This window comes from Ascaphus truei, chromosome 2 (assembly GCF_040206685.1).
Source record: "Ascaphus truei isolate aAscTru1 chromosome 2, aAscTru1.hap1, whole genome shotgun sequence".
Lineage (NCBI taxonomy): Eukaryota > Metazoa > Chordata > Amphibia > Anura > Ascaphidae > Ascaphus > Ascaphus truei.
Window position 1 is genome coordinate 411,486,093 of NC_134484.1, and position 72,089 is coordinate 411,558,181.

Here is a 72,089-nt window from a genome sequence, read left to right on the forward strand (position 1 = left end):
ATACGATGATGATGATGATGATGACGACTCGTATGTGGCCCCTGGAGGAGAGCCGTACCCACAGATGAATTTAGTATGCTGGGCCTGTCATAAAGTAGGTCACATGGAAGATGTGTGCCCCAAAATTTTCAAAGACAAACAGCTGCAAAAGCAAGCAACGCCCTATGTGTGCAAGCAAGATGTGGAAGCTGATACCAGTGAGCGTGTGCCCAGTACCACTGATATCTCTGGAGCTAATAAAGCAAAAAGAAAGAAGAAGAAAAAGAAAACTGTCCCTCAAGTCACAGGGGAAGTGACCGAGCCACTTGAACCTGCGCTGTCAGGACATGCGTCAGAAAGGCGCCGAGATGTGCTGCAGACCGGAGTGATCGGCAGAATTGTCACGGGAACAGTGGCAAAGGAAAAGGAGGAGCAGAGGGAAGCTGAATCCTTGAACCAGGATAAAGAGGCTTTGGTTTCTGCACTCCAAGCTGCCCGCCATAATTATGAAGTCCTGTGGCAGGATTTGGTGAAGGAGCGAGAATGTTGGAAGAAGGAGCAAGAATCTAACAATAAGGTGCGAGAAGCGAACGCCGAGTTACAGAGGTGTATACTTCCAGCTTTACAAGAGCACGAGGCTTTGAAGAAAACAGAGTCTCTCTTACGGAGTGAGCTGGAAGAGGTGACGACTAGTCTGGAAAAGGCCAACACCGTAATTGTCACCATGGATGAAAAACAGATTAAGTCTGACAAATTGATTGCTATCCTAAAACAGAAATACGGGAAGGCTCTACAAGAGGTTCATGCGCTCAGCACAGAGGTGCAACACTTGCGCCTGGAGGGCCACGGTCTGAACACAGAGCTGGGAATGTTGAAGCAAACCCATGAGATTGCCCTAAGTGATTTAGAGACTGTAAAAAGAGAGAATGTAAGTCTGACACAGAAAAATTCAGACTTGACTGACCAGATCAGTGAAGGTGATGAGAAGCTTCACCAAGCAGAAAAAGTGGAGAAGCAATTGATCCAGGAAAAGTTAGAAATGCAGGAAGCACTGCAGAATACAGAATCAGCGGTGATCCAGGCAACACAAACTGCAGAGCTCCAAAAAATGGAGGCGCTGATGCAAACCCAGAGCAAGCACCAGATAGAGGTGAAGACCCTGAGGGAGGTCTGGCACGATCAGGTTGAAGAGCTGCAGAAGCAGATGGCTGAGCGCGAGATACAGTGCGCCAAGAGAGAGGAGATCTCCGTCCGTCAGGTGGTCTGCCTGACATTGCTCTATGAAAGCGAGATGGCCGATATCTACAAGCAGCTGGACCACACGGCAAATGAGGGGGCCCGGCTGCAGCTGGAGCTGGACAAGACCCAGAAGGAGCACCTGCAGCTGCAGGTCAAGAATAAAGAAAATGAAACAGAGTTAAACCTCGCTCTGAAACAGATGACGGACATGGGAGAAGCGGCTAAAGTGGTTCAGTCGGGCTATCAATCCTACCTCCTAACCAAGCAAGCTGTACGTTCCTATACGTGTATCTTCAATGCTGTTGCAATATTACGATTTGCTATAAAGATGAAGTTGGAGAAAGAGATTCCAAGGCTAAAAGAGACACGGTCACAAAAGGAGACCAGGGAACGTAAACTCAATGCCCTCACTGATGACAAAGAGGAAGGAGAAAGAATTGACTTTGATTGTGCTGCTGTTATTCCAGAAACAGATAGGCACCCTCCTGAGAATATTCTCCCTGATCTGGGATTCAAAAATCCAGATCCTCAATTTCATTTACGTTGTCCAGAAGATTATCAAACTAGTGGACACACCCAGGACACCACAGAAGATGTTTTAGCCAAGTGGGTGGCAGTTCCTGAAAACACAAACTTGTTGACAGATCCTGATGACGTGGTTAATATGGACTACGTTTGTACAGAGGCAACTAGGTCTCCAAAACCCAAAGGCCTGGTAATGGCCACAAAAGGGAAATCAAAGATTGAAAAGAAAAAACAACGAAGGTTAACACGGCGCCTGAATAGTTCCATATCTCACCAATCTGGACCACACTGTGGAGCCAAGGAGAATCCGGTCCAAGGGTCTCATCAGAAGCTAAAGAAACAGTCCAGTCATTTGCAGGTTGCAGCGGGCTATGAAATAAAGTCAAAGGATGCAATAGACTGGAAGTCAAAAAAAAAAAAAAAAAAAAAATATGTTTGGGGGAACTGACCGATTTATTTTTTTATTACACGTGTGGACTACTGTATGTCACGGACACTTAACTATGCAAATAAGCATTTTGTCAATATTACAATGTTATATTGGTTCTCTGTGTTGAAAATGTAGCTAAACTACAAATTAATATACAGGGTTGATGGCCCTTAAGATTACAAGGCTGTAGTATAAGGAAAAAAAATATTGGTAGCTTACAATATGGAAAAAAAAAAAAATTTGGTTTTTGCGGTTGGTAAATTTATAATGAGGTTCATATTCTAGAGTAGAAAAACCCAGGGAGGTAATAGAAATTGTCTGGTTTTGTGAATATATTTAGCAGATCCTGGGTTGTAAGAATGTGTGCTAGACATTTATTTTTCAAAATAGTTCCCTAATAGAAAAAAAAAAAAAAAAAAAAATATGTTTGCCAAGTATAGTCTCTTATAACGAAACCTATTGTCCATAATTGCCATGGAAAAAGTTCATATTCGTGTCATGTGAATACTTAATGTTGTACTGAGGAGTTAGCTCAAGTATTTCAGGTAGGACGCTCACCCCAGTGAGGTCCATGGCCGCTCACCCCAGTAGGTGTGAGCTGGGGAGGGGGATATGTGACATAGTCCAAAGATGTTAGGCAGCTTTCTGCCCCATTTTAGAGCAGAAAGTGCAGGAATAGTTACAAATGATCCGTTCCACAGCTTCCCATTAACTCAGGCAGCTGGATGGAAAATCCAGACCACAGATTACCATGGCTCTAGTTCTCCCTCACCTGCTCTTCTAATCACATGCACAGGTATTTAGAGCAGAGAGGTTTTGCATTTCTCTCTCTCTCCTTGGAGCCTGGGGGCTGGGGGTGTCGCTACTCTCCTGCATCCAGTATCGAGGTTGACGGCCTCTCCACGTATGACAGTACCAGAGGATTTGCCTGGACACCACGACCAGATAAGACAAAACAAATGATTACTGCTGTTGCTAAAAGACTGTGCTGTATCTTGTGTCCCTAAATGAGAGAGCATTGTTTTAAGCTGGGGAACCAGTTTAGTTGGCCAGCAGCTGTTAGAGAGACTGATTCTGATGTGTAGTTAGATCCCTGAAAGGGATAGGATTTGCTTATATGATTTTGGTTTTATTTCTTGAAATAACAGTGTGGGAAATATTGTAACACTGAAATGTGTGAACTGCTGAATGAAAGTATCTGAGTACCTCTAACCTACACATGTTAAAGCTGCAGTACCTTACTTGGATGAAAATAAAGCAGGCAGAAGCCTGAGTTAAGCAGCATAATACTTTGCATGATCCTGTTTGTTGTATAATTAACCCTAGAAGACTGTGTCGGGAAGAACCCAGACAGACGTCAGCACTACAAAAGAGGGGCGTTTGTCACAATATATATATATATATATATATATATATATATATATATATATATATATTATACATTACAGTATATATTATTAAATAATATTCTTATAAATGTGCATTATTCATGTTTCCCCATGTTTTACAAATGTTTTACAAATGTTTATCCAATTTCAATCTGCCAGAAGAACTTAATAAAGACAGCATTATGTATTATTCATGATTATTTTTATATTTTTTGGTTCCTGATAAAATAAAATGAATATTTATTCACATTCCTGCTAATCATAATCATTGACAACAACCACAACCCCCCCCCCCACCCCTTCAGTACACCAATGAATAAGAATGAATGACAAAACAACATTAATCAGTTAATGGTTTTTATAACTCTCAATTCTCACAATGCTGTGCAAATCAGATTTACATTTCAAAATCGAGAAGAGATTTTTCAAAGCGTTACCGTAAACTAAGCCTCAAAGGGTTGGGGGGGGGGGTGAGTCATGTGCATTAATCAGCTAGCTCCCATGTCTAAAAGGATTAGAGTTCAAGCAGGCAGTGTGAGGCGATTGATGCTCGGCTAGGGACGGATTAAAAACACGACTAACTAACTTCAGAAAATGAATGACTCTGTGGAGAGAGGGGGTTGGGTGACTCATGCGCAGTAAGCAGCAAGCTCCCATCTTTAAAAGGATTAGAGTACACGTAGGCGCAGTGAGCAGAGTCGATAAGAGTTTGTGTGTGCGTGGGGGAGGGATGAAGGATTAGTCGTGCAGCAGTTCAAAGAAATAACATACAGTACTGTACTGTAGAGTACAGTAATTTCAAAAGGTAGTTCATCATAATACTGTAATTTGATCCCTACACCCCCCAAATACACTACATAAAAAGCACACAAATCAACCATGTGCCGGCAAACGCACAGATTTAATATCGTAATATCAAGATTGTTTTTGCAGGCGTGTGGATAAAATAACAGTTAAAAGTTACAGGCGCATGAGCAGGAATAAACTAGCTCCCATCCGAAAGAGGATTACACACAGTCGCATAGAGAGGTGATGCTCTGTGCAAATCAAATTCGAGAAGGGATTTTCCAAAGCGTTGCCGTAAACAAAGCCTCTAAATTCCCATCGCAAAGAGAATTACACGCACTTAACGTCTCTGTGGAGAGGGGGGGGGGTTGGGTGACTCATGCGCAGTAAGCAGCTAGCTCCCATCTCAAAGAGAATTACACGCAGGCGCAGTGAGGCTTTGAAGCTCGGCTATGGACGGATTAAGAACACAATGGCAAGATTCAGAAAATTAATGACTCTGTGGAGAGGGGGGGTTGGGTGACTGATTCGCAGTAAGCAGCTAGCTCCCATCTCAAAGAGAATTACACGCAGGCGCAGTGAGGCTTTGAAGCTCTGCTATGGACGGATTAAGAAAACAATGGCAAGATTCAGAAAATTAACGACTCCGTGGAAGTTCAAAGCTAAAGACATACTTTAATTTCAAAAGGCAGTTCATCATAATAATACACCCCCAAATACAGTATGTAAAAAGCACACAAATCAACCACGTGCAGTCAAACACAGTGTCGCAGTCAAAAGCTACAGCACAGATTGAATATCGTAATACAGTAAGATGGTTTTGGCAGGCTTGTGGAGAAAAAAAATGGTTTGGTTTGTGGAGAAGAAAAAAATTACAATAAAAATACTTTTTTAAACTTTTTTTTGGTCACTCAGGCAAGCAAGCAGTGGTGGGCGAAGTTACAGGCGCATGCGCAGTAAATTCCTGCTGTCAAGCAGGAATGCGATTGAAACAAGACACACGTTCAAAGGAATGGTGTGAGAGAGATGTACTGCATTGCACAGAAGATAAGAAGTTGAAATACCCTGCAGTGCAGTTAATTATCCTGAGCGAGGGGAGAGCGCTGTATACAGTATACAGAAATGTGACACTGTTACAGTACTGTACACGCCTATGCGTTTCAACAATTTTCAAATGAGACATACTGTACAGCAGCACAGCACTGCAAATGCATGTATACTTTAAATATGCAAATTTACAATTACTGCGCGCGCACACACAGACTGTGTACTGACGTAGGTTAAAACCCCGAAGGCATTAGACTTCCAAAACAACAGCTCGCAAACGCCCCCCTGAGTTTTTACATGGCATTGCAGTATTGCTGTTAGGAATGTGAGCACACAGCGTCTCAGGCGGAGCTCACGGCTCTCTCCTTACACTGCTCAGACCCTTCCACTACAACCACGCAAGCCCCCTTCAGCTTCATCACTTACCCCTCGGCATGGTGGGACGCTCCACGAGGTTCTTCCTCCTCGCTCTGCGCCGCAGCCGTCGGCGCGGAATCGCTGTCCCGCACGCACGTGCGCACCCCACGTTGCTTCCTCTCATGCACACGTTGAACTTACAGTGCACACACAAAAGCCCTTGAACTTATCCCCACTCAGGCCCGGCCCCCAAACACTGCATGGTTACAATCTGGCTCTTGCTGAGTGTCACCTGAGCTCTAAGAACAGCAGCCAATGCACTGAAGCTCCCTGGGCTCCTCCAGGCACGCCCCCTCTCCTGGTTGGCTGTTCCAGCTTTATATACCCTCTCTGTTCTGTGCTTCCTCGCTCATCATAGTTTTTGTATGGGTGTTTCACAGTGCTTGTTCTTTGATTCTCTCGGTTTAGACGAGGCTTGGCAGACTACCCCCTTTGGCTCTCGACTTCGGATTATTCCTGTTTAAGTACCTTCTGTCTCCCTTCGACCTCGGCACTCATCTCGATTCCTCCATACATCTCCTACCCCTGATCTCGGCAACGGCAACGACCATTCTTCTGGGAAAACGGTATCGGCAAGTACTGTATTCTCGCAATACACCCCATCTGGCCTGGCACCATCTAATACCACAACCCGGACACGTCCCTCGCTCTGTCGGTGTGTGTATTCATACCTGCCACCTCAGTTCTAGGGACAGGTCTGGTCTGCGGGCTACTCCGGCGTAACATTATGACGAGCCCACAAGACACAGACCAGGCCGAACTGAGGCAAGCAATCTCTACGCTGATACAGCAAAACCAGGCCATGGCTGATCAGATTGTGGCCCTAACACGCCAAATGGCTAAACTTTCGGCTCTGGTACCGGAAGCACCTGTTCCTCTTTCTCCTCCACAGGCTGCAGAACCAGTCAGACCCAGCAGTCCGGACGTGAAGATACCGCCTCCCAAGCCGTACGCTGGCAACCCGCAGGAGTGCAGAGGTTTCCTTAACCAGTGTGAGGTTCAATTTGAAATGGCACCCCTTCAGTACGACACCGGCCGGAAGAAGGTAGCCTACGTGTACAACCTACTGACGGGCAGCGCGCTGGCATGGGCCTTGCCAGTCTGGGAGTTGCGCCCGGACCTGACACAAGACTACCTAGCCTTCAAGGGTGAGTTCCGACAAGTCTTTGATTCTCCTGCACGCCGGGAGATGGCATCTGTTTCCCTCCTCCAGATAACTCAGGGGCGAAGATCGGTGACACAGTATGCAGTGGAATTTCGCACGCTCGCCGCCGAGACGAACTGGGGACAAGAGCCGCTCGTCTCCGTCTTCTGGCAAGGTCTCTCGGAGTCCATCAAGGACGAGCTTGCTCGGCAACCCAGGCCAGACCAATTGGAGGCACTCATTGACTTGGCCGTACGTATAGATCAACGCATTCAGGTACGACGCTCGGAGCGTCAGAATGCCCGGCCACTAACCTTCCAAGCACCCTTCCCCAACTCTCCTCTGGTTCCTAGACCACCTCCTTCACAGCAGCTGGCACTGGAGCCTCCCGAGCCAATGCAATTAGGGGTGCAACAGATCCGGAATCCACTACGACAACACCGCTACGCCGGCGGACTCTGTTTCTACTGTGGATCCCCTGAACATCTGGTCCGTGCATGCCCTTTGCGTCCGGGAAATGGGAACACTCAGTGAGTATGGAGGGGCTCTCACTGGGTGTTATCTCTCCTCGTCCCCTCCCCAAGGAGGCACTGCCTAAGAAACTTACGATTCCTATCTCTCTCGCAGGCGCTGAGTTTCGCACATCTACTGCTGCCTTTATCGACTCCGGTGCTGGAGGAAACTTTGTAGACCTCGATTTTGCTAAACAGAACCGGATACCTTTGGTGAAGAAGGCCCAACCTATTGCCTTGGTTGGGATTGATGGTCGTTCGCTGTCTCCACCCTTAATCTCGCTACAGACCGTACCTCTCCTGCTATCTACCTACTCCCACAGCGAGACCCTGGTACTTGACGCCATCCAGGCCCCAGGTACGCCAGTAACCCTCGGCCTACCTTGGTTGCAGAAGAACAACCCTCCAATTGACTGGGTCTCACCTACCCCCATCACCTGGAAACCGAGGTCAGGGAAGTCTCCCAAACTCTTGGCTAACACAATGACTCAGGACTCCATTCTTCCCCCTGTGTATCACCCTTTCCGTGAGGTCTTTAACAAGGTCCACTCAGAACAATTGCCTCCTCATCGGTCCTACGATTGCCCCATCGATTTGGTCCCAGGATACACCTTGCCCAAGTCCAAGACTTACCCATTGTCGATACCTGAGTCTCAAGCCATGGAAGACTACATAAAGGAGAATCTTGAGAAAGGATTCATACGGCCCTCCAGTTCCCAGGCGTGAAGAAAAAGGATGGTACTCTGAGGCCATGTATTGATTACCGGGGCTTGAACTGTATCACCATCAAGAACCGCTATCCTCTCCCCTTGATCACGGAACACTTCGATAAACTGCGTGGGGCTAAGATATTTTCCAAATTGGATCTCCATGGGGCTTACAACTTGGTCCGCATCAGGCAGGGCGACGAGTGGAAGACGGCCTTCAACACCCGCTGTGGGCATTATGAGTACCTCGTCATGCCTTTTGGTTTATGTAACGCCCCGGCTGTCTTTCAGGACTTTATTAATGACGTATTTCGGGAGGTGCTCAACATCTTTGTTATTGTCTATTTAGATGACATTTTGATCTTCTCCAAAAATCTTCAGGATCACATTCATCACACCTCGTACGTCCTCTCACGTCTACTCAAACATCACCTGTATGCCAAACTAGAGAAGTGTACCTTCCATCAACGCTCTACCCAATTTCTGGGCTACATTGTTTCGGACGAAGGCTTTTTGATGGATCCAGGTAAACTCCAGGCAGTTACGGAATGGCCCAGACCAGAGACTCTCAAGGCTATCCAGCGCTTTTTAGGATTTGCGAACTACTATCGGAAGTTCATTCGCAATTTCTCCACTCTAGTGGCCCCCATCACGGCGTTGACTAGGAAAGGGGCTGATCCTTCTGCCTGGTCCGCCGAAGCAATCTCCGCCTTCCAGGCCCTTAAAGAGGCATTCGTACGGCACCGATCCTGCGCCACCCCAACACAGATCTTCCCTTTGTCATAGAAGTTGACGCATCCTACTGTGGTGCAGGGGCTGTACTATCACAGAGGTACTCGCCCAAGGATAAACTTCACCCTTGTGCGTATTTCTCTAAGAAATTTTCCTCCGCCGAGAGGAATTATGAAGTCGGCAACAGAGAGTTATTGGCCGTTAAAATGGCACTACAATAGTGGAGACATCTGTTGGAAGGGTCAAGGGAGCCATTTTCTATTTTAACGGACCACAAAAATTTACTTTATATCGAAGGTGCAAGTCGCCTCGGTCCTCGACAAGCTCGCTGGGCGCTCTTTTTTTCTCGCCTCAACTATCATCTATCCTATATCCCGGGAACGAAGAACGTGAAGGCAGATGCGTTGTCCAGACAATACTCCTCGGAAGACAGGCCTGAGGCAGCTTTGGAACCTATCCTACCTCCCGAGAGAATTTTGGCTACTTCCACCTTCAAATCGCTAGACAAGATCAAAAGGGACCAGCAACAGATCCCTTCAAACACGGCGATCCCCTCTAACAGGCTCTTCGTCTCGCCCAGATTCATTCCAGAGGTCCTAGATTGGGGACACTCTTCTAAAACTGCAGGTCACCCAGGTTTCAGAAGGACGTTAGACTTAATTCGTCGGAACTTTTGGTGGCCCAGTATGTCTAAAGACATTGCGGAATACACTCGCGCTTGTCCTATATGCACCCAGAACAAGACACTTCCACAGAGACCTCAGGGACATCTCCTCCCATTGCCAGTGCCTGCTCGTCCATGGTCCCATATCTCCATGGATTTCATAGTCGACCTCCCTAGGTCTAGGGGCTTCAACACCATTTTAGTTGTCGTAGACAGGTTTTCGAAGATGGCCCACTTCATCCCCCTCAAGGGACTGCCCTCCTCTCCCGCCCTAGCAGACATTTTCTCCGAGCATATCTTTAGGATCCATGGCCTTCCGTCTTCCATTGTCTCTGACAGAGGATCCCAGTTTGTCTCCAAGTTCTGGAGGACCTTCACTAAGAGACTGGGAATTGTCTCTTCCTTCTCCTCTGCATACCACCCCCAGTCCAATGGACAGACAGAGAGAACTAACCAGTCGCTGGAGAAATACCTCAGATGTTTCATCTCCGATTCCCAGGATGATTGGTCCCAACTCCTCCCGTGGGCAGAGTACGTGGTCAATTCGGCCCGAAGTGAATCCACCCGAGAATCTCCATTTTTTGTCAATTATGGGTTTCACCCTCCCTGCCTACCCATTTCTAATCTGGCTTCTGGGGTACCGGCGGTAGACGAACGGATTTCCACTCTCCAAGACATTTGGTCCAAGGTACAAAAGTCTCTCCACAAGGCCGCCGATACTGCTAGACTTCAGGCCAATCGCCACTGTCGGCCGGCACCCAACTACAAGCCAGGGGATTTAGTATGGCTCTCGTCAAGAAACATCCGCTTGAGAGTCCCTTCCCCTAAACTGGCACCTAGGTTTTTGGGACCCTTTCCCGTCGTGGAGCAGATTAACCCAGTGGCGTTTCGCCTTAAACTACCACCCTCCATGAGGATCCCAGACGTTTTTCATACCTCGCTATTAAAACCCCACATTGCCAATCGTTTCTTTCCTAAACAGACCAGCAAGCCATATCCAATAACGAGGAATACGAGGTACAAGCCTTACTGGACTCCCGCATCTCCAGGGGGCAGCTTCAGTTTTTGGTCCACTGGAGGGGTTTCGGACCCGAGGAGAGGTCTTGGGTTCCACTCAAAGACATCCATGCACCCAGCCTCCTGAAGACTTTTAGGAGGAAATTTCCAGACAAGCCGTTTTTGGATCGTCCTGAGGCCGATCCTGAAGAGGGGGGTACTGTTAGGAATGTGAGCACACAGCGTCTCAGGCGGAGCTCACGGCTCTCTCCTTACACTGCTCAGACCCCTCCACTACAACCACGCAAGCCCCCTTCAGCTTCATCACTTACCCCTCGGCATGGTGGGATGCTCCACGAGGTTCTTCCTCCTCGCTCTGCGTTGCAGCCGTCGGCGCGGAATCGCCGTCCCGCACGCACGTGCGCACCCCACGTTGCTTCCTCTCATGCACACGTTGGACTTACAGTGCACACACAAAAGCCCTTGAACTTATCCCCACTCAGGCCCGGCCCCCAAACACCGCATGGTTACAATCTGGCTCTTGCTGAGTGTCACCTGAGCTCTAAGAACAGCAGCCAATGCACTGAAGCTCCCTGGGCTCCTCCAGGCACGCCCCCTCTCCTGGTTGGCTGTTCCAGCTTTATATACCCTCTCTGTTCTGTGCTTCCTCGCTCATCATAGTTTTTGTATGGGTGTTTCACAGTACTTGTTCTTTTATTCTCTCGGTTTAGACGCGGCTTGGCAGACTACCCCCTTTGGCTCTCGACTTCGGATTGTTCCTGTTTAAGTACCTTCTGGCTCCCTTCGACCTCGGCACTCATCTCGATTCCTCCATACATCTCCTACCCCTGATCTCGGCAACGGCAACGACCATTCTTCTGGGAAAACGGTATCAGCAAGTATTCTCGCAATACACCCTATCTGGCCTGGCACCATCTAATACCACAACCCGGACACGTCCCTCGCTCTGTCGGTGTGCGTATTCATACCTGCCACCTCAGTTCTAGGGACAGGTCTGGTCTGCGGGCTACTCCGGCGTAACAATTGCAGACAGCAAGAATAAAATACTAATATCACGAGCGCGAAAATAACGCAGTTCACTCTGTGCGAAAACGACAAAAAAACGCACCTAACCGGGATAATCTGAAAGCCGCAGATCTAGCCGACTTAGACTCAGATCGGCCGCCACTGTAGTAACAAAAAAAGGACAAAGCTACTGTATGCATCAGTGTTTTCTGACTGGACAGTATTAGTTAAATAATTAGATTTAGCGAATGAAACAAGCATTCTATACATTTAGACTGCGATTATACAGAAAAAAGCCTGTGGTGTCACCTGTAACGACACCGTGTGGCGCAAAAAACAAGTTTCATACATACGTGATAAGTGGCTATAACAAATTCAACTGTCCCCCGCTTGCTACTGCACAAGCGTTTTTCTGTATAATCGCAGCCTAAGTGCTGTTTTATGAATCAGTCTTGCCACTTAGGTACTTAATGTATGGTATGTCGCCGAATTTAAAAGCAAAGGTTTTAAATCAATAAGTTAGTGTGCAATTTAAATTGGACATAGGTGGTCTATTTGCCCTGCCTGATATAGAGTAATAAATCAAGCATTGCTATGCAATATGCTACTCTTTACCACAACATGTGTTGGTTTACATGGCATAAGAACACGTATGGCTCCTTATAATATTATTTTTTTAGATGTGCTAACTTTTATTACTTTGCTTCAGTCTCTTTCCTTTAATATATTGTATTAATTTATTTCTTCTAACAATAACTGTTGACAGGTTTAGCCCTATAACCATCTGGTTGTGGAGTAATGAGACCAAATGAAAATGAGCTGAAATGAATTAACATTCTTACTTTAATCTATTAATAACAGAAATGTGATGATTTCAATGACAGATAGAAACTTAATTGGAAAGCACCCTGGTTAATTAAAATAATCATACTAAAGGTTATCTATGATCTGGGGCACTGTACCTTTTTTTAGGAAAATGTTAAATAAAATTCCATTGCAACTGTTTATTTTTTAGGTTACCTTTTATATCAAAGAGTGAATAGAAAACAATGTTTTCACTTTATGTTTATTTCTGACCTTTATATTAAAATATAAGCTTGGGGCGTGGCCAAGACATCAGGTGAGCAGGACGTGTGGCTGTGCAGCTCCGTCCCAAAAAAAGGCACAAAGAGTAATTAGCAAGCAAAGCAAGCAAGCATAGGGTCCCCAGAGCCTCTTCGTGGGCATGGGCGAGAGCACAAAATGGCAGCTGAGCACGAGTGATGTGGCCCTACATAAATCCGCAGATGAATCAGGGCACTGACCCGCAGAGGAGGTAGGAGCTGACGTGGAGGAGAGCCGGCTGTTGGGGGTCCCCATTCCGGCACGGTGGGGAGCGATCAGCTGTTGGCTGCCAGCCGACAGGACGGCAGGGGTGATCTGGGAGTGTGGAGTGGTGTCCATATTACCATGGCGCTCCGCTGTGGTGTCGGCAGAGAGCACCGGTTGTCTCTCTCCCCCTCGCACCTTAGCAGGCATAGGCTTGAGATCCCTGGGGAGCAACCCGATGCCTGGCTGCCTGGGGTGCAAGTGGGCGGGGTGGAGGGAGAGTCGCTGAGGGAGGGCTGCCGTACTGGGAGAAACGCACAGCTAACAAACAACACACAGAACCCCAGCAAGCTCATTTTAGGAACCCCTGAGCCCCCACAAAATATATATATATATATATATATGTATGTAAGTGTCAAAAAGGAGAGCTATTGAGTGTGGCAAATGTATGCAATAAGCGACAGAGAAGCCCACTGCTACATCCAATATGACAAAAATATACAGTAAAATAATTATATATTCTCTTGAAAAAGGGTCATTTAGTTTAACCCTTTGGCCAAAGCATTGTTAGCCTGTGAGCCACGACAAGGCAGACCCAGTTCACAGGTCCTAACACTACCAGATAAAATACTAATATACCTCTATTAGGATTAAAATTCTCATTTACCTCTATTAGGAGGGAGAAAGACCAACATTGGATCTTTATCCAGTAGAATGAAAAAGGCCTGCTGACTTGGGAAGTGGGGAGGGGTGAGCTTAAAACCCTGGGAAGGAGCCAATAACCTCCAACAGCTGAGACAGCTGAGAATAAGTTAACAAAAACACACAGAACCCCAGTAAGCTCATTATAGGAACCCCTGAGCCTCCACAAAATATATATGTATATAAGTGTCAAAAAGGAGAGCTACTGAGTGTGGCAAATGTATACAACAAGCGACAGAGAAGCCCAATGCTACATCCAATATGACAAAAATACACAGTGGTGATTGCCCCAGATTTTCCAAGGCAAGTTTTAGAATACTCGTCTGCGCACCAGTATTACCTCACTTGATTGTAACAATATAATTACTGTCTTACACTATGAGAGTTGTTTGCTGTGTCTTTCTTTTTCATCACTAATATATAATAAGTACAGTTTCTTATGAAACCCTTATCTTATGACGTGTGAGATGGTTTCACTCAGGATGATTCACAAATATTAATTTCTTCCATCTTAGGAGATATGTTATCTTGCAGAGTTGTCCTACATATTATTTTCTTCAACAGCTGTTGTGATATAGTACTTCAGAAGTTGAGTTTAAAAAGGGAAAAAGCAGTGCCATGCAATAGTAAAAACACCAATACGGAAGGCATAAGCCCAACAGTATGTAGTGTAAAAATAAGCAGGATTCCAAGTTTATTTACAGTAGTTTAAAGTTATTCAAGAAAACTTAAATTCTAATAAATATATTACTAGAGAAGTATCTACAAACAGATGTTTTGAAAATGAAAATGTATGAGAATTAACAAAAAGCTATCATAAACAGATGCAGACTTTTCTCTTCTTATCACTAGTATAAAAGTAAGAAATATGTTTGGATTAATGGACATTTTAAACTGATTCGTTATACTGTACCTAATTTTAAGAACATAAAAGTAAAGCAAGTCAAGCCAATTTGTAAATTAATGATTTAAATATACATGCTTCTCAGAAAGTATTAAACTGGCTTAATCATAAGATTTCTTTATGAACCCCTTTAAACTTATGCTGAGAAAATATTATTTTCTTACAAAGAGTATTACAAATGTTGGGTCGAAAACTCTAATGATAACTTAATTTGAGCAATATTTGTTAATTTTTCTACAATGGAGTTTTTAACTAAATAATATTGTTTTATGTGCTTCTATTATTTAAAAAAAAATCTTTTAATAAAGTGTGATTCTCTTTTGGTCGTAACAACATGTACTAACATAGAGTTGTTACAAATGTTTTTGCAGTCTATCTGCGTCTTCATGTTTGGATTTGCTTATGTTTATTAGTATCAATTCAGAACATACACTGGTCATTATTTGTTTTAGCTGACCTCTTCAGTTTACCGTGATATGTGTGCGCTGTTATATCACTGCGTGGTTCTTCACTGTTGAGAATTTTTTCTACATGATGTTGTCTACTACAGATGTAGCTAACCTAAGTGTCTTCGATGCTACTCCTACCCATGGTCAAGTGACCACTGTTGTCGCGGTACCGCAGGATTAACACTGCAGGACGCTCCTTTCAAAAGCACAGACTCCCCGCCAGTGCGACTGCGGCAACCACTGTCTCTGGCACAGCAGACTTTCATTTTGTCGGCCAAGCCACTGGAGTCAGTAACGCTAGTTGCATCTGTATAAGTGACCCCTTTTTACTGGTTTGGCTGGTTGACGCTCAGTTGCAAGGGTTTCAGTGTACACATAGATCTCAACCTTCAATGTAAAGGGTCCTGCAAGACTTTCTGGATGCTTTGAGCCTTGTTTTTGCATAAAGCTATGGAGTATGTCACGGAATTCCAAAGCTGTGTAGCTGACACACCTTGGAACAAATCTACACAGCGGTTTCATTTTCACAGAGACCTGTTTGAGCAGCTAACAAATTAACTTTCTCGTATTGTTTCTCATACTGTATTGGAATATTTTATTCGCCTCAGTATCCAGATTGATCTAAGGATTTCAGAGAGGAGATTAGAGATTTCACCTCAGCCAACTCTGGTTTAAGAAGTTCTACCACTTTCTCTACTTAAAGAGTTTTAAGAACGGCAGTTTCCCCAGCTTCAGGAACTGAACTAATGCAACTGAATACTGTTTGAGGACCATCCAGCTCAGAGGAAAGAAATTTACATTGCTCTGAAGACTTATGTTTGTATTGTGGCAATTCTGGGCATTATCTAGTCAGTTGCCCTAATAAGCCTAAAATGCCCTTGGCCATTCATGGTGCACAAAGATCAAATACTGTCAATGCTGATCACTCTGACAGATACATTCTCTGTCTCAACCTGTATTCTTCACCAGGCAAGAGGATAGTGATGTACCTACAGTATCAGGCATCCCTACTTCCTCTTGACGATTATTGTTAAGGAAGGTACTTGCCGCATTTCTACTACTGATATGATTAACTTAGGTGAGTAAGGAAATGTAGTGGACCTTCAATTCGTCGAAAATTTTTTGGTTCTATCCACATCTAAAGACTGTCCTGTGAAGATGGAAGTAGTCAATGGTTCTACCCTGACCTCTGGTCCCTTTATTAATGAAACCAGTATTCTAACTCTGATTGTTTGTCTCATCATCAATAGGAGATTTCTTTCAATCTTATTTCGTCACTGCAGTTTGCAGTCTTTCTAAGTATCCTTTGGCTCATGGTTCATAACCCTCAAAACAGAATCTGTTCCCCCCCACAAAACAGAATCCCACCATCCACAAAACAGAATCTGCCCCCCCCACAAAACAGAATCTGCCCCCCCCCCACAAAACAGAATCCCACCACCCACAAAACAGAATCCCACCATCCACAAAACAGAATCTGCCCCCCCCCCCACAAAACAGAATCCCACCACCCACAAAACAGAATCTGCCCCCCCCCACAAAACAGAATCCCACCACCCACAAAACAGAATCTGCCCCCCCCCCACAAAACAGAATCCCACCACCCACAAAACAGAATCTGCCCCCCCACAAAACAGAATCCCACCACCAACCAAACAGAATCTGCCTCCCCCACACAACAGAATCCCACCGCCCACAAAACAGAATCCCCCAACTCACAAAATAGAATCTGTGCCCCCCCCCACAAAACAGAATCCCCCGCTCAAAACAGAATCTTCCCCGCCACAAAACAGAATCCCCCACCACAAACCAGAATTCCCCCCAAAAACAGAATCTGCCCCCCCACAAAAGAGAATCTGCCCCACAAAACTGAATCTGTACCGCCCACACAAAACAGAGCCCCCCACATAACAGAATATGTCCCCTCCCCCCACAAAACAGAATCTGTTGTCCCCACAAAAAATACCCCCTCCCCAAAAAAGAATCTGCCCTATCACAATACACAATCTGCCCCCACCCCACAAAACAGAACCCCCCACAAAATAAAATCTTTCCCCAACCCACAAAACAGAAACTGTCCCCCCCACAAAACTGAATCCCCCCCACAAAACAGGATCTGCCCCCCAAAAAAATGGACCCCACCCCCAAAACAGAATCCCCCCTCACTCACTCACCTTAGTGGCAGCTCTGCAGTTTTTACTCTCTTCTCCCTGCTCACACAGGCAGCAGCTGCACAGCGTGGCTCCCGCAGATAACTCTCTGCCTGGAGCAGTACACCATTGGAGGCAGAGAGTTATCGTGTGGTCGTGTTACCAGTTGGTTTGAGCTTTGCTATTGCTGATTTATTTTGGTGTATTCAGGACTCACTTTGCTTACTATTTGAGCTTTTCATTGACATTTTGTTTGGGTCTTTGAGGTCTGAACCGGATATTGGGGTACTAGGGTAAAAGGGAAGTACCTTATGGTCTTCTTAGACCTGAGGGAACGGGCTTGATAAAGGGGCATCCCCGAAAAGTTACATTGCCCCCCTTATTATCCTACCCCTGTTGTGTTGACCCCCCTTTTCTTTTTGTGTTTCCCCCCCCTTTTTCCCTACTGTATTTACCCCAATCACCACTTTATTGTTGTTGGATTCTGAAACATTTGTGCTGCATTACTCCCTGCATTATCTTGTGTTTATATTAAATCCTTATTTTCTAGTGGCATTTTCATAGTACCTGTTCTTTTAGACAGTGTGTGCTGGGACTTTTGTTTGTTCCTATTGGTTAGGGGGTTTTGGGTCCTCCTAGTTCCGTTGGCACCCTGCGGTTTCATTGTTATATTTTCCAGAGAGTGCTGTCTACTCTATATATTTTGTAACCTGTAATAGCATGTTACACCATGATGTTTCATGCTTTTATTCCACTTTCTGGTTAATGGGGTGTACTGTATAATGGGAAACTGAACTTATCGAAATAATTATTTGATATTATGGTTTTCTATTCCATTTCCTAGTTCCACATGCATGCACATTGGGAACTAGTGTAGAAAGCCTTCACTGCCATTCTGACTTACTGTACTGTAAAAATCTAACACACACAAACACGGTCTCTGGAAGTTTTTTTTTTCTTGAGAAGGAGAAAATAATTGTGAGCTTTAAACAAAACCTTATGTGATGCTTACTTCTCGTATTTAAACTAATTTAACAAATTTTAAATCACTAATTTTTTATTTTATCAATGATGTTGCATTTTTCTGTATCATTAGACTTTGCATGTGTAATTTATTTGGGTAAGAAACCCCGAAAATAAAACAATATTAATAATATTTTTTAGGGGGAGGGTCTATTCAATACCAACATTCCCAACTTTTGGTAGGCCTGCTCGGATTTTCATACTGTTTATGGAAATATTCCACACACACAAACACGGTCACTGAGAGTTATAACTTTTATTTAATTTTAAAACAGTCAGAATAGTTTCTTTCAAATCCTTCACGCTCATCCAGCATTAGATCCAGACACATCAAATGAGTTGCATGTTCACCCCTCTCCCCCCCCCCCCCACACACACACACAAAGCAAAGCAAAAGGCATTCGATTCGTTATCAACACCTCCCCCGGGCCATAGGACATTCACTCACTTTTATAAAATGTTATAACAGTTCAAACGTTTTCTTTCTAATCCTTCACGCTACTCCAGGCATTAAAGAGCTGTCAGTATCTTCTGGTTTTAAATTCCATGGGGCCTAGTCAACCGGTGTAAACGACCATGGATTTCTTTTGTCATTTAGGGAGGGGGAGATTAGGACAAACTATTGACTGTTAGTATGAACACAGTACAATAAGCTTGGACATTCCCCCCTTCCAGTAGTGCTGCTTCTCCTGTGAAAGAAAGAAAACTGCCTGCAGGATTAGTGAATTGACGGCCTTGACTGTTTAACACTATTGCCAGCCACACAAAACGAATAAACTATAACTTACCGTACCTGTAAACTATAATTAATTTTTAAGAATGAATAGGTAATACACACATGTCGAATATAAATACTGCACTTACTGTACATAATATATACAAAGGGGAGAGTAAGCACAGACATAAAAGGGTTAACATTCAATTACCTTTAATATAAAGCTAACATTTAAACAGGTTATTGTCAGTACCATACTTACCTGTACTATACTTACTGTACCTGTACTTACCTCACTACAGTACAGTACTTTACTGCATGCCGGTGGCATTCCCATTATGCTCTAAAAGAATGGGTAAAACTCTGCTAATATCGTTAATGTAGTTGTTGCAATTTTGTTCAGTCAGTATGTTTTCCAGAAACTCTTTATTCCTTTTACCAGTTCCTCCTTGTTGGATGGTTTCACAAACTTTCTTACTGTATATAATCCTTAAACGCATGTCACACCAGTTCTATAGGGTTCAAATCTGGTGATCTGGAATGGGAGGGAGAAAAATTGGGTATTAGTTGAAAAGATAAAAACAGGTTAAATAAATGAGAAACAGTTACTGTACACTGGAGCATTTACTCCAGAGGCGTCTTAACCCAGTTGATCCCTCTCGCACGAATATAATTATTAGAGGCAGTATGTTTAGGGTCATTGTCCTCGAAGAACCCGGTGTCCACCAGATTGGAAATCATGCCTAATGTATTTAACATACAGGTGACAATTTGCTCTTGGAAAAATACTTTATTCATGATTCCAGGAACAAGAGAAGAAAAGATTATAAAAAAAACTGAACATTAGGGTACAGAATACACTACAATAGTATAGTGCAGGGGTGAGCAAACTTTTTATGCCAAGCCCCCCTTTTCATCCATAAAATTTCTTGGCCCCCCCCTGCCTGATGTAATCAAAATCACATGAAAAAAAAAAATCCCTTTATTAAACGGTATACAATATAAATCCAAATATGTTTAAATACTTACATATTTCAACAGCTCGCGCTTGTAAAATTAGGCTGCGTCCACGCTGCCGCTGAGAGCGGTGACATCACCAACTCTCCAAGCATGAGCACAGGGTGTCCTGCATAATTTTGCAAGCGTGGATCGGGGCTATTTGTGTGTGTGTCTGTGTGTGTCTGTGTGTGGCTGTGTGTGTGTGTATTGACTGCTGCTGAGCGCACATCAAAGTCAATTTTGTTTGTCTCCCCAAGCGCCAAGCTTGGGAGAGCGTATGTGCACAAAGGCAATCCTTTGGGGGGGCATTCATCCACCTCTTTGCTACCTCCCTACCCTCTCCCCCCCTTTTTTTTCTTCCTTCCCCTCCATGCTTTTTGTCTTGCTATCCCCATTGTCATCCAAACTCCTACCTACAGGATTATTTATTTTTTCCCGTTTTCAATGTTGTGTTTTCACGTTTTTTTACATTATTTCTGTACATTCATAGTATGATTGATATAGGTGCAGCCTACCCTTTCACTTGCAGAGGATCACAGCGAAGCAGGTTTCCAGCGGAGGAGAGCAGGAACACAGCGCTATTGCAGGGCAGACACCGAAGGAGGGGTGTTTGACTTCACCGTGCTTGGGCGTGCTCCTCCCCGTATCTCCGAAGCCCCAGCGCGTGCGCTCACACACCATCACGTTGCCGCCACCTGCACTATCCTGTTCAGCCACCTGCACACATCTTCGGCTGCCCGCCCGTGCACATCTTCTTGGCCGCCCCGAGTGCACAGTGTCTGCTGGCCCGCGCACCCAGTTTGCGTCACACGCCACCTGCGCCCCCCTAAATAATCTTGCGCCTCATTGCCCCCCCGTTTGCGCACTACTGCATTACAACAAACACTCTCTCAATCAATTAATCACCACATACACACACTCACCACATACACACAATCACCACACACACACACACACACACACACACACACACACACACACACACACACACACACACACACACACACACACACACACACACACACACACACACACACACACAATCAATCCCCACACACACACTCAATCCCCCTCCACACACTCAATCCCCCTCCACACACTCACACACTCAATCACCCCCCCACACACACACTCAATCCCCACACACACTCAATCCCCACACACACTCAATCCCCCCACACACACACTCAATCCCACCCCCACACACTCTATCTCACCACACACACACACACACAATCCCCCCCACACACACTCAATCCCCCCACACACACTCAATCCCCCCCACACACACTCCATCCCCCCACACACACACTCAATCCCCCCACACACACACTCAATCCCCGCACACACACACTCAATCCCCCCCCGCACACACTCAATACCCCCCCACACACACAATCCCCCCACACAAACACAATCCCCCCCCACACACACAAACTCAATCCCCCCCCACACACACACACACACTCAAATACACACACACACACACACACACACACACACACACACACACACACACACACACACACACACACACACACACACACACACACACACACACACACACACACACAAACTTTCTCCTGGGGGGGCGACATGCTCCGATCCCCCAACCCCCCATGCTGCTGAAAACTGGTGCTGGAAGCAGACAGGAAGAGAAGGAGGGGCTGTCTGTGTGCAGAGAGAAGCCCCGCCCCCTCTGCAAGACACAGACATATAGAAGCAGCAGCACGGAGCTTCTGGCCGCCGTGCACAGATCTGCCCGCCCCTAGATTTCCCTGCAAGCAGCCCGCACCCCCCCTACATAATCTTGTGCCCCCCCAAGGGGGCGCGCCCCACAGTTTGCGCACCGCTGGTATAGTGCATAAGGCTACAGCATGTGACGTTGTGCATTACTTTACCATCAAATATGATTATGCATCCTGGTCCACGTCTAGAGATGGACCCCACACATGCATCTTCAGTGGGTGCTTGGCCCGCAGCTTCAGGGATAGGCAGCCTTTTTTGCGGAATGCAAAAGTAGCAAATCTCTCAAGAGCTACAGTTTTCTTGTCAGAAAAGATGACATCCTGAAAGTCTCGCCACTTTTTATCCATGCCCGTGCTTGGTCCACTCTTTTTATCTTGTTGGCCTCCCGTATCATAGGATACGCTCTGTAATGATATGGAAGAATATTACAGGTGCAGTAAAAAGTCACCTTTTATAGGGTGACCAGATTTTCAAAATGAAAAACCGGGACACATTAAAAAATTATTTATAAAACAAATTACATCACATGACGCACCCTGTTGCCATGACAACGAGACACTGACGTCAGGCGGTGACATGTTGCCATGACAATGTGGCATCACGTGATGCCTCGGTGCCATAATGCGTCCCGTTGTCATGTCAACTTGATGCTGCGTGACGTCACGGAGCGGCTCGTTGTTATGGCAATGAGCATTACATGATGTCGCGCAGCCATGTTATCGGAATTTGGAGGGGAGGATACAGCCAAAGGCAAGATAAATATATAATAAATAGATCTAAAAAAAAAAAAAATGTTATCTCCACACAGAGCCACTGACCCACAGAGTCACTGACCTACATACAGAGAGCCACTGACCCACACACCCACACACTGAGCCACTGACCCACACACCCACACACACAGAGCCACTGACCCACACACCCACACACACTGAGCCACTGACCCACACACCCACACACACAGAGCCACTGACCCACACACCCACTGACCCACACATCCACACACACAGAGCCACTGACCCACACACACAGAGCTACTGACCCACACACACAGAGCCACTGACCCACACACCCACACACACAGAGCCACTGACCCACACACACAGAGCCACTGACCCACACACCCAAAGAGCCACTGACCTACACACAGAGCCACTGACCCACAGCCACTGACCCACACACCCACTGACCCACACACCCACACACACAGAGCCACTGACCCACACAGCCACTGACCCACACACCCACACACACAAAGCCACTGACCCACACACACAGAGCCACTGACCCACACACCCACACACACAGAGCCACTGACCCACACACCCAAACACAGAGCCACTAACCCACACACCCACAGAGCCACTGACCTACACACCGATCCACTGACCCACAGAGCCACTGACCTACACACCGAGCCACTGACGCACAGAGCCACTGACCCACAGAGCCACACACAGAGCCACTGACCCACATATTCACACACAGAGCCACTGACCTACACACCCACACACAGAGCCACTGACCCCCCCCCCCCCACACACACACACAAACACAAACACACACACACACACACACACACAGAGCCACTGACCCCCACACACACACAGAGCCACTGAGCCCCACACAGACACAGAGCCACTGACCCCCACACATACAGAGCCACTGACCCACACACACACACACACACACACACACACACAGAGCCACTGACCCACACACACACACACACACACAGAGCCACTGACCCACACACACACACACAGAGCCACTGACCCACACACAGACAGAGCCACTGACCTACACACACACACAGAGCCACTGACCCACACACACACAGAGCCACTGACCCACACAGAGCCACTGACCCACACACACACAGAGCCACTGACCCCCACACATACAGAGCCACTGACCCCCCCCCCCACACACACACAGAGCCACTGACCCACACACACACAGAGCCACTGACCCACACACAGACAGAGCCACTGACCCACACACACACAGAGCCACTGACCCACACAGAGCCACTGACCCCCACACACACATACACAGCCCCTGACACACACACACACACACACACACACACACACACACACACACACACACACACACACACACACACACACACACACACACACACACACACACACACACACACACACACACACACAATCAATCACTGACACACACACACAGAGCTACTAACCCACACCGAGCCCCTGACACACACACACACACAATGCCACTGACCCACACCCACAGAGCTACTGACACACAGAGCCACTGACCCATAGACACACCCAGTACCACTAACCCACACACCCACATACAGAGCCACTGAACCACACACATAGCCACTGACTCACACACCCACACACACAGAGCCAATGGCCCACACACCGCCAGCCACTGACCCAGACCCACAGAGCCACTGACCCACACCCATAGAGCCACTGACCCACATGCACAGAGCCAGTGACACGCACAGAGATACTGACACGCACAAAGACGCTGACACAGAGCCACACACACACACACACAGAGCCACACATGTATTTATCTCCCCTGTGTCTCACTCACTCTCCTCCCCTCCCGCCTCGCATGTATTTATCTCCCCTGTGTCTCACTCGCTCTCCTCCCCTCCCGCCTCGCATGTATTTATCTCCCCTGTGTCTCACTCGCTCTCCTCCCCTCCCGCCTCGCATGTATTTATCTCCCCTGTGTCTCACTCGCTCTCCTCCCCGCATGTATTTATCTCCCCTGTGTCTCACTCGCTCTCCTCCCCTCCCGCCTTGCATGTATTGATCTCCCCTGTGTCTCACTCGCTCTCCTCCCGCCTCGCATGTATTTATCTCCCCTGTGTCTCACTCGCTCTCCTCCCCGCATGTATTTATCTCCCCTGTGTCTCACTCGCTCTCCTCCCCACCCGCCTCGCATGTATTTATCTCCCCTCCGTCTCACTCGTTCTCTTCCCCTCCCGCCTCGCATGTATTTATCTCCCCTGTGTCTCACTCGCTCTCCTCCCCTCCCGCCTCGCATGTATTTATCTCCCGTGTCTCACTCACTCTCGCCCCTCCCGCCTCGCATGTATTTATCTCCCCTCCGTCTCTCTCGCTCTCCTCCCCTCCCGTCTCGCATGTATTTATCTCCCCTCCGTCTCACTCACTCTCTCCCCCTCCCGCCTCGCATGTATTTATCTCCCCTCTGTCTCACTCACTCTCCCCCCCTCCCGCCTCGCATGTATTTATCTCTCCCCTCCGTCTCACTCCCTCTCCCCCTCCCGCCTCGTATGTATTTATCTCTCCCCTCCGTCTCACTCCCTCTCCCCCTCCCGCCTCGCATGTATTTATCTCCCCTGTGTCTTACTCCCCTTCGCACTTGCCCCTACCTTACATCAATTACCACACTCTGCTCACACAATCCCCCGACAAAATACATACCAAAAACCCCACCCCGCAATACATAATAAAAATACCCGCCCCGCCAATACATATTAAAAAGACCCTTGCAGCCCCAATACATTTTTAAAGACCCCCACCCCCATACATATTTTTAAAAAAATGGGCCGCACAGGTAAAATCATCATCATCCCCATATACCCACCCCCGCATCTCCCATCTCTCTCTCTCTCCCGCCCAGCATCTCCCATCTCTCTCTCCCCCCCCTGAATCTCCCATCTCTCTCTCTCCCCCCCTGCATCTCCCATGTCCCCCCCCCTGCATCTCCCATGTGCCCCCCCCTGCATCTCCCATGTGTCCCCCTCCCCTGCATCTCCCATGTGTCCCCCTCCCCTGCATCTCCCATGTGTCCCCCTCCCCTGCATCTCCCATGTGTCCCCCTCCCCTGCATCTCCCATGTGTCCCCCTCCCCTGCATCTCCCATGTGTCCCCCTCCCCTGCATCTCCCATGTGTCCCCCTCCCCTGCATCTCCCATGTGTCCCCCTCCCCTGCATCTCCCATGTGTCCCCTCCCCTGCATCTCCCATGTGTGTCCCCCCTGCATCTCCCATGTGTCCCCCTCCCCTGCATCTACCATCTCTCTCCCCCCTCCCCTGCATCTCCCATGTGTCCCCCTCCCCTGCATCTCCCATGTGTATCTCCCCCCACCTATCTCCCATGTGTCTTCCCCCCCCCAATCTCCCATGTGTCTTTCCCCCCCTGCATCTCCCATGTCTCTCCCCTCCTGCATCTCCCCCATATGCCTACCTCAGGCGGCTGGGGTTCGGCGGAGGTGGCTGCAGAGGCGGGATCAGGTAGGAGGCGGCAAGCTCTGGCACGCGCTCACTAACAGTAGCACCGGAGGTGCCGCACTGCTAGCGAGCGGCTGGGGTGCTGGTCCGGAGGGAGGGACAGCCGGGGGGAGTGCCGGGACAGGAGGGAGAGCCAGGGACCGGGGGGGGGGGAGAGCCGGGGACTGGGGGGGGGAGGGCCGGAGAGCCGGGGACCGGGGGGGGGGGAGACCCAGGGGGGGGAGGGCCAGAGAGCCGGGGACCGGAAGGAGGACCGAGGGGGAGGGCCGGAGTGCCGGGGACCAGGGGGAGTGCCGGGACCGAAGGGAGAACCGGTGACCGAGGGCCGGAGTGCTGGGGGGAGGAGTTTTGAGGGAGGGAGAGCCGGGGAAGGGCCGAAGGGGCTGGAGTGCCGGGGGGAGGGGGAGGGAGAGCCGGGTAGAGCGGGCAGACAGACAGTCGCCCCTGCGACTGCTTTTTTTGGCAAAGTCCTGCCCCCGCATCCTCTTACCTTAAGCCAATCCCCTGTGGCCCGGTATTCAAAGCCCCGCCCCCGCATCCTCCATCCAATCCCCTGCTGCCCGGCGGCATTCTAAGTCCCGCCCCCGGCATTCTCCTTCATTCAGTCCACCCGGCAGCATAAAATACTTTCTGGCCGCCGCATTCTCCTCACCGCCGCTGCCCCGCAATACCGGGACCAGGGACAAAAACCGGGACAAAAACCGGGACGACTTAAAACCGGGACAGGACACAAAAAACCGGGACTGTCCCGGTAAAACCGGTACGAATGGTCACCCTACCTTTTACCTAGTGTATTCTAAAATTAGTAAAATAATTTTTTGACTTTAAAAGAATTGCAAAGAAAAAAAAGTAAGCCCATAAATGCATGTGATATGCAAGAAGCTTTTGGAGTTAAAAAAAAAAACAGCAAGGAAAAAAAAAGACATTTTATAATTTCTTCTAAAATTAGTAAAATAATTTTTTGACTGTAAAAGAAGTATACAAAAATGCATTTTGATATGCAAGAAGATTTTAGAGTAATACACTAATTGACACAAGAAAATAAAAATACTTACTCTGTTGTGACTGGGGCACTTCGCTTTACATTTCTAGCTTGTCCATGGGCATAATAGCAGACAGTGCTTTGTGTTAAATCGTGCCCCGAAGTAAGTCACCAGCGTCTGATCTGTTCAATTCCATGTCCTCTCTTGTACATGTCCTGTATTCTCATGTTGAGATTCTGCCAGGGACACAGTGTATAAAAGGGGACACAATTTGCCTAGCCTCCCACACGCTGATCTCTCTGAACGATCTCTTGTCCAGATACTGTATTGTGCATTCTTCCATCTGCTTCCTTGGAGCAACCCCGATTCTACGGATGCAGGAACCTGCTTTCTTCTGCTGTTCCGACCATGAGAAAGCAAAACTCTGTTTCCAAGTCAAAGCCAAAGGTGCCTAAAGAAAAGGTGCCGAAGGCTCCCAATGCAAAGACCCCTGGCCTTTTGTATGTGAAGAAGAAAATAGCGAAAGTTTTCGATGATGAAGTTATTTTGACGGGCCCCTCCAGTTCCCCTGCACCCACCGAAGCCGAATCGGACGTCACTGACTTTTCCCTGCCACCACCCACCGCCACCAATTCACAAACATCTGCCCGCTCTGACCCTTTTCCCACTGATGCTTGTCCAGAAATGCTCAGCTCATCTCCTCCAGCGCCCAGCCATGCCGATGTTCATCCAGAAACCCCCAGCTCACCTCCTCCAGTGCCCATCCACGGCGATGTTAATCCAGAAACCCCCAGCTCACCAGCTCCAGTGCCCAGCCACGCCGATGTTCATCCAGAGACCCCCAGCTCACCTCCTCCATCTCCCAGGCCGATGTTCGTCTGGATGACACCATCACTCTTTGCACCAGATCTAGCTCAGTCGTCCGCATACTGGAGTTTTTAGTGGAATCAAAATGATTGACAACTCAACCGAGCAATACAAGGACAGAATGAAGGCCAGGATGGATCTCCTTTGGAGACCATGGAGAATATGGATAGGTGAATGGGTGTTCGTCTGGAGAAGATTGAGAGGAACATCGCGGGCTCTATTCTTTGCTTGGAGTCCCTGCCCCTGTATGTCCGACACAGGAGAAGGAGAGTGACCTGGAGGTGCCTTACTCTCCCATGGAGGAACAGCATACCTTCCCGTGCACTCTCTCAGTCCCTGGATTTGACCTTCATGGTGCCAAGAGCAAGCACACCACGGGACCTCGCTCACGCAACCCCTCCGTTTCCAGGATACACGTGTAGCTTTCTGTTGGATGCGATGACAACCCCGGTAAGAGCTAGGCCACGACAGGAGGAAAGCATCCTCCCAGATCATCTAACCTCGTCCGCTGTCAGAAGCACACCCGCTCCAGCACCCAGGATTGTACAGCTCCCAGACATCATGCTGAACGACCTGCTCCAGACAGTCCGGGAGAAATACAAGTTCAGATGTGGTGGTCTACCTCAGAAAAATGCCAAGTTCATCTTTAAGCACCACATCAGTTTTTAGATGTACAGCGAGTAAACCCAAAATGTCAATTAAGAAGGCAATAAATACAAGAAGGGGCTTCCTGAAAATTTAAGAAGAACAAATATGGACGAAGTGAAACGCTATTTTAATGTTACCAGTCTTCCTGCGAGAACTGTGAGAGACAACATCAATGCCTTTTGAGGCATACAAGGGCTCTTCCCTGGAGGTCCATAGACGTGTTTGACGACTACACGTTATAAATGTATTTACAAATATAGATGCGCCGCCAATGTTTTTAATCTAAAAAAAACCAAGTTGATTGTTTTAAATTATTTCATTGTTTAATGCTTATTATCTATTTTGCATGTCTGGAGTTGGGCGAAAACAATGTGCAGGAAATCCCCCCCCCCCCCTATGTGCAGGAAACTCTCTCAGAAATACTGCCAGGTAAGACACAGTGCTCCAATCCAAGCATGCCATGTCCCTTCCCCCCAAACCCCCCAAAACCTAATGTAAACCTCTAGTCCTAATGTAAAGTGCTGTGCTCCATGCCATGCATGCTTTGTCTCCCCCAACCCCACACCCCTTAAAAAAACAGAAGATACTGTATAATAATGGACTGTACTGGCATCATGGTTTAATAGTTTTTTCCTGTGTAGTCACAATATACTGTAGTCATAATGTACTGTTGACATAATGTCATGCCCTTTCTTCCCCCCCAAAAAACAAAAATCTGGATGCATAATATAAGGTGCGATTGTAAATATAGAATATTGTGTCTTTCTTTACAGACCAAGATGTCCAAGAAGCACCAGCCATTGCGAAGAAAAAAAAGCACAATTTATGAAGTTGACATTTTGTGGTAATAATTGTCATTTTTAAAATGCACTTTTTTCATTGGAGCCGCATAGTGACACATAATGCAATTACCACACTTAAAGAACCCCCATGTTTCTGAACCCGATCAGAATAGACTGGGTGATGGGTCAAAGACATAGCCTTCCTAAAAGCAAAATTGGGCCCTAATTCCATTGTTTTTTTGACGTCTCTATCCAAATTTAGCACATTCAAGTGTTTGGAAAATAGTACGTATTTGACTCGCCTGTCAACTATGTTGACTAATAAATAAAGGTGCTTGCCTATTAAACGCACGATTGGATTGTCTCTGCTTTTTAAATTTTTTATTTGTTAACAAATCTTGTCTACTAATAGTTTTTGCATATAGATATGCGTTATTAATATCAGTATTACAGTAACCTCTTGGGGCAAATATTTTGGACAAATCAACTGATTGTGCTTCATCATTTGAGCACAGTCTTCGCAAACGAAGAAACTGTCCTTTAGGTATCCCTCTTTTGATAGAGGGTGGAAAGTTGCTCTTGGTTTGAAGAAAAGTATTTCTAGCATTTGTCTTCCTAAAAATGTCTGTCTGTATATTGTATTAATATCAACATAAAGAAATATGTCCAGGTAATGAATATGGTTGATATTATGTTCAATCGTGAATGTGAGATTAAGATTATTATTATTAAGGGTGTCAGTAAATGAAATGAGTGTAGATAATTCACATCCCAACTAAAGTTGTCAATATAACGCTTGTAAAAAATAATGTGGTTCTTATAAGGATTACTGATGCGGCGGCCGTTATTCGAACACATCACGGCGCCGATTTTGATTACTCTGCTGTTCCCCACGCAGCATGAACGCGGCCAATCGCCCCAGGCACCCGCGCTTATCCCGGATGTTTTGTTTGAATTTCATGGATTCTGTTTCTTCGTTTGCAATAAAATGGATGAATTGTAATGTGTACAGTACTGTGCTACTGTGTCAATTTCATGTTTTTAAAAGCCAGAACACTAACATTTGTTTTTCTGCACTCGCCACACTCGCATCTTAGTGCGGAAATGCTGGAATTTATTCCGCGGTTTCAAATCGGGATTCCAATGTACATGACGCGTGAAGTGTTCAAATAAAGGCCGCTGCATCAGTAGAGTCTCCAAACAAAAAGGTGGATTCCCACATCCCTGTAAATACATTTGCATATGACGGCACAAAAGAAGACCCAATAGCAGTGCCTCTAAGTTGCAAGTAAAACTGTGCATCAAAAGAAAAATAATTGTGGGTGAGTGAATCAACCTATGCTTTATTAGCCGGCTGCTTTACACAGAAAAAAAGCTTCATATCAGCAAACACAGAACAGAAAACAACAACCAGGCCTAACCCCATGTAGGGGACTGACTAACATTAAGCAGGCCCTGTTTAAGGGCTGGAAGGATAGGCCTCTTACCAACTATTAAGACAGTCCGAAGAGATGTACCTGTAGGCAGGGGGCTCTCCATGTCAGTCTAGGGTCTGTGGTACTGTCTGGTTGGGTTCCATCTGGCGGGTTCCAGGGACCGATGCTGTCTGGAACAGAGTCTCTCTTCCCATGGGATCTTTCTAGCAGCACAGACTCTTCTGTGATAGAGATCCTAGGCAGTCGTATAGTAGGCTTTTAAGCCCTCTTGATGAGCAAGGTGGAGAATCATGAATTAACTCCTGCTGAAACTAACTAGCTCCCTCCTGGACTCATCAGCAAAAGACAGGCTTTATTTTTGTAGCCTTTCAGCTTACATTACAGCTGCAATACTTGGAAGATTATCGAAGAAGCCTTCATTCAGAAGTGGACAGACAAGCGCTGAAGAAGATGATGATATAAATATATATCTACATATCATTTTAATTATATATACATATTTTCAAAATGTGAGAATAATTAAATAATATTCAGAAACAGATTGCCAGGTATTGAAACATCTGCATTAGGTACTTCACCCTACCACAAGAAGAAATTTGAAACACATTTCCATAGAAACTGCAATATACACAGCACATCAAGTCTCTGAATAGTAATATGACTATTCACCTTCAATGCAGTATATCTTATCCTATGAAGGTACTGTAAACCATATCTGAACCTGACAACAGAACACCTGTTTGCCTGCACTTTTCTCTACCTGGACATACTAATAATAATTTTAACCCTATTTATTCAAACAGTTAACATAAGCAATACTCAAGACCAAAGGACATGGGAAGAAAAACACATTAGTATTTTGGACCCTAGAAGAAATGGCTTTATTCAGGACTCACTATGGAAAACTATAACACCTATTGCACATACTAAAAGAAAGTGCATACAGTCATATTCACACCTCTATCTGTTCACACCTCACACAAATACCTGAGGACACTATCCCCTGCCTCAGAATACACTATCCTCTCAACACCTCACCTATGTGAATACACCAGAAAACAGTGCCTAGCTGCAGTATGCTAATCTTCTGAGCACCAGTCAGAGATGGAGATCTCTGCTGTGATGAGCTTCATGTCTATGTATTTAAGCCTCTCATTCTCAGTTTAGGTATCAAATTAGATGAAGAGACGTTGACAGTCTTACAAGCTTGTGATCACTAAACGATTGATATGTTACTTCATTAAAATGTATCACAACCTACTGCATGAAGTATAGAGCGGAAAATTAAAGAATCACTCAGAATGGAAAGTGTTATGAAGTAAACTAATTAGTGAGAGTATAACAGTGAAAAATAGATTTTGCAGCTCTAACCATCACATAGAATGTGTACTTATTCTATTTAAAACATAATGATATTGCATTGGTAGAACGCAGGTGATTTTACCCAATGCAGGTAAGAAAGGGTAAAAAATGACCAGTCAGCTATGTATTGTCCCCTCCAGTGTCATCTTCTTATGTGGCTTCTTTAGGACACGTTCAGCTAAAGAATCTGCTGTGCTATTTTTGTACTACGCTCCCATTTTATACTTACAAAATGTGAATGTTATTGCTACATGTTATGTTGGGTAACACATTGTACTCTTCATACTACACTACAGATGCAGCATCTTGTATCTATCAGCTGCCGCAGAGAATGTACTGGTGCACAGAGTGCAAATAGTTGATGGTCCGCGGCACAGTGCTTAGCAGGGGGTAATGGCCCATCAGGATTAACACAGCAGGGGGTCCCTGCTTCTTAATGGGACTCCCACTGTGTGAATCCTATGGGGCCTCTAAGAAGTGATCGCGCAGTTTTTATTTTAATAACACAGTATTGAAGCAGGGGTTCTCCGGAGCTGAGTAGTACTGTAAACCATATCTGGGTCCGGGTCCCCGCATTTATTTCAGGGGACCCCCTGCCTCACCTGTTAGAGGCACGCAGGGAGAGCGACTAATTCTGTCTATTCTTACTGCGCATCTCTTTTCAGATTGATGCCGCCCGGTAAGATTCACCCAGCTTGAGTCCCATTCAGAAGCAGGGACCTCCACTGTGTTAATCCTGATGGGCCATTAGTCTCCTTACTGGCACTCCGCGAGCACACAGGAATAAAAAACATGCCCGTAGTGGATTTTGTGAGGGTCGCGCGACCAACCATTCGGCTGCATCTGTATGTCCTGTACAAAAAAAGTGATAGTGCGCATCTAATAACGTGGTCTAATGGTATAGTGCACAAAAAAGTAAATACAATTTATAATGAACAATAATATTAACCTTATAGGTGTAAGTGCACAATAAACAATAAAGATGACCTTATAGGTGTAGGAATAGTGCGTCTGCAGCCTTTCTTGGGGGGTGGCTCGACACCCCTGGAACTAGAGGAACAGAGAAAGAACAAGGCGCACAACGCACATAGTGAAATACTGTTTAAAAAGTTAATTGTACTAGAAAATAATAAGTTCTGCGTACATCAAAGTGTATAAATCCAAAAGGTTTCCTGGTAGGAGAGGCTTTTGATTCTATCACCTCCCCTTCTCTCCTTAGAAACCACTTTGATACCCTTAAATGTAAGGTTCGGGGGATCTTTGTTATGACATATTGCATAGTGGCGGGAAAGGCTATGTTTTTCATACCCAATTTTAATATGGTAATGTATCCACTAAGGTTTTCTTTAAGGAAATTGATGCCAACAACTTGCTAATGGCAACTAGCAATCATAAAAAATCGTGGATCACTAATATTCCCAGAGGACAATTCATCAGAATTAAACGTAATTGTAGTGGGGAGCAAGACTTTGAGGAGCAATCCAAACTGTTATTCAACAAATTCCTCGAAAGAGGGTATTCTAGTGAGAGCCTATGTAGGGATCTTGACTTAGTACGTAGCATGGACAGACAAACAATGCTGGTTCCTAAAAGTAAGGTACAAAATAATGATCTGAGCAATTTGGTAGAAGTACCTTTTATTACAACGTATAACTCAGTTAATAAGAAAATTGAGAAAATAGTTCAGAGGCATTGGGCCATTCTATTTAATGACCCAGTTTTGGGTGATCGTCTTCCTAATACCCCAAAATTTATATATAGGAGGGCCAAAAACCTCAAAACTCATTGGCACCCAGTGATGTGGGTAATAATCGTATCAGACCTGCCCCTGTTACTTGGTTTGGAGAGAGACCAGTTGGTAGCTTCCAGTGTGGTAACTGCTCAGTTTGTAAGCACTTGCACCCTGAGAGGAAAACATTTAAATCGTTCGTTACCGGTGAGAGCTTTGCCATTGATTCCTTTATAAATTGCAACTCAACTCATGTTGTTTATTTGGTTAATTGCGAGTGCGGCCTTCAGTATATTGGTCGCACGAAAAGATGCTTAAAGATCCGTATACAGGAGCATATCAGAAATATTAAAATTGGGTATAAAAAACATAGCCTTTCCCGCCACTATGCAATATGTCATAACAAAGATTCCTCGAACCTTACATTTAAGGGTATCAAAGTGGTTTCTAAGGAGAGAAGGGGAAGTGATAGAATCAAAAGCTTCTTCTACCAGGAAACCTTTTGGATTTATAAAATGGGTTCTTTGGCCCCTAAGGGGTTAAACGAGGACATAGACATCTGGTCGCTGTACTGATTCTTTAAACATCTGACTGTATTTTTCGTTCATTATTACTTTCAAACCTGTATGTTTCTAATTGTGGCTTTTCTATTTCAGAAACTCAGTCGCTTAATGTATTTACTTATTATTGTTCATATTTTACTACATTGTATTTAATATTGTGTAAAGGTTCTGTTTCTTTTAAATAACACTGTATGTGCATGTATCTTTAATGAGCTTTTAGCTTTACCTCTATTGATTGGTGCAGCAATATGACACCTTATTTCTGATTGGGTGCTTGATGTATAAGAGTGTACACTTCCCATGTTGCATTTATTCCCTGAAAAAGTAACTGTGTGTTACGAAACGCGTTGGAGTGTGTTTCAGCTCATTTCTTAACTATATTTTATAGTACATTATCTTTTATTCACCCCCCTCCCTGTCCCTTGTGTCAGCTATCCGTGCCTGATTCATTCTGTGCCTCCCTGGATGCCGTGTGGCGCTTTGCGCTAATATTGTGGACACTGTGAACATTGCCCTGGGCTCTGCATTGAAAGAGTAACCAGTGACGTCATCATCGGGCGTCCCACGAGGCGCAACGGCGTGCTGTCGGCGTGCAGCAGCGGAAGGCACCAGCAGAGACGGCTGCACTTGCTCTTGGGACTTGGGTGTTCATTCACATTGCGGATTCAACTCCTCAGTATCCAGGAACGGAGTGAGTGCCCTCCACGGATCCAGAGGGCCCCCCATACCTGGTCGGTTGATCGTGGGTTTCCTGTTCCTCTCCTGATAGTGGATGAAGTCTGACGAGTCCAGCTGTCTCCCTGTGTGGTAACCCCACTTATCCAAATGCTTGATTTTATACACTTTGATGTACGCAGAACTTATTATTTTCTAGTAAAATTTACTTTTTAAACAGTATTTCACTATGTGCGTTGTGCGCCTTGTTCTTTCTCTGTTCATCTGTATGTCCTGCCTTTTCTTTAAAACTGCAGTTCAGTCTTTTTTTTTTTTATTATTTATTTTTTTACTTCAATAGTTTCATGTGTGCAATCTCTAATTACCTAAAGAACTGTATAGCTGCAGGTCAATTCGTTCTCCATGTATTGATAGGTGAAATTTGGTGACATAATTAGAGCTGGCATATGTTTTTATTTGCTTCTGTCAGTCAGTGGAAGATCATGAATATTCATGAGCACTCCTGCACTGACATGTGCTAGAGGGTGGGCAGGGCTTGTGACAGGACATGAAGGGGCAGTGCCTTAGCAAATGGCTGTTAAAATAGAATACAAGAAAGTTGGTCTTTCAAAGTTGTTTTTTTAAAAACAGAAAATGCTAAAAGTATTTTTTCTTACTACAGAACTGATTTATTTAAAAAAACACACATGCAGGATATTGACTGAACTGCAACTTTAACTGAACGTGTAAGCCGCGTAAGAAGGGAGGGGACAACAAGTAGCTGACCAGTCTGTTTTAACCTTTTCTTTCCTGTATTTAATAAAATCCCCTGCGCCCCTATCAATCCTACACCTCTACTGCATGAAGTTTCTTAAACATTTTGAAAAGAATTTTTTTTCCACTGCTAAAAAAATTAATAATTTTTTTTCTTTCTACAAATCAAAATTGCGATGGCTATTGAGCTCCTTTATTTGTAAATGAATGCAATATAAAAAGATATAGATTTGAAATACTTTGGTTTTACAAACATGTTTTTGCTGTTTACCGGGAAGAGTTGACAGCTGTTTGTGAATATTTTTACTATTTTAAGACACGAACAGGTTGTATTGTTGGGTGCAGAAGTATTCTGCACATTGCGTTTGGCACTGATACATAACTTGATGTAATATCTTTTGTCTTTTATATAATTAGATGGTGTAACTTTTTTTGAATGATGTTATCTGATTTATAAGACACATATACATGTTATTGTAATATAATGCATTGATAAAAATGACTTTTTTGAAACACTCTTTTCTGTTCTTGTCATATTGTTTTAAATTCATATCTCATTCTCTCCTTCTATATCTTCAACTTTTTACTCTTCCAGTACATGTGTGAAATACATAATTAAAAGAGAGAGACAATGGTGAACTGAACATTATGTGGTTCTTCTTAGATGTATACAGTAGCAAATTATCCACTTTTTACAGACACTTCGATTCAAAACGTACCACAGCTAAATCAATTGGAGTATGTCATGTGCTACCATGTGACAGTCCTTTTTTAGGCTCCTTAATCTGACAGTAATATTATTACTTTCAAAGCTAGGGCACCACTTTTGCTCTCCCAGCCTTTCTATTTCTCCATTCACATTAGCCTCATTGATCCTCTGACAGCATCTGAATAGAATCTTTAAAGTGTGACGTGTGAAAGGATTCCCTTTCTTTCAAGTGTAGCATTTTGGAGATGGTGCTGTAGTACTGTTCATGTATTCATGTATAGATGTAGCAATACTTACTGTCCCTGGCAGCGCTGACTAGTGCCGGCAACAGGGACGCGACGTTGCATCAAAACAAATATATTGACGCCGTTGCGAGCGCTTATAGATGGCGTGACATGATGACGCAATGGCACGATGGCTTGTTCGCGATCGCTGGAAGTCACTTCAATTTGATTTTTCCAGCGACCGCAGCGTGACGTCAGCGTCGCCGTCGCCGGCACTATAAACGCCGCCTTACAGGTAAAAGTCTGCAGGGTCAGGGACAGTGTCCGCCATGATGGAACTGTGGGGGTTCCATGCGTCTGAATGGGACACCCCACAGTGTTAATCCTTCAGTGCCACTACCCCCCGTGGAATGGCACTGAAGACAGCAAGCTTGGCTACATCTGTAAAATTTCATTTCAATGAATCAGCCAGTGTAAATCTTACACATGTTTCAGCTGCATTCAATAATGCACTCTGATTGTAAGATTCTACATTATTATACATTAAGAAAAGGTTCTTGCAAACAAGTAGGGCAGGATTTTACGGCTGTTTCCTTCCATTACTGGCCAGTCAGAAAAAAGTTGATGAACTAGAAAGTCCTGGTATAAAAACCTGTACTGAGCCTAGTCTCTGCAATGTTAAAATGATAAAAGTGTCAGAAAAGTATTAAAACTGTAAAACCATAACACTGATGGGATTCACATACTGTACAAAAGTAAATGCAGTAAGACACTCAAGGAATTTGGTTTACATTAGATGTTCCATTGTAATGTGATCGCTTCCAAACTCTGCAACACTATCAATTTAATCATATTTCAAAATAGACTGACATCTAAGCCATGCCAAATTGGGGAAGATTTCAGTAGCATCACTTTTTAATGTCTCAGGAACTTTTGGGTTTTTCAATTGCTGTACATCACTTTCTAACAGAAAAGTATTTCCCTTGTTGCTTTTTCTGTGTGTGTCTATTGTTATTAGTTTTACAGACTGACTAAAGTATATCAGGGACAGGCAAACGATTTTAACTTTTCTCGAAACAAACCAGGACTAAATGTTGTATTCCAGTTCAAATGTGCATGTGCCACTCTCTGAAGCAATTTGGAGGGCGGCAGGTACAGTATTAGAAGGTTAAATGCAATACCAATTAAGACAGACGATACAGGCGCCACATTAAAAAAAAATCTAACTTTTATTTCAAATGATTTGCTATTACTTTGGTCCCATTATAAACCCTCATAGGAAATGCCTGATAATTGAAATAGTGACAAATAATGTACAGTAACATTTTCACTTGAGAGAAAAATCTATATTGGCCTTTTTTCTACGGGGGATTTCTGCTAGTTCTTCACCCCATTACTAGGCACCGAGTAAGTGTAGATGCTTTATGGGTTACCAGTGGAAACCAATCATGCTGATATGGTTTGTATAGTCATGGTTGCTTGCTGCTCAGAAGATTTTAATCTGATCCCTTACCTAGATACCTAACACACTTCACTACTTGTTCCATGTTTAGCTGCAGATAACCTTGTGTGCAATTTATCGGAATTACTTTGTTGCTGCATCCTTGTGGCTTCTATTGGTTGCATTGTGAGAATGTCAAGTTTTTCTGACACTTGCTGGATATTCAATCTAACCTCTGAGATTTGTCACTTTTTTAATCATGAGTAAAGCTGTGAAACATTTTCGCTGAAGTTTGCAAACCAGATTAAATTTGCCCTTATTAAAAAAATTTTTTTTTTTAATTTGAGACATTAAAAGTCCATTTGCATGCTGCCATTTTCAGGAAATTCAGGTGAATTTTGTCAAAATGCACAAAAATCTTAAACACTGTAACTTCCATGAGCATTTCATAAAAATGCAAAATTTAGGAGAAATTGCCGGAACATTTGAAGACATTTGTCCTTAGTAATGAGGTGTTTTTTTCGCTCGTATGCAAACATTTCTGAGCTCCTGTTTTCCGGCACAGTGGGCGCAGCCTTAGATAGCATGGAGTTTGGTCCTGCCACACAGCTGCTACCGATAGAGTTGAGGCGGGCGTGGATGTTAGGAGTGTGCCAGATAGGATTCCTTAAAAAAGGGAGTTTTTTCTCCAATTTATGGGTTTGGAGAGGGGCGACAGGGAATCTTGCCTCTCACGAACCATATGGTTTTGGATCCATAGGCTTTTAACTTTGGGTCCAATGGGATTCATTGGTAGGAATGACCTGTGTTCTTTCTATAGTCTGTGTTAACTTCATTTTAATAACTTATATATTTAGGATCACCAATGAGATAGATCAAAAAGGCTCTTGGCGTTACCCATATATTCTGATACCTTGCAAATCTCTCCCCTCTAGTATACTTAATATATATTCCAGGAGGATAGTTAGCATATCTATACTGTAATATATATATATATTGTGATGCCCGCACAACGTTGTAGCATCTTTTAGTCCCAGATAAAGGCAGGAAACATCTTACATGGGGTTTATTTACAGGGACGAAATGACATGCTAACAGGCCCACAGTCCCTTTAAATCCAAACAACACATAAAAATAACACCTATTCCCTTTGGGGAAAACTGACAACACCATAGCTTTAGCCCTTGCTAACTGGATGGCCAGCTAAGCTGGTTCCCAAGCCAAAAACATGCCCTGGCATATGCCATAGTGTAACACAGTCTCTGCATACAATAATAAGGGTTTTGCTTATCTTAGTCCTTTTGGAGCAATTGCCCCTGCTTCAGCACGGTCTCTTCGCCTTTCTTCCTAGGGTAACTCAGCCCCAAGCCCTTGCTTAAAAGCTGTGTTTAAAGCAGCATGCATTGGCTAAGGGTTGCTCATGTAATGTGAGCATGAGATAAAAGGTGGCACTGTGTGCTCATTTGCATGTCATTTCCCAGAATCCCTTGCTGCAGTGGAAGTGCTGTGTGCTGGTGATAATGGTAAAAGACTGGGTTGCAGACCTGTCTAAGACATGCAAATGAATATACAGGAATATTTACAGTTGCTTTATGCTTTACTGTGGAGGGTTTTAGTCACTTTTTTACCCACCATAACCTTAATATATATATATATATACTGCACCGACACACTTTATTCGAGCAAATACCCGGTATGTACCTGGCAGATACCTGGAATGCGCCACTCCTCACCTCTGACAAGCCCCGTTGCATTTGCCTTCCCAGCCTGGGTTCATGCCTGGCTGATGGGCGGCTGATCTGTTAAATGATAATGATTAGGATTTAATAGGCTGCAATGCTTCGCGTGTCTACCAGATGGCATAAATTCATGAATTGTAATGCAGTATATATATATATACTGTGCATTATTGCAGCCAGCGGGAATAAAATGCTTCAATCCCTGCTTAGAAAATACCTCAATGCACTCGGGCAGAAAACAGTCACAAACCTCAATACACCCGGGTATACCCGAATTCGTGGGACTAGCCAAGCTCGAATAAAGTGTGTCGCCAGTGTATATATATATATATATATATATATATATATATATATATATATATATATATATATATATATATATATATATATACAGTGGTGTGAAAAAGAAAGTACACCCTCTTTGAATTCTATGGTTTTACATATCAGGACATAATAACAATCATCTGTTCCTTAGCAGGTCATGATTTTTTTAACAATAATAAAGCCAAAATGGAGAAGCCATCTGTGAAACACTAAGTATACCTTATGATTCAATAGCTTGTAGAACCACATCAATGTGTCATCACGTGCTGACGTTCCCATGCCGGGCAGAGGGTGAGAGGCACTGCTAAGTGCCGGTATGCGCGCGAAGGGAAACAATGTCTATATACAATAGACACCTGGTACGTGATATGGTACCTTTGGCTGCAGTATTTTGAGCAGGTAACCAACATTTGTCAGCGTTACTCTGCTGCGTTAGCCCTGACGAGGGCTCAGTTAACCTGATAGAGGTGCGGTATATATTCAATTACCTTACCTTACCCTGAGCACGCAAGTGTAATTGCTGTTGATAATTGTTGCATTGCATGTATCCCTTCTCCCCTCGGCTCATTTCTATGTGTTTGCTCACTATGGGCTCTATGCAGTAAGCGTTGATAAGGGGTTTTTCGCCATTTTATAGCCAAAATTGGGTTTGAGATTCAGTAAGCGCCGATATGTGCTTGATTTCGGCAGGTTTCGTAGCCGATAATTTTGTTATGGCCAGTCTGCTGCCGATAAGCCTGTTTTCGGCACTTTTCGCCACTTTTTTAAATCGGCTGGATTCAAGTAGCAAAATCAGCTTATCGGGGCTGATCGGCACTAAGAAATTGAGATTTTATGGCTAATTTCTCCCGCCAACTAAAGTTGGCAAGTTGGAGGGGAGAACGATCGCTAAGGCTGCCGGAACGGCACTTAGAAAAAAAAATCATCTGTACATCAATGGAGTCAATGGAGCGAGGACGTATAACATTATAGTACTGTTTACGTTCCATTGCTCACAATACAAATGTGATTAGCATTACAGTGTGGGGGGCATTCACTGCATTGTGTCACCCCTGACGTGTATTATTTGATTTACATTGTACTTTTATATGTTTTCATCATTTGCGTGTCACATTACTCATCATGTGATGATGTATCAAGGGAAAATCCTATACTCAACTCTTAAAGGAGAACCTCACATCATCTTACTGAACTGAGCGACAATTCTTTATATGATGTTACACATGTCACACATCTAACATATCCACCGTATATTCATGTTGCTTTACATTACACAATGCTTGTAATGTGTAACGCATCTTTAAACGTTCATGTATATCTTTCTTCTCATGTTTACATGTACTTTGGGTCCTCCCTTTTTTCATGACGTCAGTTATTGGACACTCAATCACATTGCATGTTCACATTGTAACCGTTGTATTACAAGCACTTCAACCTAACTTGTACACACATGTACAGTAATTAATCATTGTGACACCTTTCAAACTGATTCTATAGCAACTATCCTCATGAAATAAATGTATGCATATGCATACGACAATTCATTGTTGTCAACATGTGACAATAACATGGCTAATTACACATGTTACAGCAAACTTTTTCCACGTCAATCTCAGGTTTTTTGTCTATTTACATGACTGACTGTTGCGTTCAGAAGTGTTACATGCATTGCACATTACACTAATAATTTTCAAACAATGTTTGTACAAAGCTTCACGTTACATCATTGTCAAATATCATGATTGCCTGCTGAATACACAGAACAAATAATTCATTGATCAAATGGAGACAGCTTGGGAGCCAAGTACTTTAATATGTTAATGTAACACCTTGCTTTTTACTAGGTCACCTGACATCATCACATACCTATTTAAAGGACGCCCATTACCTGCTCATTCACAGCTACTCATTTCAAAATGTTGCGATTGTTTAGGAGACGTCGGAACATTCTTTTGCATGACATGCTTGCTGATGAAGAGAATGACATAGGGCAAGGGAGGGACAGAGCCAGGGACAGTGACAGGGACAGGCACGCGGATACGACAGGGACAGGGAGAGGGACAGGCCGAGGGACAGGTAGAGGGACAGGAGATCAGAGGAGAAGACAGAGGAGACAAGTTGTGCCTCGTCCGCGTGTGTACAGGGAGAGAACCCTGTTAGATGGGATGAGTGAGGAGGAGATAGTAAGTCGCTATCGTTTGAGTTCAGCAGCAATCTTATCTCTTTATGAAGAGATAAGGGGAGATTTAGATTTTTTGACAGCCAGAGGTCGTGCAGTCCCTGGGCTTGTTAAAATGCTGTGTTCATTACATTATCTTGCTTCCGCATCATTCCAGACAACTGTGGGCATAGTGGGCGGGGTCTCACAATCTACATTCTCGCGGGCCTTTACCCAGTTTCTCTATGCACTCAATAGATGCGCTAGGAATTATATTCATTTTCCTACAGAGGCGACAGAGTGGCTGGAAGTCAGGAATGGCTTTTATCACATAGCAGGGATACCATGTGTGCTGGGTGCAATCGATTGCACCCATGTTGCTTTGATTGCACCTAGTCAGAGTGAGCATGTTTACCGCAATCGTAAGCACTACCATTCACTTAATGTATAGGTGGTATGTGATGCCACGATGAGGATAATGCATGTGGTACCCAAATTCCCTGGTTCCAGTCACAATTCCTCTATCCTGAGGAACTCTTCAGTCTTCCATGCTTTCGAAGAGGGACATTTTGGACATGGTTGGCTGCTGGGTGAGTACATATTTGGATGTTGTAACACAAAACACATATTTTTTTATGAATGTTTTCATTGTAGAATCTTATAACTAATGTAAGCTTATGTGTGCTCCATTGATTATAGGTGACTCAGGATACAGAATTAGGCCGTGGCTCTTGACTCCGGTGCTAAATCCTCAAACTGAAGCAGAGGAGAGGTACAATGCAGCCCATATATCTACAAGATCTGTTATAGAGAGGACATTTGGCCTACTCAAGACCAGATTTAGGTGTCTCGACAGAACTGGTGGGGCTCTTCTATACAAGCCTCAAAAAGTGTCTGATATTATAATTGCCTGTTGCATTTTGCACAATGTGGCACTCACACATAATGTACAATCAGACCTACCTGACGCTTTGGTAGAGGAGCATCCCACCCATGTAGCTGCTGAAAATGAACAAACAGCCAGTGGTGGCCAGACACGCCAGAATGTCATAAATTCCTTTTTTTATTGTAAGTAAAAACATATATTTTCATAGTACTACTTTTATATATTAATTATGTAATATTAACACTAATTGTTTTTTACATAACCTTCTGTTAGGACACAGATGAATATGGGTTGCACACCTTTCTTTTCTCTGCTGTGTGCACAAAGGGATGTGGCACCGGTATGTTATTGTTGCACAGGTTATATAATCCCTCTTCCATTGTAAATTAGTTGTGTCTATGTGAATACAACTGGTGTAACAAATCAGTAATATTTTAGCATTGTGTTGTTCCTTATGCAAACACAATACACATAGTATGGCCATAGTCATGAATTCTTGCAGTATGCTTACATACAATGTTATTGTTGCAGTGTAACATGTACATCCATATGATGTGTACACCAGGCTGGTTTACATTTTGAATGTGATACAGTACAATATACATGGTGTTGCACATTTAACACCAAATACACACTTTGCTGTGTTGCTTACGGTACTGAAGATGGCATGTCAATCTTTAAAATGTATATATTGTTCCATTGTATTATAGGTCTATCTCCAGTATGACTGTTCATGGTATGTATATTTGCTGACATCTGTCATAAGATGTGCCTACCTCAATATTCGTATAATTAATTGAAGTAAAAACCCAACATATTGCTAAACGATAAATGTTACATACATGTAGTTTCTGTATCATGTACATGCATTTAGCTACTACTGAGGTTTCATGTGCATTGTATTATAAAAAGATTACTCCCATTGCATCACATTTAATGTATGTTCCCTTATAAATTCCATTCATGTAATATAGAGGTGTTTGGAGAGAAGGTGATAACTGTTGATATTTTGTAACTTACGGGAGGTCATTAATCACGGATGCTATTGACTGATCATAACACTCCATGCATGAATGCCTGTAATCACAACAATGCATTGTACATCTTATATTTAGGAATGTAGGTGATTATTAATGCTATAAATTATTTGTCAACATTAATTACACATTGTCACATGTGTATGTATAAGTCACACATGTGTGTTGATGTGACCTACATGTAAGTGTCAAACTGTAAACAAAAGCACAATTGTGTCAAAAATGTTACTGTAATTGTGCATTAATAATTTCCCACAATGACAATGTTGTTAATATATTTGGAATGTCATTGACGTCACTTCATCATTATCATGATGATAATTAACAAGTATTCTCAAAAAATAAACGTAAATCACGTGCACATTAGCATAGGCACACTTTTTAAGACAACTGTTTGTGTCTGTATCAATTTGTGTATGATCCATGTATACACTACCGACACACTTTATCCTAGTGTGGCTCATTCCGCAAGCCGGGAAATGTCCCGGCTTGCGAGCCGCACTCCCTCAGCGTGCCGCGCATCACCGATGCGCGGTCACGCGTCATCGGGTGCCAGCGCCCCCTGCACGTGCGTCCAGGGCTCCCCGAGGGAGCCCTGGTGTCCCGCGATGTGGGGGACGGCGGCAGGGGGTTCCGGGGGACCCGGCGGACCCGGCAGCGGGAGGGAGAGCGCCCCGATCGGAGGGCGCTCTTCCGCTGCTTCGGCGCGCGCCCGGCACCCTCCGGCGCGCGCCAGGTTACTGCTGCGGCCGAGAACGGGCAAATGCTCGAATAAACTCGGCCGCAGCAGTAACACCGACAAATGATAACAGCAGGTTTATTATGGTAGCTTATATCATCATATTGACTGTACTATGTATGTGTTGAACGTTTAATAAACACAGTAAACTATAGTTAGTTTGGTACATGAAATATACACATAAACGTACTTCATTACATGATGTTGACGTAATATTCATAACATCATGCATTGTAGGGGACCACAACATCTTGCCAATAACATTATTTGCAACAGTCCCAAACCATTTTATCACCATACCCATGTTACAAGAGATTTTTAACAAGAAATGGCTAGTTGGTTGTAAGTATCCTTTACATAGTTTCGACAGTCATACGTTCCATTACACAATAGAATACACAAATGTGTTAGCAGAGTGGGAATGATTGTTATATATAAAACACACCATGGCATATAATGTTAGTAGTAATTAAAGAACACTCAAGAAATTTTCTAGCTGCACTGTTTAGCAACATCATTATGTTAATTAAGTGCTTATGCAATATAGGCATAAGGGTATCACATTTGTAATTGTTTGTTAATAAGCGCTGCAAGCAATATAAAATTAGTTCCATATGTTGTATAGTAGTCGGTGGCTCCTCCTCACAATCATCTCATATAAAGTTAGACTCTTCAGAAATCATACATTGATCCGATTGAATCTTCCCCGACATCTCTGAAATACAGCAAACACATGATGGTCAAAGATGGCACCTTAATATATATGTATCCGTGACAACGCGTTACACATCTCTATATGATTGTGTAGATACACACGTCAGTCACTTATATGTTAGAAGTACAAGTATACATCATTATGTATCCTTTTGTTAAATTCGTAGCACGCATAACTATGTATATGAACTTAACGTTGGCTGTATACTTAAAAATGTGCGCGCACATCTTACTGTGCGCACGCACTTCACGCTTGGGTCGACTAAGTGTTAGCGCATGCGCAAAACAATGCGTACGTTGTGCGTTCAATACATGTTGTAAATACCATTAACCATAAAATATTTATTTCAAATACAATGAAGGCGAAACTACATTCGTTCTAAACGAGTACATCTGTATTCTTTTTAAACACACGTGTGTGGACGGAAAGCACGGCCGATAACACAATGCGCAAATGCAATACGTGTGACGTCATGTTAAGCCAGCGTGAAGCGCACGCAAACACTCCTCCCACAGAATTAACATTCGGCTAACGCCCAGTGCATGCCCACAAACACAGACGCGCACGCATGACACAGTGCAGTGACCGTAACTATAACAAAACGACACAGCCAATAGGCTTTGACGCGCGCACGTCGGTTGGGGGCGGGACTTACATCCGTAATCCTTTTTAAGGAAGCCTTGGCACATGACAAGGGTCCCACGTCATACGTGGGCGACCCGGTTTTTTTTTAGATGTTGCATGATAAAGAAACAGGTGTGTGTTACAGTTATGGTAACATGTTGCTATTATATGTTTTAAGAGATAGGAAAGTAGGTATATTTATTCCGTGAGCAATGTGTACTATTCTTTCTGGTTCTACTATATTGTAATATGAAACAATGTGTTTGTGATCGCTACATGTTATGCAGTCTGCAATGTTACGCTGTATCCACGCATTTAAAGTAAAAATGGTGGTTACAAAAAAAAAAAATTAACGGTGAGTCAACGCATAACGATTGTTATATTTACCATTCTTGTAGAAGTAACACTTCGTCTGCCTGCAACTGGTCGCTCCAGAAAACCAATGCATTTGCATCCATGGTTGACCCAAACGCTGAATCCTGTATAACACACATCTCCTCCATGAGGCGCTCATAGGAATCGCCACTGCCTTCTTCAAACAATTGGTCCGGAGGTACGTTCATTTCTTCGGGTACCCATTCGAATGCGTTTGCAGCAGAAAGGCTTGGTAAAAAATCATAGTAGTTATGTTCTTGTAGAATGTGTGTTTCAGGAATGGAGGGTAAAGATATTGCAGCAGGTATCGATTCACACGGAACAGTAGTAGCGGATCCATTGCTATTGTTATTAGGAATAAATATGCTATTTAGCAGAATATATGTGCCGTGTTCCATGGTGATTTTAAATTTCTTTGCAATCTGCCAAAAACCATACCTTTCATGTAGGTTATCCTGCACACGTTCAAAACATTCATTAGTTGATAAAGTGAATCTTACAGAGGATTTAAAATTTCGCGCCCGCCCAGGTTCTTGGTAATAAGGATACTTTGTTCTAATCAAATCATAGATGTGGCCCACGTTGGCTTTGTGTTCCGCAGTTGATACGATCGCCTCCGCTATCATCATTTTATACCCTTTGTGTGGATGGCTGCTTACAATGATATCCTCACCCATTGCAGCTTCAGAAATAATGTGAGTGTACTTCAATGTTCTCTCTTCACAATGTGAAACTATTTGAATGTTATCTATTTAGTGTGTTTCTATTCAAGGTCAGGAAAAGTATCTTCTTGAACTCCTTTTTAGAAAGACCAATTGAAAACTGTAGAAATAATTGGTTTACATTTGTGGTTTCTCATAGCATTTCGCTGTGAAAGCCACATTAAGCTACTTTTATCTACTTTCTCAAAACAAGTGTACAATTTTAATTAAAACACATTGTGGGTGAGGAAAGAAACATTGTCGGCTTTATAAAAATAGTGCTTACACAGACATATAATGAGATACACACACACACCTGCAAATGTTTTTCTCTTTTTTTTACCTACATTTCACTGTCTATTTTTAATTCTGGTTAACTCCCTGTCTGCATCAGAGTTTAACTACGTGTGTATATGTAGATATATATATATCCATAAAATGCAATAATTGTCTGATCTGTATTAATATTGTACAACTTTAGCACTGTGTGTGTGTACATATATCCATACATACTACATACAGTATATATTACTAAACATTCACAGATATGTTATTGAAACCAGAACTCATAAATGATTAAAGGACACCATTACAATGTTCAAGCAAGGTGAAGGTAAGTAATATTTTACACTTAATCCTGCTGTACACGGACAAGAAAGATGTTAGCAGTTAAATAGATGTGTGTTTTTAATTGCATGTGAATAATATTAACATGCAATGATTACATCAAGTAACACACCCAAATACAATGTTTTGCAGGTAAGTCAATGGCAGCTTCTCTAAACATAGCAACTGGGTCCTGGTGGACCATTACTGAACAGATGATTAATACATAAATATTAATAACACTATTCATTCATTAGGACTGTTAACATTTCCAAAACTTCACGTGTACAAGAACATATTTGAATGTTTGGAAACAACAGGTCTTCAGCATACATACAATATTCATTAGATAATCTGAAGTCAACAAAACAAGGCCAAATACATATTTACTGAATTATAACATTTATTATTTATTTTCCTTTTGAGAGCGAGTAACAGGCCTGCTTGTTGTCTCTTGGATTTTCCTTTTCTGTTTACCTACAACTTTAGGCACAACAGAGCCAGTTTGAGTGGCCTGTGGCACTTCATGGGCAGGGCTTGTGGGCAGTGACTGTTCACGGACAGGGCTTGTGGGCAGTGACTGTTCACGGACAGGGCTTGTGGGCAGTGACTGTTCACGGACAGGGCTTGTGGGCAGTGACTGTTCACGGACAGGGCTTGTGGGCAGTGACTGTTCACGGACAGGGCTTGTGGGCAGTGACTGTTCACAGGCAGGGCTTGTGGGCAGTGACTGTTCACGGACAGGGCTTGTGGGCAGTGACTGATCACGGACAGGGCTTGTGCCCACTGACACATGTGACCAAGTTGGTACACAGTGCACAACTGATGGTTGGTCCGTTTCATGTTTGATTTTTTTGGTTTGTGTCCAAAAACTGGTCAGTAGTAACTGCTTGTGCATTTTTGTTTTTGGCGCCTCCTTTGTAGGTGTCAGCTTCAGAATTTCTACAGATGGCAGCGGTAGGATGTTGTCAGGAACATGCACAGAACTTTCAGCTACTTTACTGGTAACATTCCGACCTGGGGAATGAACATCAGATGCATGGGGTGAAAAATTAGCACCATGTAAAGATCCTTCCTCTGATGGGTTAAAGTTGAAATTTGGTACTGTAGTCATTCTCAAGTAATTTGCTTGGGTTAGCTGAACAACTACTGCTTCTAATCTCGTATTTAATTTTTGTATCTGTTTAGGAACTTCAATGAAGACTCTGTGGAGATGTGACAATTGTGATATCGTTTCTTCCTGCAGTGATATCATCCTTTCGTGCACTGTCATCAGATCTGAATGGCGACGATTTTCAGCTTCAACAATTTTTTCCTCAGAAGCTACTATTGCATCGTATGTGTTACTTGATGGACGATTTGCCTGTGTAACTCTTTCAATGGGAACCTCTTCATGGTCACTTGATTGCATTTCTGTGTCTATGGCGGCATCATCATCAACATGTGCTATAAATAAATGTACACATTATGAAATGGCATGTTAATCTCTGCTGTTTTACTATGTAATTATACTCTGTGATAACTAACACCTAACATGTTTCCATACGTTTTATAACGTCACATTAAAAACTACCTTGACTTACGAATTATGTTTGGACTCAGTATGAAATAAGAATGAATGAAAAGTTGCTCAAAACTCACAACTCCTACATGATACTTAACATCCCAAACACAATACATGTTGTCTTAAAAAACTTCCTTTTCACTGACACTAAGTAATCCTATTTAAAGAACATGTGCAAAACAAATAATGAACATGACAACATAACATATAGAAGTGAACATATTATATGTCCACCACCTCATACACTCACCTTCAAGCTGTGATGAGCTGCATGACCCAGGTGAAGACACTTGTTCCGTCTCAGGTGACACATGTCCTCCAGGGGCAACTATATATAACAATAACATCAGTTGTTAATTTACATGTGTAAATATTGAACATAGAGTTACTGTATGTTCAGTATTTATGACTAACTAACACCATCAGTTCCTTAACCGAAAATGTGTGTGTGAAAGTGAACATAAATAGTTGTAATAACAATGTACATGCCTGTGTACTTAGAACTTTAGAGTTCCGTAACATACAACATACTATGTTTCTGCAGTAATGCGTTAGGATAAAATTATTAATTTTGTACATACAATGCATATGTTGTGTAGTCATATCACTATAATAATGTACATAACTATCATGAGATGAACATTCACAATGGTTATCATGAAGGTGGTCATATTGCAAAAAGATTCGCATAGATCTATATATGCATCTATAGATGTGAGTGAACGAATGTGTGACGTACGGTTTCATAACTAATGACTTGTTGGGGGAATTAGTACCTAGAGTTAACCTTTCAAATGACTGTGATTACCATCAGTTTTGCTAGTCAGGTTGTAAGAACGGTATTCCCTCCCCCAACAACCCTAATCAGCCAGACCTTTCAATTACTTCAAGCAGGTGAAAATGGTGTCAACAAATTTGACCGTAAGATGACCCTGTAATTTGGCTGTGTGCTGAACCCCACCCCCTCTGTTGACGTGTACGCTGTGATGACATATTCATTGCAGCTGCTTTAACACAATGGTAGAGGAGCAAAATAGTCGTCTGAAGTGTGCAAGTTATGAACACAATGACATAACATATGCTACGTGTGCCTCATTATGCTGTCTGTATATGACATAAAGCAAAAAAGGACCTTTTAATAAACAACAAGACATTTGTTAGTGCAAGTGATGTTTGTTGGCCGTTGCATGCAATATATTCGATGCATGATTAGAATAGCCAGTAATGTCGTGTTTGTACTGCTGCGGCAGAGTTTATTCGAGCATTTGCCCGTTCTCTGCCGCAGCAGTAGCCTGGCACGCGCCCGAGAGTGACGGGCGCGCGCCGAAGCAGCGGAAGAGCGCCCTCCGATCGGGGCGCTCTCCCTACCGCTGCCGGGTCCGCCGGGTCCCCCGGAACCCCCTGCCGCCGTCCCGCGATCGCGGGACACCAGGGCTCCCTCGGGGAGCCCCTGGACGCGCGTGCAGGGGGCGCACGCTCCCGAAGACGCGTGGCACGCCGAGGGGCGGCCACTAGCAAGCCGGGAGATTTCCTGGCTTGCGGTACCGACCACACTCGAATAAAGTGTGTCGGTACTGTAGGAGTTAAATAAATAATATACACATTAATATTATATATATTTATGTTCTGCACCAGTACCTAGTAATAATTTCACATTAGCATGTCTTACACATGTGTGCTACCCTGTTGTTCCCCATCTTCACCCACCATCAATTGCTTCCACTGCAGCAAAGCATTGTGGGAATTCACATGCAAATGACCACGCAATGCCACGTGGTATATTAGTTACTGCTTTTAGTAGGACTACAACATATATGTCTATTTTGATATATATATATATATATATATAGAGAGAGAAACAGACATATACATATATAGATGTAGGTATGCTTATATTGGGAAGACAGTATAAAAAGCAGCGGAAATGTGTAAAATAACTGTAAGCAACGACACGCCTAGTACAGTAAGATTTCTCACCTGGTGGAAATTGTGAGGGATAAATTCCGATGTCCCTGTCACCGGCCAAACCCTCCACGACGACGGGAAGTAATTTTCCCCGAAGCAGCTCCTCCAATGGAGTTAAGATCAGACGTTGTGGTGGCGGGCCACCTCCAGTGCCAGAAGCATGCATGCGTTGGTCTTGTATTTTCTTTTTTAATTTAGCCCTAATATCGTCAAATCTCTTGCGACAATTAATCTTGTCCCTGACACGATTCCCACACGCATTGACACCAATTATTATTGTGTCCCACATTTCTTTTTTGCTTGATGAACTTGTCCGCGCTTGAAAAACATACAAAATATATGACGTTAATTCATAATAATAGAACCACCAGTTTCCTACACTGCTAGCTGTTCCAAGAGATAGCAAACATGCTGTTTTAGGTGTAATATGTGAAGCACATGAGCATTCACTACTAAACCTAGACATGTAAGGAAGCTTGCATTAATATTGTATGCAGTTATCGCAAATTGAACGCCTGAGTTTTCTTGCCCTTGTAACGCATGATAGAAAAATGTGTTTCCACAATAATTAACATTAAAAGATATTATGGACCCATATTTGCATATTAACCAAACTCACATGACCTAGGATCACATGTATTTGAAGAATAAATGGAAAGGTACACTTACCTACTAAATGTCCATACAGACTGTCATAGTGCTCCAGAATCCCAGTGACAAGAGCTGTATTTTCCTGGTCATTGAAGCGAGGATTACGTGGATGCTCCACACGTTTCTTCCGAGCACGTTTAGCCTCAGAGCTTACCTGCTGCTGACTGGACTCTCCTTGTTCCAATGGAAGAGACTCCAAAAGCTGGCCACCAGCAAGCACGCCACCACCAGACACCCCATCAGCAACTGAGCCACCAGCAGCACTCCCACTCCCAGCAACAGCACTCCCACTCCCACCAACAGCACTCCCAATCCCAGCACCAGCACTCCCACCAACAGCACTCGCACTTTTAGCAACAGCACTCCCACTCCCACCAACAGCACTCGCACTCTTAGCAACAGCACTCCCACTCCCACCAACAGCACTCCCACTCCCAGCAACAGCACTCCCACTCCCACCAACAGCACTCCCACTCCCAGCAACAGCACTCGCACTCCTAGCAACATCACTCCCCTGAACAGTACGTTCACTCCGACGCGTACTCGCACGAGTAGCACTACCACTCACACCAGCATCACTCTTCCCACGCTTTGCGGGCATACTTACAGCACTCACAAAAAACAGAAAAGAAATGTACAGCCAATCACACGAAACACTTCCACATAGAAAACAAGACAAAGATGTAAACAAAACAACAAAGGACAAAGCTCTCACAATACACAAGTCTCTCAGTCAATATGCAAATATTAAATCGCCCAGCTCTGTGCGTCTCTCTCTCTCTCTCTCACTCCCAACAACACAGAGAATGATTAACAGTACACGTTGCCTTTAAATATGGCGCGCTATCCAATACATGCTTGCTTCGCCTGATTCAGCATGATTTTTGATTGGCTAACCTAACAGCACCCCGCCATGCACGCCGATACACCTGTGTGTGATCGGCAAATCATCGTGAGAGTGGGCGGAATGGTTTTCGCCTTGATTTTGAAGGGATTCGGCACTTACTGCATACGGAGAGGGAAAATCGCTAATAACATGGCTAATCGGTAAGCTTGCCGATTTCACATATTCGTCACTTACTGCATGAGGCCCTATGTTCTTACTGTCTGTTATTCAATCTGCTACAGTGGCACATTTGAACTAGGGGGCCATAACTTGATACGGACTAGATCCGTGCCCTAGAGCTGAATATTACATTTTGTGAGCTCTTGTGCACCTAGTTAATGACAGTTAGTGACTGATTACTGTATATTGTGAGGGATCACCAAGCGTGTTATAGTGGCACATTTGAATTAGGGGGCTATAACTGGATACGGACTAGATCCGTGCCCCAGAGCTAAGCACCACACTTTGTGAGCTCTTGTGCACACTATTTATGAACACATTGACTATGAACTATATCTATCTATATTTAGGCTTGCTGCAACCCTTTATTTAGGGACCCCTCACAATCAGAGTCTTCTCAACAGTGTAGGCTATTAAACTACTATTAGTGAGTTTTCACTCTATTGTTACACATTTTTGTATAGCATATTGGCATATACTTTTGCATGGTTAGTCCACCGTCACCTGTACTGCTGCGGCCAAGTTTATTCGAGCATTTGCCCGTTCTTGGCCGCAGCAGTAGCCTGGCGCGCGCCCGAGTGTGACGGGCGCGCGCCGAAGCAGCGGAAGAGCGCCCTCCGATCGGGGCGCTCTCCCTACCGCTGCCGGGTCCGCCGGGTCCCCCGGAACCCCCTGCCGCTGTCCCGCGATCGCGGGACACCAGGGCTCCCTCGGGGAGCCCCTGGACGTGCGTGCAGGGGGCGCACGCTCCCGAAGACGCGTGACCGCGCGTCTATGACGCGCGGCACGCCGAGGGGCGGCCACTAGCAAGCCGGGAAATCTCCCGGCTTGCGGTACCGACCACACTGCAATAAAGTGTGTCGGTACTGTATCTATTTTACAGGCTTTTTAACCTTGTCATTGCTGAACTAGGGGGTTGACTATTTTGTCTTTGATTGTTCATCTCTGCTAATTAGCAGTTAGGTAGGAATTCCACCCCCCCCCCTGGATCTCAGTTGTAGTATTGTATATTTTTGTCTGTTTTTTGTGTTGTGTTACCACAGTCAGTTGTCCATTTATTTCAACGATTTTGACACTTATTTTAACAAAACATAATTAAAGTATTTGAATTTTAAGTTTATCACCATTTCATCCTTGCATACAACGAGTGCTGCCCACAGGGTGTCTTTTGTTTTTTAGTTATAATTCTGAGATCAGGACTCACCAGTGAAAAAGTATATATATATAAAAAGTTTTATTAATCTACATAAAACAGATACAACCCATAGACAAAGAAGAAACTTCCTGCCACGCATTTCAACCAACAACTGGTCTTCCTCAAGGAGTATAATATGCAAAAGGGGGAGGGTACTATTTAAACCTCTCCTCCAATGATTTCATCAAGTAAAACACCTGTAGAACATATATTAGATAACAAAATAGACTTAGTAGGACATGGGGGGCATCTAGCTCATAATATTAACACCATTATAGATTTGTTAATATACATATAGTTGCATGGGTAGAGAACTTGTTTGTAACCATTCAAATGAGACAATTATATGACTTGTATTCATAAATGATGTACAGCTGCGCCAGCCTTTATTTTAAAGTGGCGTACGCCGAGCCGCTCTGAAAACCGCGGCCAGCCGCGCTCTGTTTTCCAACCGTTTAGAAATTCACTCTTTTTTCGATCGTTTTTCTATCGTGCGCTAATAATTGCATTTTAGCGTTGTCTGCAAAAACCGTCTAGAAACTCAAGTGGGCGATCACGAGCGGTTGTCTTAAAAGTCTAATAGCAATTCAACCTACCGCCGTACATTTCTGTATACTGTTCATACTGTATACAGTAGTATGTATACAGTAGTATGAGGCTCCTTAGCCATACACATAAAAAATATGAAGTCACATATTGTACTGTATACAGGATACTAAAGGGAAAAGAAGTACAGTATTACAAAAATATAACGTTGCATCTTCTTCCGAATATAAAATATTTTTATCCCGGATTATCCTGCTCATGCGGATACTGTATGCGTGTCATCACATTTCTATATGTATTATTTATTAATCAATACTTTTGCTAGGCTTGCTCTTCTTTTCATACTGTTTTTATTTTATGCACATGCGTGTATGTCTCATTGGAATCTTGTTGAAACGCATAGGCATGTTATCACATTTCTGAGCATTAAACATTATGATGACCTGTTGAAAATATTTATTTGAACTAATAATCCAGCATACAGAAACCCAGTCTCTCCCGCACACACACAAGGCTAAAGTATTTCTACTTCTTATCTACACCTCTCCCACACCATTCATTTGTAATGGGTGGCTTTCTGGCTTTAATCTTCCCGAGCCTGTCATCACATTTCTGCGCATGCGTGTATGTCTCATTGGATTTGTAGAATGCCAGTGCATCAGAATAAACAAGTCCCTTGAATATATAAAAGTCTGCAATAGGACCACTCCAAATATACGGTGTGTATATAATATGATTGCCCTAATAGGGTTAGGGGACTGGTACCTAATGCTATAAAGCACCAAGAATCAGTACAAGCATTGTCCCATACAGTGAGAGATAAGGGTATGGAAACCCACAGGTGCAACTCACTGTTAGTTTCCAGGATCCATGGGAGCAGTCCACAGCATTGGAATCAACTGCATGCAATACACCAAGCCGAACAACAGGAACAGGTGAAGAAAAAAGGCAGTGCACTGCCTGGAAAAACAGGAGGAGGCTCACGGTAGCAAAAGAAACACTTTATTCCATTAGAGGATCAGACAAAGCCCCCCACAGCAGCAGGTATCACACCTACGCGTTTCGGGCCGTGTGCCCTTTATCAAGGTGTATGTCTCATTGGAAAGAGAGAGGAGAAAAAGTATTAAGTATATGTTATATTAAGTAAATACTAATGTTTGCATATTGATGCATTAATAACAACCTTATCTTCAAAATAGGTCGAAGTGTTTAATATTCTCAATGAGCTTATGAATGATTACTATTGGTATTACAGTCTCAATTCATCCTCTTTCTGTGTATTGGGTTTGAGAATGATTATTTATGTGTGAGGAATTAAGTCCTGTTTATATTTACAATTGTTTTTAATATTTTCGTATGTCTTTAGTTTTAATTCGTCTGGAGTGTTCATGCTAAGTATGAATAAAGTTATTGTTTTTTGTATCCTGATCGTGACACATAGGAGTCAGTTGCCTGGCGTCGCGAGGCATGGGGATGTTGCGTCTCGCGTCAATTGGCATGCTGACGTCATGCGCCAGTTTCCATCAGACGTATTATTGAGGGTTGTTTGGCACTTCAGTGTACCTTGGCCAGAGCTTTCAGCACTGGTGGTTGGGCACTTATGCCTCACCCCTCACGTCTTCATGCGCATTGATGTCGCGTGTTTGTATTGGTTATACACTCGCGCCGCGTCATCCGGCGTGTTGACGTCACGCGTTCCGTGTCACGTGACGTACCCGGAAGTGATGGCGATTGGCCCCCATGGCGTCGCGATCTTGTACAAATTGCACTCCAGATGGTAAGTGTGCATTCACCTTGATAAAGGGCTATTCATAGTCTGAAACGCGTTGGTGTTTTTGTTTGTTATTTTGATCCATTATACTAACTTAAATTTTTATTATGGGAACGCAGTCTTGTTGTTATTTGCTGATTTGCCAGCACTGGATATAGTGCTCCGTTTTTTCTTCTCTTTCCTGGCATTCATCTACAGACAGAGGCGCACTTAACCCCTGGATCCCTGGATACATTGGACTTACTGCATATCGTGGACATCATCCACATAATGTGAGTTTATTCCAGTTGACCTACTTTATGTGGATATCACTCTGATACTTTTTTACTGTTCCATGGAATTGGATGTTTTGTGATACTGGTCACCGGCAGGTGTTTATGAATATATCCTTACTACTGTGCTACGTGGGATCATAGTATACCAGTTTATATCCTGTTGGACAGTTATCTACTCAATGGGTTAATTTTTCCTTACTACAGCGCAACCCCGTTATAGCGCGATCCACTATAACGTGAATTCACTTATAACGCGGTCTGAGCATGGCTCCCGAATTGAAAGCCTCCATTTTGCCGCCTTACCTGTATCTCAAATCCTCCATTTTGCTGCCTTACGCTCTCCTCTTCCAGCTGTCCTGTCCACGTGCTCATCTCTCTCCTCTTCCTGCTGTCCACATGCTCATCTCTCTGCCCGTCGCATGCCATCGTTTTTTTTTCAAACATTCAATTCAATGCTTTATTGACTACCAGACATAGACACACAATTAAACATTAATACATTTTGTACAAAACACATGCAGGTATTGAACTCAGGACCTTCTGATACCAATGCCTTGCCTCTTACCTCTACACCATAGGCTTGGTGTGACAAGACATAACCTATAAATATATTTATCCTCTACACACATTGCCACAGGGTACATGTCACTGTTAAATCTTAAATCTATTTCTAGATGTCTATGAAATCTCACAGTTTCTGTGGTGCAGAGGTAGAACTCTTAACCAACATATGCAAGGGTCTTGGGTTCAATTCCTGTGTGATATAGTATATGTTTAATTGTGTGTCTATGTCTGGTAGTCAATAAAGCATTGAATTGAATGTTTGAAAAAAAAAACGATGGCACGCGACGGGCAGAGCAGAGAGATAGGAGCACGTGGACAGCAGGAAGAGGAGAGCACTGGTAAGGCGGAAAAATGGAGGATAATGAAATCTGTAATGAGGAGGTTTGAGAGCTGATGCCGGTGAAATTTTAACGCGACCCCGGTTGTAACGCGGTCTTGGGGTTGTGGACCCCAAGGACCGCGTTATAACGAGGTTGAGCTGTATATGCTTTCTATACTGTGGCTTTTTTCTAGAGCACCATACAACATTTTTCATAGTATATCTCATTGGAACCTTGTTGATTATTTAGGCGCATGCATGTATGATTTCTCATTCAATTTGAATTTCAATTCTTAAAAAAAAAAAAAAAAAAAAAATGTTGGTTCTCGACATGTGCCTGCATAACAATTATTGATATTCTCAAAATCAATCACTACTGTAGCTTTTTAATTCTAAACTAGTCATGTACTGTACGTACTTTATGAGGTGGGTGGCATACTGTGATTTTTATTTGGGGGTGTGGGGATCAAAACAAATCATAGAAAATACCTCATTATATATCACAGAGTATAAACAGATGACAATCTGGTATACTAAAAAGTAGTAGAAACTATTGTAATCACTCCATGTATCAAATATGTAACAAACTATTATATCTAAAATATAAGAACATTTATTACTATTGCTATATACAAATAAGCTTGAGATTCAAACATGCAGTATCGGATATCTAAATGGACATAGAAGGACAGTTAGTAAAATTACCACCCTACAGAGAGTAATGTCTCTATATTGAATAGCGGCTTTCACAGAATTAAAGGAACCTACGAAAGAAAAGTATATATATATATGTATATATAAAAAGTATATATATATATAATATATACACACACACACACACACACTGTAAGGAATTGGGGGCCACGTCCCTTGCGGCGTGACCCCTCCTTACCCACTACCAGTACTGCAGCGGCTGCTGCCCCTGCCCCTCGTCGCTACCCATGCCGCCGCCCAGTGCATACCTTGAACTCTGCCGCCGCCATCTTGGATTCTGGCACTGGTGTTACAGACTCTCAGCTGGGCTCTACTATTTCCTGGTCTCTCAGCAACTCACGAGCAGCTCCTCGACACGCCTCCGCCATGCCCCTCGTCCGGATTGGTCACTGTCGCTTTAAATATCCTGCTTTGCCTTCACTTCCTTGCTCTGCATAGCTCCTTGCTACCTGTGTTGCCTGGAACCTGTGTCGTGCTGTCTTGTGTTTATTTCTTACAGCTACTGACCCGGCTCGTCTGAATACCCCGTCTGGCTCTTGAACTTGGCTTTCCTACAGACTACTCTAACCTCTAAGACACTCGGACTCTGCTACGGATTTTGACTACAGAACTTTCTATATCATTGGACTCGGCAAGTACTTTATCTTTATCCACATCCAGGCCTGACTATGCTACTACGCCACATCCCGGGCACGCCCCCTCTGCTGTCGGTGCGTATACTCTACATCCCACCTCAGTACAGGGGACTGGTCTGGTCTGCGGGCTGCACAGCGTGACATTATGCAGAGCCCAAATGCAGACCTGGCTGAGGTGGGGGAGCTAATTACGTCCCTTGCACAATGCATCCAAACTTTTGGAGAGCAGATTACCTGTTTGATTCAACAACTATCCACTCTCTCACTACAGCCCACTCTGCCACCAGCAGCAGCCGCACCTTTAAGAATCCCTACGCCTAAAGCATATGCGGGTGACCCTCTGACCTGTCAAGGGTTTTTGAACCAGTGTGAAATTCAGTTTGAAATATCTCCAAGCCCCTTTCCAAATGGACACACCAATGTTTACTCTCTCTTAACAGGGGATGCCTTGGCCTGGGCTTCTCCCATCTGGGAGCTGCGTCCGGAGACCACGTCGGATTACCAGCTTTTCCGCCAAGAATTTCAGCAGGTATTTGATATTCCTGTTCACAAAGATACTGCTGCCTCTTCTTTAGTTCATTTGTCTCAGGGTCGTAGGTCTGTAGCCAAATATTCACTGGAATTCCGTGCCGTCGCAGCAAAGACTCGTTGGAACAAAGAGGCACTTTCTGCTATATTTTGGCAAGGTTTGTCCGAATCTGTAAAGGATGAACTTGCAGTCCAGCCCCGACCCCAAGCATTGGAGGATTTGATCGCACAGTGCATACGCGTGGATTTGCGCCTCCAGGAGCGACATCACGAATGCCAACGTCCCAGGTTCGTGCCTACTGACTCTCCTTATCTTAGGCCTCCTCCGGTTATTTAGCCTGTTCCTGACGCTGTGGAACACATGCAGATCGGCAGACAGCGGATCCGTACTCCCGACAGGATGGCCGAGATAGTTCGCCGCCATAATGAGGGCCTATGCTATTATTGTGGATCACCAGATCATGTGGTACGTTTTTGTCCTTTGAGGCCCAAGGAACAAACAGGACCAGCCATGAAAGAGGGACTTAGCCTCAGATCAATTTCTTCTTGCTCCCTCTCTAAAGAGGAACTCCCTAAGAGGATTATGCTCCCAGTTTCGATCGAAGGCCTGAATTTTCGTGTAACTACTGCTGCTTTTCTCGATTCAGGCTAAGGTGGTAATTTTGTGGAACAAGAGTTCGCCACCCGTAACAAGATTTCTCTTATCTCCAAGAAAGCACCAATTGGACTCGAGGCAATTGATGGACGTCCTTTGCAACCTGCTTTTATCACATTAGAGACACTACCTCTCACTTTATCTGCCGGTTCCCACACCGAGATTATCTCCTTTGACGTAATACACTCTCCTGATGTTTAAGTTATCCTAGAGTTACCGTGGTTACAGTATCACAACCCACGCATAGATTGGAGGGACTGCAAACCGATTCAATGGGAGCCAGAGTCAGATGCCTCATCCTCGCCGGTCATAGCTCCTGCCATAGTTATCGCAGGAATGGAAACGCCTTCTGATAGCAACTCCACTCTTCCCGAAGTATATGCTGATTTCATCGATGTTTTCAGTAAGTCTCAGTCAGACGTCCTGCCCCTCATAGACCCTATGATTGTCCCATTGATCTGGTCCCTGGTGACATCCTGCCAAAGTCTAAGTCCTACCCATTGTCTCTCCCAGAGACTGAAGCCATGGCAACCTACATCAAAGAGAATCTTGATAAGGGATTAATTCGCAACTCTTCGTCTCCTGCCGGTGCCGGTTTCTTTTTTGTGAAGAAAAAGGATGGATCCCTGAGACCATGCATTGACTACCGGGGCCTCAATCTCATTACTGTCAAAAAACGGTATCACCTGCCTCTGATTTCGGAACTGTTTGATAGGCTTCAAGGGACCAAATTTTTTTCCAAGCTAGACCTCCGAGGAGCCTACAACCTCATACATATTCGAGAAGGCGATGAATGGAAGACCGCCTTCAATACAAGAAACGGACACTACGAGTATCTCGTGATGCCATTTGGTTTATGCAATGCTCCTGCTGTCTTTCAGGATTTTATGAATGATGTCTTCTGTGATGTCCTCAATTCCTTCGTAATTATTTACCTTGACGACATTCTAATTTTTCTGGGAATCTTCAAGATCATGTCCAGAATACTAGACTTCTCCTCTCTCGTCTCCGTATCAATAATCTCTACGCAAAGCTCGAGAAATGTCTTTTTCATCAATTTTCTACCGCCTTCTTAGGCTATATCATTTTGGATAAAGGATTTTCGATGGACCCAGAAAAACTTAAGGCTGTTTTGGATTGGCCCCTGCCCAATTCTCTTAAGGCCATTCAGCGTTTTTTGGGCTTTTCCAATTACTATAGGAAATTCATCCGGAATTTTTCTACCACTGTGGCTCCCATCACTGCGCTTACTAAGAAGGGAGTCGACCCATCTGTGTGGCCTCCGGAGGCCGTCTCAGCCTTTGAAACTTGAAGTGAGCTTCTGTTTCGGCACCCATCCTTCATCATCCTGATACTAGTCTTCCGTTTACGTTAGAAGTGGACGCCTCTGATTGTGGTGCGGTTGCCATTCTCTCCCAGAGATTCTCCCCTCAAGATAAATTGCACCCATGTGGATTTTTTTCGAAAAAATTCTCCCCTGCTGAAAAGAACTATGATGTCGGCAATAGAGAACTACTGGCTATTAAGATGGCTTTACAGGAGTGGCGACACCTAATGGAAGGCTCCCGTGAACTAATTGCTATTTTGACAGATCGTAAGAATCTTCTCTATATCGAAAGTGCACGTCATCTAGGATCTGTCAAGCCCGCTGGGCACTTTTTTTTTCAAGATTGAATTATACTCTATTGTACATCCCCGACATGAAGAACATAAAAGCTGATGCCTTGTCCAGACATTTTTCCCGAGGAAAAATCCGATGAAATCCCAGAAACAATTGTACCTTCGAAATGCATAGTCTCCGCCACTCTTTTGATATTCTTGAAAGATCATAGAAGCCCAGTCACAGATTCCGAGTGGTCTAGAGGTACCAGAAGGAACTCTTTATGTCGCCCCCAAGTTTCATCAGAAGATCTTGGAATGGGATCACTCCGTCCGGTCAGCCGGCCATCCTGGCTTCAAGAGAACTTTGGATCTCATTAAGCGCACCTTTTGGTGGCCTAATATGGCAAAACTCATTCACGAATTTACACGCGCTTGTCCAGTTTGTGCACAGAACAAGACTCTTCATCAAAAGCCTTCCGGGTTACTCATGCCTCTTCCAGTACCTGAGCGTCCATGGTCACATATTTCAATGGATTTTATTGTAGATCTTCCGCCCTCCAGAGGTATGACTACCATTTTGGTCATAGTTGACCGATTTTCGAAACAGGCCCATTTTGTTCCTTTCAAGGGTCTTCCCTCCTCTCCCACCCTGGCAGATATTTTTACCAAAGAAGTGTTTCGTATCCACAGGATCCCTACGTCCATAGTTTCTGACCGAGGATCGCAATTCATATCAAGGTTTTGGCGTGCTTTCTCCAAGAGGCTTGGTATGGCCTTATCCTTCTCTTTAGGCTATCATCCCCAAACTAATGGGCAAACTGAGAGACTTAATCAAAGCCTTGAACAGTATCTATGATGCTTTTTTCTGATACTCAAGATAATTGGGTTGATCTGTTACCATGGGCGGAATTTGCTTCCAATTCTCTCCGTAATGAACCTACGCAAGAATCTCCGTTTTTCGTGAATTACGGCTTTCATCCAAGTCGGCTTCCAATCTCCAACACTCCCTCAGGAGTGCCAGCAGCCGATGAACGGGTAACCACGCTACAGAACTCATGGATCAAGATCCAATCCGCACTCCTTAGGGCAGCTCAGAGGTTCAAATCTCAAGCAGATCGTCATCGTCAACAGGCTCCCAATTACAAGCCAGGGGACCGAGTCTAGCTTTCAGCAAAAAATATAAGACTGAAGACTCCTACCCCGAAATTGGCACCTAGGTTTTTGGGGCCTACTTGATTCAGGAACAAATCAATCCTGTCACGTTACGCTTATAGTTGCCTTCATCCATGAACATTCCCAATGCGTTCCATGTATCCCTGCTCAAGCCTTTCGTTCAGAGCAATCGCTTCCCTGCAAAAGCCGTAAACCCAACCCTGTTATGTTCCAAGGACACTCTGAATTCGAGGTATAGTCCATTGTGGATTCTCGTATATCCAGGGGAAAAGTTCAGTTCCTTGAACATTGGAAGGGCTATGGTCCAGAAGAGCGTTCTTGGATATCAAGGGAAGACATTCATGCTCCAGCTCTACTCAATCGCTTCCACAAGAAATTTCCACAGAAGCCTTGGATGGATCATCCTGAGGTCGATCCTGAAGGGGGGGGGGGTACTGTAAGGAATCGGGGCCACGTCCCTTGCGGTGTGACCCCTCCTTACCCACTACCAGTACTGCAGCAGCTGCTGCCCCTGCCCCCCGTCGCTACCCATGCCGCCGCCCAGTGCATACCTTGAACTCTGCCGCCGCCATCTTGGATTCTGACACTGGTGTTACAGACTCTCAGCAGTGCTCTACTACTTCCTGGTCTCTGAGCCACTCACGAGCAGCTCCTCGACACGCCTCCGCCATGCCCCTCGTCCGCATGGGTCACTGTCGCTTTAAATATCCTGCTTTGCCTTCACTTCCTTGCTCTGCATAGCTCCTTGCTACCTGTGTTGCCTGGAACCTGTGTCGTGCTCTCTTGTGTTTATTCCCTACAGCTACTGACCCGGCTCGTTTGAATACCCCCTCTGGCTCCTGAACTCGGCTTTCCTACAGACTACTCTAACCTCTAACACCCTCGGATTCAGCTACGGATTTTGACTATGGAACTTTCTATATCCTCGGACTCGACAAGTACTTGACCATTCTTTATCTACATCCAGGCCTGGCCACGCTACTATGCCACATCCCGGACACGCCCCCTCTGCTGTCGGTGCGTATACTCTACATCCCACCTCAGTACAGGGGACTGGTCTGGTCTGCGGGCTGCACAGCGTGACACACACACACATATGTATGTATATGTGTATATGTGTGTGTATATTATATGTGTGTGTGTATATGTGTGTGTATATGTGTGTGTATATGTGTGTGTATATGTGTGTGTATATGTGTGTGTGTATGTGTGTGTGTATGTGTGTGTGTATGTGTGTGTGTATATATGTGTGTGTATATGTGTGTGTATATGTGTGTGTGTGTAGGTGTAGGTGTAGGTGTAGGTGTACATACTGAGTTAAGTTATGGTGAGTAAAAAAGTGACAAAAACCTCCGCAAATATTTAAATGTAAATACAACTGTATGCTCATCTGAATGTCTTAGGCAGGTCTGCAACCCCGCCTTTCACAATTATCACCCAGCACACAGCACTTCCATTGCAGCAAGGGATTCTGGGAAATGACATGCAAATGAGCACACAGTGCCACTTCTTGCTTCAAAAACCATTTTTAACATGGTTCCCTATAGACTTAAGCTTGCTGCATGGTCACAGCTTTGAGCACAGCCAGGGTTAAGGTGCATACCCAGAAACCCCACCCACAGACAGCTGTTTCGACCTTAATGGGTCTCATCAGTGTGGGGTTGGCTAACTGGTTATGCAATGAAGCTAAAGGATGGGGTTTACCATACTGAGTTAAGTTATGGTGAGTCAAAAAAGTGACAAAAACCCTCCACAGAAAAGCAAATATGCAAATATAAATACAACTGTATGCTCATCTGCATGTCATAGGCAGGTCTGCAACCCCGCCTTTCACCATTATCACCCAGCACACAGCACTTCCACAAGGGATTCTGGGAAATGACATGCAAATGAGCACACAGTGCCACTTTTTGCTTCAAAAACCATTTTTAACATGGTTCCCTATAGGCTTAAGCTTGCTGAATGGTCACAGCTTTGAGCACAGCCAGGGTTAAGGTGCATACCCAGGAAACCCACCCACAGACAGACAGCTGTTTCGACCTTAATGGGTCTCATCAGTGTGGGGTTGGTTAACTGGATATGCAAAGAAGCTAAAGGATGGGGTTTACCATACTGAGTTAAGTTATGGTGAGTAAAAAAAGTGACAAAAACCCTCCACAGAAAAGCAAATATGCAAATGTAGGGAACCATGTTAAAATGGTTTTTGAAGCAAAAAGTGGCACTGTGTGCTCATTTGCATGTCATTTACCAAATCCCTTGCTGCAGTGGAAGTGCTGTGTGATAATGGTGAAAGGCGGGGTTGCAGACCTGCCTAAGACATGCAGATGAGCATACAGTTGTATTTACATTTATATATATATATATATATATAGACATATGGTGACCAGGGGATCCTGATAGCCAAAAGAAGACAGCACACTGCAATGTTGGTATCAAAAAAAGTGTATTTTAGTGACACAGGGCCTGTGTCACTTAAATACACTTTTTTTGATACCAACATTGCAGTGTGCTGTCTTCTTTTGGCTATCAGGATCCCCTGGTCACCATATGTCTACATACTACCTATAGGACAAGCATCTGCCTCTTACATCAAAAACGTGAGTGCAAATCTCCATACCTGACTATATATATATATAGATATATATAGATATATATATATCTATATATATATATATATATAATATATTATATATATATATTATATATTATATATATTATATTTATATTATATATTATATATATATATGCTTAATTTTGCAAAGACAGTATAACTAACCTCACACTGATGAGACTCATTAAGGTTGAAACAGCTGTCTGTGGGTGTGTTTACTGGCTATGCATCTTAACCCAGGCTGTGCTCAAAAGCTATGAAATGCAGCAAGCATAAGCTTTAGCGGACCATGTTATATGGTTTTCAAGCAAAAGGGGGCACTGTGTGCTCATTTGAATGTCACTTCCCAGAATCCATTGCTGCAGTGGAAGCACTGTATGCTGGGCGATAATGGTGAAAGGCAGGGCTGCAAACCTGTCTAAGACATGCACATGAGTACACAGTAATATTTCCATTTGCTATATTTATATATATATATATATATATATATATATATATATATATATACAAAAGTACCCCATGCAAATAGTGGTTGAGCTACAATTATAACGGTGAATATTATAGACCATTAATAATGAATTATTTAAGTGACTAATATCAATAGTGACTGACTATAATATCTAACAATGGAGCAAATGATAAACTAAAATACTACAAAACACACGATAAGCAAACTAGTATTGCCAATGCAAAAGTAACCAACATAAATGAAAAAATATAGAATGAAAACAATAAGAATCGTAAAAAGTGATAGTAAAAATCCAGTCCCAATACACAGTCCTCCGGAGTCTTTGCAGCCTGGATACGGCAATCACTAATCCCTCAAAGATATCTACTGTACAGACAAAAACAGAAGAAAACAGGCGCACTCCTAGTGTAATAAAGTTTAACAATTTCTATGGGGCAGTACACGAAAAAAAAATGCATACTCACAAACGCAGCTAAAACATGAGCAGTTATGAGAAAGTTGTCACATGCCAGCACTGTAGACGGATCTTCGTGGCTTCAGCTGTAATCGGATGTCTCACTCTACCCACAACCGGATGTGGAACCTGCACGCCGTGTCACCTCCAATTTCGGCTCCCCCAGATACAGGCACTCCTCCACTATTCACTCTGGCTCCTACTCTGTGCTTGATAGGACCTGCGGCACGAATCCTTTAATGCTACTGTGCTGATTGTATTGGTGAGGTGTCTCGACATGGTACATGTTGAATTTACAATTCAACTATTGATATGCTATTTAGTTTGCTAGGGTATACAACAACACTAACACAGAAATCATTGTATAAAAATGTTGTTGGAAAATTTTAATTTGCCCTATACTGTAGGTAACAACTACCTTTGGCACAGAAAATGATTCTCGGAAATATACTCTTGTCTGTACTTATTTGTGTATGAATTTGTAGAAAATGTCTGCTTTAGTGTGGTGGTTTTTTAGGATTTGTTTGTGTTTTGTTTCCAAGATGTCAACATCTGAAAGTATTATTGTAAATTTCTGAGGAAAAAATATCAAAAGATTTCTGGCTAGAAATATTTTTGGGGGAAATATGTTATTCAAGTCTAAACACCTTGTGGTGTGTACCCATTGAAAATATATACTTTCACAGAGGTATTTTTTATGTAAAAGTGTAGTGTTGCCGTGTCAATGATGGCAAGCACCTTTTTAATTTAATTTTTTTTTTAAATAAAAAAATCTTGCTCGTTTTGGTTTGTATTGGCCCAAAATGTATGTACACCTATACATATCTAGCATTAGTGTAATCAGGGGACAATACACTATATACAGAAAAGTAAATCCAGTTGTGGTCACTCTTTCCCCTGAGTGAGTGTATTATGACATAATTAAAAATAACTTTATTCAATGAATCATTAAAATATATACATGATTAGACAATGACGCTGGGCTAAATCCTTCAAATTCAGTGATGAATGTTAGGATTTTGTGAATCAATAAGGTTGTTATTATTTATAAATACTAAACAACCTCTGGTACAGTGACCAATAATGAAAAATAGATGTCCCTACCTTCTCACCTCCTCGCTCTCTCACCCCCTCTATTTCCTCCCCCCTTCTCACACTCCCCCATGTATTACTCTGCCCCCTCTCTTGCTCACTCTCCCCATATTACACTCTTACCCTAGCACCCCCTCTCTCACACTCTCCCTCCCCTCAATGCTCCTGTCCTCTTACTCAGTCCTCCATTGGCAACACACACAGCCCCCCCCCACCCCCACCCACAATTCCACCACACACACACATTTCAACCCCATACACAATTCCCCCCACACACAATACCCCCACACACACACACACAATACCACTGTAACGGATGCTCGCCACAAACCGGACAGGACCGCAAGGCCGAGGTGGGGATTAAGAAACATTGACCTAGAGATGTGAGGTCGTGTCCGGTGTGCAAGTTCGTAGTCGTGGATAGCCGGGTCAGGGTAGGAGAATGTAGAATCATTGAAGACAAGCTGTGGTCAAGGATTGGAGAGAGCTGGGTAGTCATAGGAACCGAGGTCAGGGATTGGAGACAGCAGCAAAATCCAAGGTAAACGATGCAAGGCACGGTGATATAAGGCAGGTTGGTTGCGACCAGCAAGCGTCACAAGGTTTATGCTCAGCCAACTTCCTGGTGGGAGGCTGAGCCTAAATAGCAGGACTGGCAAATCAGATGCAGGATTACTCCTGCAGGCAGGAGAGGAGTAAGACCCAATAAATGTGACTGGATCTTGACAGGGACGGAGACTGCGTTTGATCCTCATAACCCCCCCATAATACCAATAGCCAACCTGGCAGCTGGAAGCAGACGTTGTGTCAGACATCTGTACCACTATACTACTCAATTAGTACAGGGTGGGTATAGTCAGTCAGGGTGGGTGCTTAGGCCTCCCGGGTTGGTATAGGGTCAGGGTGAGTTAACCCCTTAATGACTATAGCGGTTAGTAACCGCTAAGGTGATTAAGGGGTTAGGGGCCATTAGAATGTCTTTATTATGTATATACTGCACCGACACACTTTATTCGAGCAAATACCCGGTATGTACCTGGCAGATACCTGGAATGCGCCGCTCCTCACCTCTGACAAGCCCCGTTGCATTTGCCTTCCCAGCCTGGGTTCATGCCTGGCTGATGGGCGGCTGATCTGTTAAATGATAATGATTAGGATTTAATAGGCTGCAATGCTTCGCGTGTCTACCAGATGGCATAAATTCCTGAATTGTAATGCAGTATATATATATATACTGTGCAGTATTGCAGCCAACGGGAATAAAATGCTTCAATCCCTGCCGGAAAATAACTCAATGCACTCGGGCAGAAAACAGTCACAAACCTCAATACACCCGGGTATACCCGAATTCGTGGGACTAGCCGAGCTCGAATAAAGTGTGTCGCCAGTGTATGCTTTCTTGCTACGGAGGACAGAGGGACCTGCTGTTGTGGTAAGTATAACTGTATTTATTTACTTTATTTTTGTATGCTAATGCAGTGATTAATAATGGGCAAATAATCTATTATCCATATCTGGATAATAGTTATTTTGCCCATTACTGTACTGTATGGGTTTGGGCAGAGGTGGGGGGGGGGGCATGTATTAATGTTTATTACAATATTTCTTAATATACATTTCTTTAATAGTGTAGATGTGCAGGGGGTATCCGGAGCTGAACCACGTTGGTTTTATGTCCGGGGACCCCCTGCTTCCCGAGATACCGGCCCCATTATGGGGTGCCAGTATCCCTCTGCATTGAAATGTCCCGCGTCATGTGACCGGGACATTTCCTTGCATAGGAGATACCGGCACCCCATAAATGTGCCTGTATCTCGGGAAGCAGGTGGTCCCCAGACATGAAACCAACGTGGTTCAGCTCCCGAGACCCTCTGCACCTCTACACTATTAAAGAAATGTATATTTAAATAAATAATTTTCGGGCGACATTTCAGCTGGGAGAGACTCTCAGAGCTGCTCTCTCTGCAGCAGAAATGAATCGCCGGTTTAGGCCTTTTCAGGGGCTCGATGCTGTCGCTGGCAGCAACTCGCCCGTTTTGGGCATTTTGCTATCACTGGTAATCGAGCCTTTCTGAATACCGTGATAGCAACGCCCAAAAAACAGTCATTTTAAATTCCCTGGCAATTTTTTTATCAACCCCCTCTGAATAAGGCCCTATATGCACAGTTTGGCAGTGATTCATTTTACTCGTCCTTACAGTGGCATGTGTACAGCAATAAATGGAAAAGAAAAATAATAATGAGATAACTATTGAGTTATAATGATATTGCTAAAATTACCTTATTAGTTTAGAAGCTAAAACACATAAAAGTAGCTGATTGTAAGTATTGTACTGTAACAATGTGATAATTATTGACAAAATAGTAAATTTGTGACAGTTGTCTTAACATTCGGAACAATTCAATGTTATTTTAATAATTATAAAACATTTTATATTTAAGTAATAATCCCCTCAGAACAGGGCATTACTGGCCAATAATGCCCTGTCCTTCAGGGATTATTACTTAAGTACTGTATACAATATGAAGGCTATCAGTAGGGATTAATAACGTCTCAAATCATATACAATTATATTGGTGACATAAAACTGCAATCTCATTATCTGAGTTAATCTCTCTCACTCTGCTTTTTTTTTACCCAATTAGGGAATTTCAGAAAGTTTCTAATTGTTGAATAGTCTTTCTCAAGCATTATTCTAAATGATGGAATATCACAGAGGACTATAAATAACACATAAAACTAAATTACAAGTACTAAATGCCAGATAAGGCCTTTCAATGAATGTATGGCAATAAAAAGAATCTTTGATCACTTCATGAAAGTTCTGAAAATCAAAAGATGGTAACATTTCAATGGTGTAGTGTCTCACTATGAACTTGCTTTAAATGTAATAATTTGTAAAACACATATATGCATTTTTAAAAGCCTTTCTGACCTTGAGTATTTCTCAACTACCTTTTAATTCTACCTCTATGATCCAGGATCATAAATCGGATTAAGGCATCTAAAATGTATATATAAATCTTAAACCTTTCTGTTGCTCATCTGATAAAGTAGCATGCATTTGGTAACTAAATCACACATTAATACACAGGATTAAAGCAACAGTTTAAGTAATATCCTACATGTGTGCTTTTTTAAATAAATCAGTTCTGTACTGTGAGAAAAAACTTGTAGCATTTAAACATTAAAAAAAATGTTTTAAAGTCATGTTTAATGATTTTAATGTGGGAAGCATTTTCAAAGTGAATCATTTGCATGTCATTTCCCAGAATCTCTTGCTGCCGTAAAAGAACTGTATGCTAGGTGATAATGGTGAATTTGTGTTAATATATGTTGGTTTGTTTTGTATGTTTGAGGTTCTGTCAAAACCCATTTATTTTAAGTAGCATAATTAAATAAAATAATAAGTATTAACTTTTTTCATCACATCAATTCAGACAATGAGTGCAAAAGGGTGTTTCTTTTTCTTTACAAATCCACATAACCCCATTCCCCTTGTGCACCTTTGTCATTATTAGTTTATCCACTAAGCTGAAGCGAGAGTCACTTTTTCCCTTTCCCTCCCCCCTTTCTTTCCCTTGTGAGTACCCTAGGTGATAATGGTGAAAGGCAGAGTTGCAGACCTGTCTAAGATATGTGAATGTGCTCACAAGTGATCTTTTTATTTGCTATTTGCTATATGCTATACGGTAGAGGTTTCTTGTTGCCTTTTTCACCCACCATAACTTAAAATGTGATGGTATATATATATATATATATATACATTGGATGCTGTTTACATCCACTTTGCAAACCTGGGACTCACCCTACCACCGCAGATGACCACAATAGAGATTTCTCTCCCACGAATGGTTCTGTTTGAAATCCTGTAAGTGCACATTCTTATGGGTTGCTGATTTTTAAAATAAATGTACCTTATTTTTTCTCAGTTACGTGCTATGGAGCTTGCGCTTTTGTTTGTTTTTTTGTTCATAGATTCCAAAAGTGGTTGGCTATACCACTCCCCTTAGAGCTGCAAAGACGCTCCCTGGATCTTCTATTGGGACTATATTTCTCTCTGGATTTTTTGTTTGAGTGGAACATTCAATATGGATTTTCCTTTTTTTCACTATCACGTTATGGTTTGTAGATATTATTAGGTTAAATTGTGGTCATTTTAATTTGTTTTAATATTTTAAATATCTTATTATAATTGATCATTTATTAGGGTTATTTCACATCCTTTTTAGCGCTACTTAATTTTTGTGTTGTCTTTGTTATATATATATATATATATATATATATATATATATATATATATATATATATATTCAG